At 35.6% G+C, this 60,948-nt stretch overlaps 2 protein-coding genes and 3 long non-coding RNA genes across 31 annotated transcripts; 2 read left to right on the forward strand and 3 right to left on the reverse strand.

Moving 5' to 3' along the window:
• Positions 1-8,001: 8,001 nt before the first annotated feature.
• LOC110868548 lies at positions 8,002-10,962 on the reverse strand. The gene is made up of 4 exons (XM_022117742.2): positions 10,774-10,962; positions 9,976-10,067; positions 9,760-9,878; positions 8,002-8,326 (listed from the first exon to the last, which is right to left on the reverse strand). Exons 2-4 carry the CDS (start codon positions 10,061-10,063, stop codon positions 8,213-8,215), a joined length of 321 nt encoding a protein of 106 aa, XP_021973434.1. The 5' UTR covers positions 10,064-10,067; positions 10,774-10,962; the 3' UTR covers positions 8,002-8,212.
• A 6,312-nt stretch (positions 10,963-17,274) lies between these two features.
• Positions 17,275-20,710, reverse strand: LOC110866911 (probable serine/threonine-protein kinase PBL3). Its single transcript, XM_035975278.1, has 9 exons — positions 20,485-20,710; positions 20,164-20,303; positions 19,794-19,891; positions 19,330-19,541; positions 18,756-19,241; positions 18,529-18,677; positions 17,909-18,127; positions 17,683-17,826; positions 17,275-17,599 (listed from the first exon to the last, which is right to left on the reverse strand). Exons 1-9 carry the CDS (start codon positions 20,657-20,659, stop codon positions 17,396-17,398), a joined length of 1,827 nt encoding a protein of 608 aa, XP_035831171.1. The 5' UTR covers positions 20,660-20,710; the 3' UTR covers positions 17,275-17,395.
• Positions 20,711-36,904: 16,194 nt separating this feature from the next.
• LOC118480433 lies at positions 36,905-44,488 on the forward strand. 2 transcript variants are annotated; one of them, XR_004862701.1, is made up of 4 exons: positions 36,905-36,920; positions 37,152-37,278; positions 43,792-43,962; positions 44,303-44,488. It is a non-coding gene; the product is annotated as an uncharacterized LOC118480433 (long non-coding RNA). The 2 variants fall into 2 exon arrangements; XR_004862700.1 differs by lacking the exon at positions 36,905-36,920 and having other exon boundaries at positions 37,104-37,278.
• A 3,045-nt stretch (positions 44,489-47,533) lies between these two features.
• On the forward strand, positions 47,534-55,327 carry LOC110868550. Of its 14 annotated transcripts, none has more exons than XR_004862710.1 (12): positions 47,714-47,917; positions 48,103-48,273; positions 51,727-52,050; positions 52,140-52,253; positions 52,488-52,642; positions 52,761-52,872; positions 52,975-53,123; positions 53,201-53,305; positions 53,397-53,538; positions 54,540-54,608; positions 54,733-54,895; positions 54,975-55,327. It is a non-coding gene; the product is annotated as an uncharacterized LOC110868550 (long non-coding RNA). The 14 variants fall into 14 exon arrangements; XR_004862714.1 differs by having other exon boundaries at positions 52,168-52,253; positions 52,515-52,642; XR_004862713.1 differs by having other exon boundaries at positions 47,715-47,917; positions 52,218-52,253.
• On the reverse strand, positions 48,740-51,558 carry LOC118480434. 13 transcript variants are annotated; one of them, XR_004862727.1, is made up of 5 exons: positions 51,175-51,542; positions 50,972-51,020; positions 50,489-50,586; positions 50,004-50,071; positions 48,740-49,516 (listed from the first exon to the last, which is right to left on the reverse strand). It is a non-coding gene; the product is annotated as an uncharacterized LOC118480434 (long non-coding RNA). The 13 variants fall into 13 exon arrangements; XR_004862726.1 differs by having other exon boundaries at positions 50,972-51,063; positions 51,175-51,541; XR_004862728.1 differs by having other exon boundaries at positions 49,350-49,920; positions 50,972-51,063; positions 51,175-51,544.
• Positions 55,328-60,948: the final 5,621 nt, after the last annotated feature.

Raw genomic sequence — 60,948 nt, forward strand, 5'->3', positions numbered from 1 at the left:
TTCACAACACTTTTAAGTTTCTCAAATTTTTCGGAGATCTGACGGTTTTCCAGAATTAACTTTTCATTGTCAGTTGTAATTTTGTCACATTTAGTTGTTAATTCATTAAACCGTTCAGTTGAAACTTTTAACTCTGTGTCACGATCGAGAATCTGATCTTCAAAAGTTTTAACTTTTGATTTCAGATTCTTGAATTTCTCATCATTCAAATACGTGACAGTACTACAAAAATTGCATTGTTTGGTGCAATTTTTGCAGTCAACATTTCCATCGACTTTATTACCTGACCTGGATGTTGACTCACTTTGACTGACCTTCCCTTTTGACTCAGAGACAGAATTAGAATCTACCTCAAGTGCTTTCGCAGCTAGCACTTTGTCAGCCATTTTCTCTAAATTCTCAGTTGTCAACTTCCGAGTCACATCGATCAACCCCGTATCAACCATCTTCGATCTCTCAGTCTCTGCGTTTTCTTTCTTCTCTCTCTCTCTTCTTTTTCCGTTCTCTCTTTTTCTTTCTTCTCCTCAATCATCTTCGAAGTTGGTGTTCCCCACCACTTATGCTGCCAGTATTCATCCTCTTCTTTGTACTCCTGAATGATGGCTTCAATATCTAGCGTTTTATCATCAATCGCCACATTGCCATACCGATCAAGATAGCACTCTCTGTCCGGATCCCAACGATTTGCTCTTCTTGCTTCCAAGTATACACCAGAAAGTCTGATAATCTTTGTTTCAGCAGTCATCTTCCTGTATTGGTACTTCTGTTCCTCTGTACGATCATCCTTCCATGGAATCAGTTCATCATCATTTGCCATGAATGCGTAACCAACCGCATCTTCTTCCGGTAACACTTCTTTACTCCAATCGTACCCCTCGTCATCATAAATCACTGCCAAAGCCCTTGATTTATCTCTGTTATCATCAGACTGCTTCAATCTAGGTGGCTTGGATTTATTCTGATGGTAGATTGCCTTTTTGTAGTAGTCATCTCGAAATGGATTCTCTGACTCATCAGCATATGCATTTCTGCATTCCCGTTTGAAGTGACCCTTCTGCTTACACTTGAAGCATGTCACCTTAGATTTGTCGAACCCCAACTTTGTGGACGGACCACCAATCGTTTTTCTCCCAGTAATTTCCATGAAACGTTGCGCACGTCGAACAGCACTTGCCATTGCCCAACGAATGTCAATAAGCTCCATTTATTCGGGGTCTATCTGATCGTAGTCTTCTTTTGTCAGATTTGTATTCCCGATCTTTCCAGCCACCAAACCTTCATAGGACTCTAGCACAGATGCCAGAAAAACCATTTGTTGCTTGGCCGACTCTTCATCAAAATTCTGTGCGTTCTTTAGATCTATCGCGATGTTACAAGAAAACTTCGCATCAGAACGATTTGCAGAAAACGTAGATCCACTGTGATAACCACTGTGGCTTCCGCTGCTTGAACTGCTTTGACTTTCTTTGTTTGTTGAAGAAACATTCTCAGCAGAAAATGTCGTTTTCAGAGAAGTAGCTTTCGGGATCAAGCTTTTTGGATAATACAGATCCAGATTCTGCTGATAGGATGAGTGATTAACTTTGTAGGTTTTCTTCAACTCTAGCTCATGGCTTTCAAGTCTTTCAATCACCACATCTGGTTTCAAATCTTCAGGAGCAATAGTGTTCTTCAACATCAACGCATAATATCTCCAATCCATCTCGTCTGGTAATGAATCAAACAGTTTATCCACAAGTTCTTCCGGAGAATACTCAATATCATGTCGTGCCAGTTCCAGCTTCAGATGACCGAACCGTTCAATCATTTTGCACACCGATTCATTCTTAAGACAACTAAACATGTCAAACTCCTTTTTAAGCAGTTTCTTCTTATTTTTTATAATCTCAGTACTCCCTATACACTTTTTTTTGAGTTTATCCCATAAATCTTTAGCATTTGTATAATCTATTAGAGAGATAATATCCTCCCGAACCGATTGAAACAGCAAAGCAACACACTTTTGTTCAGCCACAAAATTATCAATTTCTTCAGCTGATCTCAATGCTTCGCCATTCTTCTTTCCATTAGCATAACCAGTTTTCATACTCTTCCAACTGGGAAAGGCGAATGCCATCAACCAATCTTCAAACTTTGTTGCCCACCTGCTGTAATCTTCTATAGCCATCAACTTAGGAGGTTTGTTAAATGTTCCCAATGCACTTTCGGACTCCCAAGCTTCTTTCTTTTTCTCTTTTGGTTGATTTTCGTTCGTATTGTTTGATGTCGAATCGTTGTTTCCTGAACTTCCTGTGAATGCGTACATGTCGCTAAATGGATTCAAGAACATATCATCCATTGTGAACGTACCTGCAAAATCAGACAACACTTAGAAAAATTTTGGTTTTGAAAAATATCAGTTCACAAAAGCGATCCAGAGTATGTCCAAATAAACGGATCAGACACTTATGTCTTTTCGAGCGATCCAACAAAGTGTATGTATGAACGATCCACACTTTGTCAGAAAAGCGAGTCACAACTGTTATTCGAGCGATCCAGAAAATGATCGTTCGAGCGGTTCAAGAGATGATCGTTCGAGCGGTCCAGGCTGTGATCGTTCGAGCGGTTCAGGTTGTGATCGTTCGAGCGATCCTAGCAGTGAAAATGTCCGAAAAAGCGGTTCAAGATGTAATTTCGAGCGATTTAAACACAATTATGTTCAAATAAGCGATCCTGAATGGTTATTTCGAGCGGTTCAAGATTGAATTTCGAGCGGTCCTCGATGTTCGAAAAAGCGGACCAAAGTTTTTATCTTGTTTTTACCATTTTTAATCCGTATTTTCACCTGATTTTTTCTAGGATTTGTTATTAGTGTATTTTACACGTTATACTCGAAATTCAGACAATTTCAACCGTTGGAACCACTGAAAACCGAAAAAGTATGAGAGAAAGTGAGTAGAAAAGAGAAATTTCTGCAGATTTATGCTGTCGTAGTATGAACTCCTCGTCCTGAGCTCTGATACCACTTGTTGGACCGTTCTATGACCTGAAAAGTCAGTCGAAGTAGTTCATCTTTACATACGAAGGCGGAATCAACGTAAGTAAAGTAACAACAGCTAATCCTTTCAATTCCTTGTGTTTATATTGCTTTCTGATAAAATTTCAGCAGAGTTTCAGCACCGTAGCACACACATACATCGTTACATCAAATGAATCGCTCCAGCCTATTTATAGAGATCTTGGGTCGCTTATATGACATGCCATATAAGCGATCCAGGATACTTGTCCTATAAGCGATCCAGACTACTTGACTAATAAGCGGTCCACAATGACACAAAAGCGGTCCACAATGTATCATTGACACATAAGCGATCCTAAGTCTATCTTACACAATATTTACACTTTGACCCTCTATAGACCAATCTTGACTTTAGACTTTTTGTAGACGCAGTCAACAGACATTCCATGTATCAACAAGAAACCACAAGCAGTATCACAAACACGAAGTAAGCGAATAACACATGTAACTCAACTCGAATAATACCAAATCAAACTAGCTAAGAGATATGCAGAATAAGTCGATAACCACAGGCAAACTAACCACGCATACATATCAAGACCAATGATAGAACGATAATTTACCAAAGCATTGAATATAAACCGAATAATACCAAATACAAGAACAATACGAGTTCAACTAATATTCACCATGGGCCTAGGCACTTTATGAAGTTTAGCTGCTTATGGTGAAGGAAAACAAAGCAACAAAGTTCAAAGAAATCTGGTTACACATGTTTAATAAGCGAAAAATAAGTTTATCTATGTTTTCTCACTGAATTGTAATCAAAGTCTTCAAGCAATCCACACCAAAAATCGATCCAAGCCTTGTATTCTTGTTCACAGGTCTGTAACAACAGGTTTTTCATTAACCCTCTGCGTTTTTGGTTGTAATGACGCTCAAATATGCGACCTCTAGAGTTTTTAAGCGTTTGGGCCGAATTGGGTTTGTTACAACCCGTAACCTTTAGGGGTTACGACCCATACTAAGCCCAAGGCCCAATAATAACACTGCGAGCACGCTAGAGAGTTTCCGATGAGTATGACCCGTAATCACATTGAGGATTAAGGCCTGTAACTTAAGAATTAGGGACCAAAAACCCCATATTTGGATTCGCCGCATCGAGCTACCCCAAATAAATGTATTATATGCCCCGTAACTCATCTTGTAGCTCAAGATATGGCCGTTTGAATTTCAGACTCTTTTCTGTCGCACTGTTTTGCACAATTTTTCCTTGTGTGCTCGTTTCTTCATGATTCAAACACGATTTCTGCTCTTGTTGCACACGAACACCTGCAAAACATCAATCCACTGAGTACATGCTATAAATGCTCAAGAATGACTAAAAAACTATAGTAAACATATACAAAATACAAGGAAAAAAAGATATGTTTTACAACACATCAAAAATCCCCACACTTGAACCTTTTTCGTCCCTAAAAAAAACTACATGGCAGGCTGTGATTAGCTGGTTCAATGTAGGTTTTTTTTAATCTTCTTTGTAGTTTTTTAAAAAATTCCACATGGCTGGCCACGCCCAGCTAAGCGACGCCCCACAACACCCCTAGTTTTTGAGTATTAGCTTGTGGATCCCACTCTTTCCACATGTCAAGCAGTGACCTCAACCCAAGCTCCTCCACATCCCATAGCTTAATTAGGTTACTAATCGGTGTAGAATCAAAAAGAGGCCTAGCATCTTACTAGAAGTAATTTCTTGGTTTTATATATTATAATTCGTCGCCACTAAGAATTTTTTTTCTCCAACACCACACATTAACTCATTATGGGTTTACCAATGGGGTGGTGGTCCATTGGCAAAGGCAAAAGCCTTTAAACACTTTGAGAGGGAGAGGTTTTAGGTTCTAGTCCCATAGACAGCAGGGAATAAGAAATTGTCGTTAAAAATAAAAACTCATTATGGGTTTACCTTTTTTTATGTTAGTTTCATGATGAATTAACGCGTCCTCAAATTGGAAATTTGCAACCAAGGGGTCGAGGTATTGATGTTCAAAATGACGTGTTTGATATTATTTCATGATCACCATATAAGGAATGTATGGTTCATTGTAAATTCAATAACATAAGTTTACGCTTTGATTAATTGATTGGTCGATTAACGGGGTTATCTTGTAACTGGTTTTGGGCCGTTTGTAGATCATGTTGGCCGCCGGTTTTGAGAAGCCCATCGGTAGCGGCTAGCCTAGCTATTATATATGCATGTTTTTGTTTCATTAGTTAGGTTAGCGGTTTAGGGACTTATATCAGAAAAATTCAATTCTAATCATAATCGTATGCAAGTTTAAGGCAATCTTCTTCGTGTTATTGATCGTTGCATTAGTTTGATTCCGCTAAACTATTTTGATTTACTTAATATTGGTTTGTTCAGGACTTAAATTCATTCTCATGAGATATGGAGAAAACATCTAAGCTATACAAATATAAAGAAATTTTACATTCTTGTTAATTTCCACAAGCTAACTTAGACTTACCTATACAATTTCAGGCTAATTTTATCGTGTATGACATTCTAATATGGGTTACATTCAATCTAAGAAAATATATTTAAAATAATTTGGAACACACTACAAATACTTTTGAGATCACTTTCACATACACATGTTGTAACTAATTTTCATTTCACTCTTCCCTAACCTATGCGATCCCCATTCTAGATTATAGGCCGATAATTTCAACAATTGGGTGTCTTATAACATCCTAATTAATATACTATACTATATAATAGACTCCAAACTTACATCTTCGTCACAATCCAAGCTCAAACCGATTATATTAAGAGTCTACAAATAGTTGACAAGTCACATATCATCAATAAAATAAATAAATTAGTTGATGCGTCACTTGATTCTTTGAATTTGTAGATTGTAACTTGTATAGTTGAAAAACATATTATTCACATGACATAATCACACAATAACAAAGTCAAATGTGTATACTTATAGCCGTTGATATAGTCATAATTAGAAGAGGGGGTTGGTGCATTTTGTGTCGGTTGTTGTATTTTAGTAAAAATATATATACATATTTTTTGCCGTGATAATTGTAGCTTGTGATTTGTACTTAGTCTTTGATTTGATGGCTTAACAAACTTCGTATCCACCCCCACAGTCGTCACTAATGTCATTTCACCCCTTGTGATTTCAGTTTGCTTTCATCTCACCTTTAAGTTTTGGGAATTTGATTTCTTCACCTGAGTTATAATGTTTTTATGCAGTTTTGATGTTCATGTCGACTTGAATGGACTAGCAAAATTCATAGGTAGGATTATAATTCATATACATACATGCACATATACACATAAACATATACTCATGTGGAAAAACACAAATTTTTTTACAACTGTATACACATTCATAAACATCGAAACATATACATAAACATCGAAACATATACACACATTCACATAACATATCTTATAATAAAGGAAAGTGAGCGACGGCCCAGGACCCACTATCCCCGTGACCCAAAACTTTTAATTTAAAAAAAAATATATTTTATACGTATACATATTTTTTAATATAAAGACTATAATAAGCTCAATTTAAACAATTAAACTTATTTTTCAATTAAACATATTTGCTCAACTAAACCCATTAGCCCAATAATGTTTTAAATTAAACTTTCATACCCAATTAAATAATGACAACAAAAAAAGAGCGACAATCGGGTTTGTATTTTTTAGGGGCCCATTTTCATACTCGCACAGTGCCTCTGAACTTCCAAGATTCTTAGGGACGACCCTACTCATAATATTATGTTGCCTGAGTTTTCCTTTATCCGACATGCGACGATTCAACAAACAACACAAGTTTATGATTTTGAAGTAATACAAATGTATGACTAGCATCGCTTAGGCCATATGTTACACCTCTAGCTCTCCGCTCTCATCCCGCTTCCACGGCACACCTCTGTTAAATCTTGCTCTTTCCACACAACTCGTAGTACCGCCCCATCCCTACAGGCCTTCACCCCTTCTTTGTTCATTCTTCTCTTGCAGAGCCGCCAATCGGCACGAGGTTGAAGTTTGTGGTACCGCTACACCCAACCGATGCTCTCGCTCAAGGCTACGCTCTACCTCATCATGATCCCCCACAGGTATAACACAAGGTCATACAATACTTTAAAAAATATAAAATAAAATAACCACAATATATACTTGTTTAAAAAAAGTCTGATTTAAATACAATAATTGTTTAACACGTAGATATATACATCCTTTTCACAAAACCTAAAAGGCATGTCTTTTCTTACTTAGTGGTCCATATATATTAATTATGTTCCATTTTCCAGCATATAAACTGAGCCACCATTGCTTTTTGTTACCTTCTCTTCCTTATGTTTCTGCTTTATTATCTTTAAATTTTGGTTTACATGTCAACTTTATAATATTATAAACCTTTTTAAGGCTACTATTTACATGATTATGACATTGATTGGAATACTTGATGTCTTCAAAGATTATGCAACTAAACTTGTCGGTGTAACATCATACTCAAACCCCATGGCCAATCATACTTAGACGAGAGGGTATGGGGGCCGGCTTAGGCCCGGCGCCGCACCCCCACACCGCCCCCCATAGGCGCGTCCTGGCGACTCCAGCTCCCCAACAACGTGCTCGACGGGCCTGTGTTCTCTCTCCTCACACACACACACGGCTATATATATATATATATATATATATATATAAAGGGGTTCATCATCCACCCCCTAGGTCCATCCCCTTTAGGCCCCGCTTACGTGGCGGTGACGTGGCGGCCCATCCCCTTGGGGATGAGGCTCTCCATACCCTCCAATCTTATGGTCCAGACTCATCGCTTTTAATGCTCGCAAAGTCACACATTTTAAGTAGAGAATCGTATAAGTAAGGGTGATTATCGGTCCAAAACGAGTCTGAACCAGACCAGAACCCGAACACTGAAATAGAGAATAGAAGAACCCGAACTCTGTTAGCAAAAATATTGCTACAAATTTTATCAGCATTTAAAGTTTATCTAATAAATAACATATGTAAAATAAAATCACTCTGTTAGCAAAAATATGGCTACAAATTTCTTATTCGAGATAACTGGCAAGTCATCTCTCTTCCTTAATTCATTCCTATAACGAGTTCTGATACGAAATTAAACGCCAGTGATGAGGTGCAAGTGTTATGACATCTCATTTATCATTATCTAAATGTCCAAACAGTTTGTTCCAATGAGACGCAGCCTCCTCCGGTGTTCTAAAAGACCAAATGTGTGTCTTCTCTTTCTCTCGGGTTTCAAGAATTTCCTGCGGTTATTAGTTACATATTGTTAGTCTCAAAACTTCTAATTTGATCCAACAAATGATATAAGAAATACCATAGTTTAAAGAGAGTTTCGATAATCGTATAAATTTGAAAGCAAAAAAAAAAAAAAAACAGCTATGAAAACGAAGATAACAATCATCTGTCACAGGTGTTCCAAGATTTAATGACATCAATCATAGTTGTAAAAATCCCGACTAGTCTCCGATTAATCACTAGGCGGTCAATGGCGGTCCTATTCTGGCCAATTTTTGGCCAGATCTCATTCAAATTTCGACCAAACCTTATAAATTCCCGTCAATTACTTAAAAAATGGTCAGGGGTTAAAACATGTCTACTTTAAAAAGCTACATATAAAAATGTGTGTGTATATATATAACTAAAAATTGCATATAAAAATCCCGATCCGATTAATCCCTATTAATCCCGATTAATCGCTAGTCGTACCTCACCGACTGACTAGCACCTAGCGATTCTTACAACACTGACATCAAACAACTTAGTTCATGTGCCGGATTGTTGATTCCTAACACCTTGGTTTATAAAAGCCCTACGTTCTCCGAGGCGTTTAGGTCAAAAAACCGAGCGAGGCATGCACATCATGTTATGTACAACCAATGAACCAAATAAGTTTATTTACAATCAAAAGATGAGCATCTCTCATTAGTGGACCTGTAAATTGAACCGAGCGAACATGCCGAACACGAACATATAATCGAACACATTTGTTTGTTCATGTTTGCCCATTAAGAAAATAGGCATGTTCATGTTCGTTCGTTTAAAACCTAAACGAACAGTTCACGAATGTAAACGAACAGGAACAAACAAACTTAAATGAACATAATTTAACAAACAATAAACAACACAAATGAACATAATTTACTACACATAAACGAACATAAAGTAATTTTTTTATATAAATTAGTGATTAATTACGATAAATTTCATTAGAAAGCCCAATTACCAATTAGTTAGATTTATATAAGTAGTTAGGAAGTTCCTTTTATGTTTAATATTTATATAAATATAACTACTTATGCATTTGAATTGAAACGAACATTAACGAACAAACATAAAAAATGTAAATCAACGAACATAAATGACCACAAATGAACGAACAAAATGTGTGTTCCTGTTCATTCGTTTAATTAAATGAACAAAAAGTTGTGTTGATGTTCGTTCGCTTATTAAATAAATGAACTCCCCGCCGAACAAGTTCACGAACAGTTCATGAATGTTCGGTTCGTTTACAGACCTACTCATTAGTTTTGCGTATCAACATGTTTATCAAGTAAACCTTTAATAATTTCTTCATCCCTTCCTACAAACCCTAACTTTGACCAAATCTGACCAATTTACAAATGTGTGTAGGCCATTCAATGTATATATATCTTTGTAAGTACACAAAAAATATTACCGAGACTTCTTGAGAACTTTTTGTTTTGAGTTTTAAACAATCAACAAGAGCACCCCACTTTCCAGAGCAATTATCAAGGGATCCGAGCCTATAGTATTGTTGCATTTGATGTACTGGAGCTGCAATGATAATGCAGTTACGTTTACATACTATATAAAGTTATAAACACACAAACATGCATACAGAAGATCGGAAAATTCGAGCGCTAAAACTTACAATAGCAGAACCAGAGAGCATTAAAGCAGACAGTGCACGATACTTTTCGTTTAGGTAAAAGTACTGGTTCTTCCTTCTCCATGCTCATACTTCTGTAAGTAATCGAAAATATATGTACGTTAGTACGTATCAGCAAAATGCATGTCCTAGTTGTTGTTATGTTTCTTCAGGATATCTTTTTATCTTTATGGTTTAGATGTCTTGTAAACCATTAATATATCATTCGCTCGGATATAAACAGATCTTTTTCGCTCTTATATTAAACGAGTGGAATAGATTTTCAACCACCTTAACTGTCACTTCGACTCTTCGAGATAAACAACCATTTTACCGGTGAAAAGAGGCGTATTCAACCTACTGTATTTGTCACTTTGATGCAAAACAAACACCCTCAAAGCTTTAACACTACCAGTTATAGCAGTAAATTACTTTATACTTCCTAAAGGTCCCTTAACTTATTAATCTGTACTAGCAATCTGTACATAAGGTTGTAGTACTGTGCTAAATAATAATATCTCTTGATCTTGCATTTGTGCTAAAGATTGTTGTAGTTCATGAATGATCTAATTTAGGATCAAAACTCACTTGGGCATTTCAACAAACACCTTACGGGCACTACTAATCACAAACACTTTTCAGCATAAATTCAACATAAATTGTAACAATTACTTGAAAAAGAACAAAACTGTAACCGAAAAGAAAGAAACCCAGAATATATCCTTAATGAATTCGTCAAGTATACATTAAATCTCATCAATTACAAGTTACAACCCAACAAAAAAGTTACATAGATCTGACCTGATGTTTGCTGTGAGTAATTAAAACAAGTAATCGATGTTCAGAATTCAGATCGATACTTCTTGTAGCCGCCGCCGGCCACCGTGCCGGAGAACACCGGTTAATTTGTTTGGAGAGATTGAAAGGATGCTGTATGGGCTTCACTTGTACTTCTTACCAGAAAGATTATGGGCTTTTATTTTTACTAGCCCACAAATCATTTTTTTTATTAACATATTATACAGTTTTTTTTTAAACATTTCCGGTATATTAATTCACAAAAAGGTTTTGTGAGTAGAAAATACCGGTGGCGGATTTAAAAAATAATTATAGGAGCAGCGTTTAAAAAGTTTTTCTATAAGGGTAGCAGAATAAAAAAAGCTTAATTTTTCCAAAATTTACACTACTGTCGGAGCGTCAAGAAGCAGCGATGGCTAGCCCTCTGCCTAAGGCATATCTGCCTCTGGAAAAACACTATTTAATTTTGTACAAGTCATTTTAGCGTTGTGTGCAACTAGTTGATGCCTCGCCCGCGTTGCGGGGCGATGACCGAATAATTCTTAATCATTTAAAAAAATACTACTATAATTTTGCTAGGAAAAAACACAAAAATGATGATAAGACCGTAATTTTGGGCTCATAGCAAAACTGTAATTTTTCAGGACTAATGAGCTAGTGTTAGGCAGCTCCTTGACACGAAAAAAAAAATTAAATCATGTAAACAAATTAAAACAAAAAACCTTTATAGTTTTGCTAAAAAAACTAAAACGATAGGAAAAACGTAATTTTTAACTGAGGACGGAATCATAATTTTAATTCAGGGATAAAATCGTAAATTAAATGGACCAATGAGAGAGTGCCAGGAAGCTGTCGGCATGACTGTAATTTACACTGGGGCTAAAATTGTAATTTCTCCAGGAAAACAAACAAAAACGGTGGACAAAATGTAAATTTAAGTTGAGGGCAAAATCGTAACTTGGCTGTGAGGAAAAAACTATTGGCAAACCTATAAATTTATATGGGGCAAAATCGTAATTTTGAACTGAGGGCGAAATTGGAATTTTTTGCTGGGAGAAAAAGCGTAAATTTATTTTTAAGTAGGGTAAAAACATAATTTTGAACTGATGGCAAAATCGTATTTGTAAGTGAAAAAAACTAATGGCAAAACTGTAAATTAAAACGGGGTAAAATCGTAATTTTGAACTAGGGGCAAAACTGAAATATTTTGCTAGGAGCAAAAGCGTAAATTTATTTTTAACCGGAGGCAAATACATAATTTTGAACTGATGGCAAAATCGTAAATTTAAAATGGGATAAAATCGTAAATTTATTAAGCGAATAGGTGTATGCTAGACAAGTACCTAATACTATTCCCCTACTACCCCTTTCCTCCAATCACTGACAAAGCCTATTCCCACCGACGTGTTTTGTTGTAGTAAGAAAATTAATTAATTAATGCATAATTCATTTTTTCTTTGGTTTATTACTCCATACAGCCATTGTTCCATATACTTTTACCAACTTTTGTTTTATAAGAACTAGAATTACCATCCGTCGCAATGCGACGGGGATGCGTTAGACTAGTGGGTATGGTTCGGCTCATCCCCACGGGGATGAGCCTCCACGTAGGCGCCACGTAGACGGCCCGTGGAGGATGAGCCAAATGAGGGATGGAGGGGGATGGAGGATGGGGCCCCACCTCATTATTTTATAATTTTCTATTGTTTAATTTAATAACCAAGGTAATAAAAACTTTATAAAATTTAAAAAACACCACATCAAACAACATAAATAATTTCATTCCATAAAAAAAAAATTACATTCCCTAAAAAAAAAAGAAACCGAAAATAAAAAAAAATTACATTTCCTAAAAAATAAAAAAGAAACCGAAAATAAAAAATAAAAAAAATTACGTTTCCTAAAACCTACGACGTCCATTTTTTTTTCACCTCTTCCTTCATCCTCCGATAAACCTCACGTTCATCCTCCGGAACCGAGTCGAGATCCAACCGCATAATCCTCTTCTACTTTCGTCCATTGCCTCCCCTTTGCTCTCGGTTTTTGCGCGGTTTCGGGTTCAACCATCTTTCCCTTCCCCTTCTTTTTTTGCGCGTGAGCTCTTGCGGTGGTGATTCGGGGACGACTTCTTCATCATCATCTTCAACTTGAACCGGGGGTTGCGATTGGGATTGGAGTTGTTCAAACGTGTTGCGTTGCATGATTTGTTGGAGCGCTTGATATTGTTGAACTTGTTGTAGTTGAGACATTTGTGAGAAGGCGTTGGGTGTTTGTTGGAAACCCGAAAACGGAAATTGCGAAGCCCCCCACGAAGGATCCATAGTCGGAGTGTAAGCGGGACTAGAAAACAAATTAGGTTGGTTCGGATTGGGATTATTCGGGTTGGGGTTGTTTGGGTTGGGGTTGTTTGGGTTGAATGGATTCATGTTTGGGAGAGAATGGTATAAAAAATATAGAGTATTTTTATAAAAAAGGATGAGAAATGGAGAAGAATGGGAGTAGAATGAGAGAAATTGGTATAAAAATGGATTGGGATTATGGTATTTATTTAAAAGGAAATTGATTTTTTTTATTAATATAGCCGTTTAATAACGGTCAAATTTTTGAATGGAGGGTCGGCCCACCCGGCTATGGGTGGCCGATTGTGATGGAAGCCGGGCCAGGGGGGCGGTGTGGGGGTCCGGCGCCGGGCCAAGCCGGGCCAAGCCGGCCCCCATACCTTCTAGTCTTAGTTATATATTATATTAGATGAAAGGCATATGTTTCTTACATGACTGCGAGCCTGTGTGTAAAACATAGAAAATAATAACTGAACTGATCTATGACCCACGCATTGCAACAGACCTACCAAACGGAGAAAAATAGACGCATTGTGACGGGCCTGTCAAACAGGATAAAGTAGATGAAAAAATGTTGAACTCCACACGCACGTTGTGGCATGTTAACTCGGAAAATCTAGAACGAAACGTTAAACACAAAACATGCGATAGATGAAAAGTATAGGGGGTCAAAGTTGCAAAAGTTGAAAAGCTTTAGGTTAAAAGTAAAAAAAAATAAAGTGGTTAAATCGTAAAAGATGGAAATTTTTGAATTAGAAGTGAGAGTTCAAATTAATCAAAGGGATTAAATTGTATAAGATGGAAACTTTTGAAGTAGAAGTGAAAAATCAAATTAATCAAGGGGGTTAAATTACCAAAGATTAAAACCTTAAACTAAAATTGTCAAAGATTGATACTTTAGGGTTAAAAAAGAAAAATTCCAATTTTTTTTGAAACACTCCCAAAGCTAAAAGTACAACATATATATATATATATATATATGCATATAAAAGTTGCTAATTTATAGGTTTATAATAATCAAAGGGGTTAAATTGTATAAGATGGAAACTTTTGAAGTAGAAGTGAAAAATCAAATTAATCAAGGGGGTTAAATTACCAAAGATTAAAACCTTAAACTATAAATTGTCAAAGATTGATACTTTAGGGTTAAAAAAGGAAAATTCCAATTTTTTTGAAACACTCCCAAAGCTAAAAGTACAACATATATATGCATATAAAAGTTGCTAATTTCTAGGTTTATAATTAGACCATGTGTAGTGGTAACTTGTTATAATGCCCCCACCATACGGCATTATCCGACACGTGGCAACCCAGTCAGCATGGGGCATTATAGCATAAAGTGGTGTAGTGGGGATAATGCCCAAATAATGCCCTTCCAATTATTAAACAAAAAAAAAAGCAAACACATGGATGGATGGTGATTGGCTAGTCAAAGTTGTCATACAAATGCTCACCATTGATTGGTTCAACAAACATGTGCACAACGTTTTAATTGAAACGCCCAACCAATTTTTTTTCAAATATGACACCCCAAAACGCCTAGTGTAGTTGGGGAGGGGGCGTTTTGGGGCGTTTTTTTTTAATTTTTTTTAAAAATAACGCCCCACTACGGGTGGTCTTACAATTCAGTTTTTTTGCAATTTTCACCTCTATAGTTTTTGTCTTTTACAACTTTGTCATAAAACATTTTATACTTTTCCAATTTCAAGTTTGATTACGTATACTTTTCATCTTTTATAAAAATTTTTGTTTTACGTATCGGTCAAAATTTTGTGAGTTAATACCTTGCAATGTGCGTGTGTGGTTTAAAGTTTTTTATTTGCGGTTTAACGGCTCTGTCTCAACGCGCCGGTCACAAGTCGACTTAGTTATTATTTCTATGTTTTTACGTTTCGGTCTAATTCTTGCAAGTTAACACGCTACAACGCACGTACGTGGTTCAACGTTTTTATGTCTACCTTTTTTTATGTTTAACGGTTCCACCACAAAGCACGGATCTTAAATACTAGTTTTATAAAAAAAATGCTAGTCAGAGAGAAAATGTTTGTGAAAACGATTTTTGAATTTTTTTTTACAAAGTTTTTTATTTTTATTTTTTAAATGTGTTTTTTAACTTAAAAAAAAACATTCTATTTTTACTTTTTTAAAGAAAGTGTCTTGAAACTTTTCTTGGCTGCAGTTTCATTTCGAGGCTTTGATCAAAGATTCTGTAGATGGTGCAGAACCCCGTTTCTGGTGGCTTTTTCGGTTAGGGATATTGTGGAAGCCCACAATTTCTGCGGGCTTACTAGGAAAAAGAAAATGGTGTACCAGGGGCTGCTTATCAACGTGTGTTGGCAAGTCTGGAAGGCTAGGAACGAGTTCATTTTTTTGGGTAAGTCTCCTAACACGGATGAGGTGTTCAGTGAGATTAGGTCTACCGGGTATCTGTGGTTTAAGTTTAGATCGAAATATAGAGAGTTGACTTGGAATGACTGGTGTAATTTTGTAATTATGTAGCTTAGTTTTTGGGGTCCGGTATTCGGGTGTCCGTGTTTTTAATGAAGTTCTCCTTCAAAAAAAAAAACCGAATAAACCTAAAAGGTATGGCGGTTAAGGAAGTTTTGAATCCAAACATGATTATTTAAGGAAGTTTTGTTTGTATGGGGATAATACCTAGAAGCAAAAGCTATTTCATTAATGTCTTCTTGACTACACATATTTAGCTGTGAGTTGAGCAAACGTGTGTTGTTGATTTCAACTGATTAACGAAGAGTTAAGTAGGGGTAATTATCGGTTCAAAACAGGACCGGGCTTTTACATTTTTTTTAACGGCAAGGAATAACTTTATTAATCATCACCAAAAAACATTACAAGCTGAATGATACCAGTGAGATATTAACAAACATGCAGCCATCACCACACATACTCAAATATTACAAGCTGATTCGATCGACACAATACTGCTTTTACATTCTAATTGATCAATACAATACTTGTTCCTACATTCTAATTAACATATGGAATTTGGTATGCGCGGAGTCTAAAAACTTTTGACGGCCATTTTTTACCAGTGACAAAGGCAGTGGAGCTTATTAAAGAAGACATGTTCGTTTGGTTAAGTCATAGATCGAATATCTATTCGTGGGAAAGTTGGCTTAATTTTGATGTTGCTATTTTTCTTTAATTCGGTTTGTTTCTTGTCTTGGACGTTGTATTTTTCCCCAACTTCTTGCTGGGTTCTATATATATAGATATATAGTGTTTTGCCGTTCAAAACAAAAACATATGGAATTCGGATCCCAATGATTTTCGTAAACCAGACGCGCCCTTAATGTATCCGTCACGCATATGTCATCAATAGCCAACAAAAGATACCTAGATCTGACTCCATGTTTTGTTGTGAACAAGAAACATCATGGGCTTTACTATCCACCATTTTCTTCTTTACCAGAAATATTATGTGCTTTTATTTTTAGCAGCCCACAAACGATAATACACGAAAGGTTTGGCTAGAGTTGCACCAGTCGCTTTTTGGGTTCAAACCAGTTTGGATTGAAACCGGTTCAGTTTCGGTCAAAGAAAGTCAAAATGGGTTTTGTGTTTAAACTTGCATCCACTTGTTTGATTCTTGTAAGGGTAATTTGGTCTAAAAGGATAATCCTGGTTGCCTTGATACTTCAGATGGTCATGTAGAATAAATAAACTATTTCAATTATTAGAGTTAAATGTCATTTTAGTTCCTATGGTTTGGGTCATTTTGCCAGTTTAGTCCAAATGTTTCATTTTTCGCATGCGGGTCCAGAAAGGTTTCATCATTGCCATTTTAGTCCACTGGGTTAACTTCATCCATATTTCTGTTAAAGAAAAACGCAATTCGGTTATTTTATATGTAATTCTGTGAACTAGAAGGGCAATTCAGCCATATAAAATGGCCAAATTGCCTTTCTCGTTAACATAAATAATGGATGAAGTTAATCCAGTGGACTAAAATGACAACGGTGAAACCGTTTTAGACCCACAGGTGAAAAATGAAACATTTGGACTAAACTTGTAAAATAACCCAAACGGCAGGAACTAAAATGACATTTAACTCCAATGATTATTTATACCTTCATACAAGTGACACTAATAATATCTCTTTGTTCAATATAAAGTTAAAAGAAACTGAAAATTATCCTATATAAACAATGTAATGAAATCTAAAACCTATGAGAAAAATAAGCAAGTCTTTTTATTTGAAGTATACATGAAAATGCATAAAATGCATCACATGACTTTTTATTAATAAGAGTTATATTTATGTATTATATACATTCGCCTCGGTAAAAATGTTTCGCCTGTTTGGGCAAAGGGGTCATTCCACCGTAACTATAGATGACTTTCTCATCATATTCACGTTGACTTTGATCAATTGTTTCCACATTTCCGTTGACCTCTTGACTTTCATCTGCCCGTTGAACTTCATAGTTGGTTTTCATATCATTGATGTAATCTAGTACTAACATTACCTACACAAATGAATTGATAAATAAACTTATACAAAAGTACAACTTTCGGAGTCTATAGTACAAGTCAATGATGCACAATTTACCTCCTCCATGGTTAATCGTAAATGTGGATTCTTGCGTACACATTTTAACGCCAATTGCGCCATGTTCGCCACCTGATTCATGTCATATGCGATTCTAGAATCAATCAACTCCGAAAACTTTCTTTCTTTTACGAGCGAATTAGCCTGCGAAAATAGGTTATTAATATTTTTTTTATTATAAATATGGTGTAATTTGCATGATTGTGAACGTTAAGGATTAATATACCCAATTTATTAGACTATGTCCATGTAGTCTTGTATCGGTTGGACTCCGGCCCGTAACGAGCTGCAATAGGATCATTCCGAAGGCGTAAACATCTGTTTTGGGAGTTGCGTTCCCTCTTTCTTTGTATTCGGGTGCCAGATATCCCAATGTTCCGATTATATAGTGATTTGATGAGTTTTGCGATTCGTTTGTCATGCTCGCTAGCCCAAAACCTGCGATCTACAGAGAGAGAATGTGAGATCGAGTTTGTTTGTATGATTATGTGGTGTGAATACACATGTCAATCATGAGTCATGACTCATGGCCCACTTTTTACCAAATGGGCTTATATGGAACTAAACACGGGTGGTCGACAATATTACATTGATGTCGCCGCCCGTGTTCGAGCCTTCGAGGGACGCATTTTGGCTAGGAGAAGTCAAAGGAATAGATCATGAAAAACAAGGTCAAAAAGGGACATTTTTGGGATTTTACCCCGTTTTAACCTGAGCCCGTTTTGTCTTATCAATGACTAATATTAGCCTGAAACTGTTTCGACCCATTACCTATCCCAACCCAGCCCGCGAGTTTTACCAACCTTATTAATATACCACACACATTAATAAGGATTGGTGACTTACCAACGGTTGAAAATCATGTGTCAACCATATGTTTTTAGGACGCATATCTCCATGGATTATGTTGTTCCCATGCAAATGGTTCAATCCTCTACATACACCAATTGCAATTTTAATCCTTTCTTGCCATGTCAAAGGTCTGGAGTTTTGATCTGTTATATCATGTAACTAACATTTTAGATCAAAACCGACAGTCGAAAATAAATCTATGCTAAAAACAACAATCTTACGTGACAAATGTTGATCTAGCGAACCATTGCACGCGTACTCAAAAACCAACAATCTCGCGGTTTCCTCCAAGCAAGTTCCTAACAACTTGATCACATGCTCGTTTTGTGTTTGTTCAAGCGCTTGCACCTCCGACTGGTACTTCTTTGTGTCGCTTTGTACCTTAACGACGACATTTAATTTGCTACCTTTAAGGATCCCGTGAAAAACCACCTCATTTTCCCCTCGATGGATCATGTTTTCAGATGAAAACCGATTTGTTGCATCCACAAGCTCCGAATAGGAAAAGTTCCTACTTTGTTGCCAAACATCATCCGTCGAACTTGCTCTAGTACAAGTTGTACATTTCTTCTGATCAAGCTGTACTTTCTCCTCTGGCTTTGGTGGTAGGGTTTCGACATGATCACATGTAGTTTCTTCGTTTATTTCTTGTAGCGTTGACGTTTGGTTCAAGTCGCTAAAGCTAGTTCTCGTGCTAGAACTTGTACCTTATATTTAACGGTGATTTGTTTTGTTATTTTCTATATAAAAGACATAAAATCCGATAAACATTCAACTAATTCTTGAACTACTTACATGATGATGATGATCCAAGTTCAATGCTAAACAAATCTTCATCATTTTGTACTTCACTAATAGTTAACATTCTGTCATCTGTTGGACGAGTTGGATTTCTTGTCGTTGATAGCTTCGGTCCTCTTATTTTTATTATGTTATCGTTTCCATCCAACGTCGATATCCCACAAGAAAGCTTCTCTAGAAAATATTTCTTGTCTCCCTTCATTCTCCTGAAAGTTTCCGCAAATGTAAATACAAAAAACATCATTTCGATCACTTTGATTTGGTATTTTTAGTATGTTACTGATAGCTTTCTGAATCGCCTGTAACTCACTTTCAAATTAAAATATTTCGTGGAGCATGTTTAAGTAAATGCAATTATACATAAACGATATTAATGACGCTAAAATTATCTAACACATTTTTTGTGGTTTGTAACATGTAATAAAAAGAAGTTAACTATGTAAAAGTTATAGTTTTACTTATCAATAATCACCCATGTCGCTTTAAATTTCTTGGATGCTTCTACCACGGCATTTTTCAGTACAGGTCCAGCCACAACTTCGATTTTGAAATCAACCTGTGAAAATATATATCACATAATTGCTTAATTATGTATAAAAGAGCAATATAAATGTGTATGTTTGGGTGAAATATATTAGATATGGATCATGTCCATCTTTATACATGCTACCAATTACCAAAAGAATCCTACCTTATCATACTTTTGTATAAGATAGTGTATACATCTTTATGGTTTATACAATACCTTAAAAGGTTTCATTATTTTGCGTCATTTGTAATGAACTTAACGTTGCATGACTAGTAATGAGGCGGAAATATCTTGATTACCTCTTGCGTTTCGTATAGTTTTGATATTTGGTCAAGATCCTTATTGTCACCGTACTCTTTCGTCTTATTAGCAACCTCATCGTCGATAGCCTTTTGGTTTACACCAAACATGGAACCATCAACTCGCATCATGTATCCCACTACAATTACAAAAAAATAAAAAAAAATAAAATAAAATTTGTCATTAACCCACACACTATATAAAGGTAGTTTTGTCTTTCCACACACTATATAAAGGTAGTTAATACGTCGACATGGGTATTTTGGTCTTTTCAACAATGATCAAGATCTTATGGTTATATCAAAGCAAGTATAACATACAAGGATGTTGGATTTGATGAACAATAGACAGAAAAGTAAGCTTGTCTCCAGCCTTCAACAAGTGCTTATCAAGAAGCAATCTCAAAGGTTTCATTCTCACTCCTCTTGAGGCATCATGAGCCAACAACACCCTTTCACTTTGACTTTGAATTTGACTTTGACTTTGACCTTCCATTGATGAACTTACTCCAACCTATGTATATTCCAAGTTGCCAACATGCACAAATGAACTCTTAGTACAAAACAATATCTAGAGTGCAAGTTCCGAACAAGAATGCGCAAGTCATAGATGTAGTAGTTTTTGTAACCAATCCAACCCGAAGAAAAAACAATAAACGCGAGGGGGGGGGGTGAGGGAGAAGGAGAGAAAGAGAAGATTGTTGGTGATTAAATAAATCCTAAGAGCAAATTATTGTTTGATTTTTTGTTGAATTTAATGATGCCACCTATGATTTTCTCTTGCTAATCACTTTCATATTGGTTCTTAGGATACTTCGAATTTTGTTTTGTTTTATATGGTTTCAAGATGAATTAATGTTTGTCTAGGATGGTATATGCTTCTCGTTTTCGTTATGTTCAAAAAACTCGAGCCCAAACAAAAAAAAAACGTGATAATAAATGGACCCAAACTTGTGCTATGCGACAATAATTTGTCTTCATGATAAAAATAAAAATTCGTTTTGGGCTGTAGACTAGAGTGTTGGAAGCCTATCTTAGTTACAATATACCATCTTTACTAAGCCCATTTACGCTGGGCCCATAAGAGGTAAGGGCTTGGGCCCAGCGAATAGGGAAATCAGAGGCCTCAGTCATTTACCTCGATTGGTCTATCAACCTACAGATGAGCATTTCAGTTTATTAGTAACCCAAATCGGTTTCAAACTAGTTTTCTTTTTCCTGTTCTTGGTCCAATCGGTTTCATTTCGGATTTGGTTTTAAACATCAGTTTTGTTTCGGTTTTGGTTACTAACCGGTTCTTGCGCGCACTTTTTTAAACTGTTTTTACAACAAAAAAGTTTAAATAAACATAAAATACAAACTTTTTTTTAATATTTTTTTAGTAGTTGTAAAACTATTTTAGGATAAAAATAACCGGGTTTTTATAAAAGATTTTATAAAAATCAATGAAAACAACATTTTATTAAAACTATAGACCGGTTTTTTCCCAAACCGGTTTGGCTAAAAACCGGTTATTTTTGGCGTGGATAATAGGAACCAGTCCCAAACCAACAGTTTGTATGATATCGGTTTCAAACCGGTTTTGGTTCAGGTCGGGTTTTATGAACTGGTCTGGTGTTCATCTCTATATCAACCTGAGTAGCTGATTGCCGACACCACCAGAACAATTTATTATAGTTAACAAGGAATTTCGATAATTTTTAATTTGGCTTTATGATTTGCATTGTGACGTGTAACATGAGGTTTTAAAGAAAGCTTGAAGCAGAAACATACAAGTTATCAAAACTACTTTACAGTTTAGTATGTTATATAAATGTCGCTGTTTATCCTTCTTATTTTATTCGTTGCGATGCTTTTTTTCTCTTTTTCTAAGTTGCAACATAAATTTTATGCTAAACCGAGCGTTACAAATCTTTTGCCAAAACACGCGGGTTTACGTTTACTATTATATTATATTATATTACATTATATTTATTAACCGATCAATAGTATTTTTGTCATTTATATTTTCACCCCTAATACTATATATAATATACAGCTTTAACCATTTAACTTTTAACTAATTAGGTTTTCTAATAATTTGCGTTTGTTATCTTTTAAAAAAAATTGAATACATGGCGGTGTTTAATGTTTTTTTCCTCTGACGTTCAAAAACTAATTTCATTGAACATAGAGTTGTGTTCAAAGTGAGGATTTTTTTTTTTTTTTTTTATTGTATGCTATATCGTGTGCTAGTACCATACTGGTACCATGACAAACAAAATGGAACCGATACCCTACCGAATAACATCGGTACTGGTATCGGTGTTCGTTTTTATGGTTCTAGGTCAATGTAAAAAAACCACTTTAATTTTTAGGTTACATTAGACAACGAAGTGAGGTGTGTTTTAAAAAAAACCATTGTAAATAAACTTTTTCTTTGTATCGTTAACTATATCGGGTACCGCTACCATAACGAAGAGAGGTGTGTTCTAAATAATATATTTTTTATGGCGTAAACTAGACCGATCTAACATATTTTTTATTATATTGTTTAATAAAATTCCGAATATACATTGCGATGAGATTACTTTTAACTACGCTTCGAAATAAATTTTATTCAAAACCAAACTGTCGCAATGCATGAGCATAACCTACTCGTTAGAATCAAAATAAATTTACATTGTGTAGTAACACTCCCATCGATCAATTTCAACCTTAACACTGTCTACCACGCTCGTTGCCCATCAACATCTTTAACACATCTGCCAACAATCGCCAGACTGTCACCACATTCGCGCACACCTCCCTTCTTGTCGAACTAGCTTTTTTTTTTCTTTCAAGAGGCTTTACTAGCTGAGCCGAGCTAGGATCAGCTCTTATAAACCTTGAAAATATATTCTCCATAAAACATACCAAGTATTAATTACACCCCTTTTTCAACAAATATACACCGGTAAGGATTTTAGCCCTAATTCTTTTCTATATGTCCGCTTAAATATATTCCCATAAAAATTTATTCTATTTTGCCAATAATAGCTACCGAAAGGCAAGCTTAGACAAAACCTTAGGCTCTTGCTTTTCCCCTCAATTTCCCTTTGAAAAAGCTGTTTGGATGGATCTACAAGTTCGAGCCATAGCAATGTAAGGATTCCTATTTAATTGCAATTAGTAGTGGTACAATTTCTCATTGAGATTGGTACCATGACAGATAAGATGAGGTAACAATTATACAAAGTAATACTATCATTATCATAAGCATTTACGGAATTAAGTTTGAGGTAAATGCTTGGGCTTTTTATATTTACCAAAGAAGTCCTTTTTTGCATGATTAAATCCTAGCTTTTTAGAAAATAATGAATAGGTCATTTTTATATGATTAAGTTCCTAAACCTTATAAAAAGAACAATTTCATTAACTTTGGATCTAACCATTAAAAAATAGTTTAAAAGGACTTGTGTGCCATTTTCGTGATATTATGTAGGCCTTTTTTACCGATTGCCATTTTTAGTGAAATGTTAGTTTTTTTATTGAAGTTAATCATTTTGTTGTGCAGGTAGGTAATCCACTTTTGGACTTCAATACAAATTTTATTACGATACCAATAGTTTTGGGAACTTTTACATATTCTTTTGGTGTTTGCGTAAATTGTTGTGGTGTTTACGTAACAAGTTAAGCAAACTAAGCAAGCCCAAAGTTCACCATGACCTCCATCTCCATCTGGCCTCCATCTCCATCTGAGGCATCAATGAAGTCTGGTAGTCGTAGTGCCTGCGGAGAACCTCAATCCAATATGCACATGTGTTATCCTGTAGGTTGACTTTTGTGGTCAAAATATGCATGAATGTAGCTTCATATTCATTGTGGTGAATTAATATTTGGAGAAAACTTGATTTGGCATCATACACTATAATATATTCTTCAAATCTAGCAATATGAATTCAAAATTTGAACACTCCAAGAACCAAAACGTTAACATGTTTGACTTCAATATTTGACATGTGAAAATATTACGTTAGAGGATGCTTACTTAAGGTTCACAGTTAATTCAAGGGTTTTTTTTTTTGTCAAGCTTCATAACCATAACCATGTATTTTAATAAAATTACACATTTACCTCTAAGTTCCATCTATTCCATATGTTTATAAATAAGTATTACAGTTATAGTAATCCTTCTTATTTATTAATTGTATCAATTCTAATACATATAGTCGGTGTCCCTGTAATGTTGCTTCGTAACATCGATCAACAGAATGGTTTATGCAATGGTACGAGATAACGTATTACTAAACTTTACAGGCGTGTTATAGAAGTTGAGATTATATCTCGAGGAAACATAGGGACAAAAACATATATTACACGAATCAGTTTGACGCCATCTGATAGAAGGATTCCTATCAAGTTTCAACGGCGCCAATTCCCGATATCTGTATCTTTCGCAATGACGATAAACAAAAGTCAAGGACAATCTCTATCAAGGGTTGGATTGTATCTCAAATATCCAGTTTTCTCACATGGTCAACTATATGTCGCATTATCAAGAGTAAAAAGCAGAGCCGGTGTCAAGTTACCTATACTAGATAAAGATGGAAATATTACAAATAAAACAACCAATGTGGTCTACAAGGAAGTTTTTACTGAAATGTAATGATTTGTTATTTCTTTCTTCCATGTATTTGTTTTTTTACACGATCTTAAATTTCAAATAAATTTATTTTCATTTTAAAAACCGCGTTGAACGCAGGCAATAGCCTAGTATATTTTAAAGAAAACAAACATACATACATATTCCGGTATAAGGAATGGTAGAACTCATTTGATTTTATAATAAAATCTTCATTCAAAATTTGAAAAACTAGACACAATACCTTATTATTTAGTATATTAGTAAAAACACAAAATACATTACCAATCGTGTAATTTGGTATACGGACGAAGATTATCCCCCACATAAAACCCATCTTCTTTAACTAACCAAAAACATCTTCCTGGTTTGCGAAATTCCCTTTTTGTGCAATATGTATCACTTATATGATCATTATAAACATCAAAAAAAGCAATATTTGAATTCCAATAAAAATGGGCATAAAATAGGGTCTTGAACGTGGCACCCTCGCAAAAGCTCCAATTTTGGTTATCGTTTGATGCAAGCGTGTGATTTCCGAGATCATCGTCGCCTGATTGCACATGGACTGTGATAGGATCCTTAATCTCATTATAAATATAAACAGTCCAATAGTGAAACAAGCAAGTCTTTTTTGTTGTGTTAGATATCAGAGGTGTGATTTGAGTGCTTCCATTTAGAGAGACATTGGTTGTGATAACAAGGTAGAAGAACAAGAAAAATAAACTCTTCATTGTTATTGATGTGGGTATATTAGTACATGAGCATATAAGAAAACAACATTGTTGTATATATATAGAGAACAAACAAGAAACGGTAAATTAATTGTAAATGGTAAATTTATTGTAAATTCAAAATATTCTAAGAATGAGAGGGATACACACAAATACTACATCCGAAAAGTATAATATTTCTTTTGACATTTTTAAAAAACTGAATAACTAACAATTATTAAGATTTAATGTTAAATAACTTAAATGATATGTCATTCTTAATTTGTGGATGCAAATTCTTTGTACGATAATGAACCTATGTCTTAACGTATATGTTATTTATGATTAATTAATTGCCTAAATTTATGGAAGTTTACCTTCTTAATGTTGGTGCGGAATATTTTTCTAGAACCCTTTTGTTGTTTGGAATTCTAGTGATACACTATTTTTTCTTTTGTTGTGAAACCATATATTTTTATTTGTTTTTTTGATAAAGGGCATCGCCCAACAAATTTATAAACCAAAAAGAAAAAAATTACACCATTAAGGGGCATCCCCGTATTATCCCCAAAACATGCTTTGGGGAGTGAAACCATATTTGATAAAAAGGAAAAATGAATATAGTTACATTTTTTTTATATTTTTATATTTTTTGTTGTAAAAACATATTTGATAGAAAGAAAAATGAATAATGTAGCTAAAATACATATTCAAAAATTTATTAAAGGAAGATTTCATCATACTCAGTAAATTCCGTCAATAGCAAAACTAAGGTAGGGTTTGAGGAGGATAATATGTAGATAGTCTAACATTTACCCTGTATAAATAGAGAGGTTGCTTCCAGTGAGATACCCAACTCGATAGTAGTTTTGCATCAAGCATTGGACATAAGGCACATAACACTTAGCAATTAAGACACAACTCGATTAGTGCATGTATTCCCTTGTCTTTCGACTATCAACGCCACCACATGATACATGATTAATCATCCCCCCCTTTTAACGTTATTTTCACGAAATTAGTAAAATAACGTTAAAATAGTGCACTTTCACTTTTGCCGCCCGAGCGTGTAACAATTCTCATTAAAATTTAAATAATTAGGATAGTAATTAGCTATTAAGAAAACCCAAATTGAGACACCCAAGTAATTCTGCCCTAACCCTAGAATTTCCAGAGCAATCAGAATCAGGATCAGGGGCCCTAAAACTCAGGGGGGGGGGGCAAAACCCTAATAACGATTATCTTCATAACTCATTATAAAATTCGAAATTTATAAAACCATCGACACAGCAAGCCTACATGCACGAAGGGCTACTCTATGAAAATAGGGTGGTCACTCGCGTAGCGCGACGGCTAAGGGGGTACCCCTCGCGCTACGCGACGGTGTCAAAATTTCAGTATAAATAGCAGGGGTTGGGACTTGAAGTTTGGCATTTGAACGACGAAAATCGGAGTTACATAGGCCGAGTTATAAGCAAAACAGTCCAACACACACACACTATTATCGAGGTGCTGCCGCAAAACAGGGTAATTAGTCGATCGCTATTACGATTCAGTTTCCGGGATCAATATACCCAAAGAATATCTAAGTGCCGCCACATTGGGCTATGCTTTATCGTTGTCGATAATTCGATAATGAGCCGAAGCATTGTACTTTGTCGTTGTCGATAATTCGATATACGAGTTGAAGTACTATACTTTATCGTTTGTCATTTTGATAAATGAGCCGAAGTATTGCACTTGGACATTCATTGTCACAATTGATCTTGGAGAATTATCATAATCGTTGTATTGATCACTAATCCTGTTTTGTGTGCTTTATTATGAAATTAGGTTAACAGGGATTAAATCTAAATTCTATCAACACTAAATCTGCAATGTGAGTCATTCTCTTTTTATCAACTGTTTTACAATACTCCAAATCATTTTTCAGAGTTATAATTACAGTGATTAAGTTTATGTAATCACCAAATTACAGCCGGTATGTGGGGTATTGTGCACAGTATTGTTATTATTGTTTCCTTCACATTAGGTGGGCGAGCCTAATTGTGACATACGTCACTCATTGGGCCAGCCAATGGTGATATGACCACAGTCACAGAGCTGGTCTGTGACAAATACCTATTCTTGAAATGTTGGTTGATAATAAACATATGTAAAAACTCTTAATACTGTAAATTATAACAAATGTGTCGTTTTTAGTAAAATGAATGATTCACTCAGTATTTCCCCGCTGACAAAATCTTTTTCAAAAATGTTTCAGGTGATCTGCTGTAAATCAGGAAAAGTGCTGGGAAGCATTTCAAGCTTAAAATAGTGGCTCAGTATAAAATGAATAAAGATGTTTTAAAATAAGAAGTTATCACTAAACTTATGTATTGTAAATTATCGGGGTTTTATCCCGAATTGTGAAATAAAAATAATCGGGAAAATTTTAGCTTTTCAACGATCCTGATGTTTAAAATTTTCCGCTGCAAAACTCAATTAAACAAATATCACGTGGTTTCTGTCCCACAGCTCCGGAAACGGGTCAAACCGGGTCAGGGGCCGTGACAGAAACAAGGTGGTATCAGAGCCACTGAGTTAAGCTAATTAAGTATTTAAATGATACTTAATTTTTCCTGATTACTATTATGTGATTATGTGTTTATGTGCTTTTAATTGATTATTTGTTAGTTACAGTATGGGTAAACAAAAGTTGCAAGATATCTATCTTAAACCAGATAGATCAATTTATGAGAAAGGAAGTTCGTCTAAACCTAAAATTTCAAAGCTCCCTACAATTCCTGAGGAAGGAATATTTGTGCAAAAAGCGAACTATGAAAATCCGCTTTCTCCTAGAAAAAGGAGTATGATTATTAAGAAAAGTAAGGAGCAAATCAGAGAAAGGAAAATTAAAAAGGAAACCCAGGATTTAATTGATAAATCACCTTGGGAAGATAGACTTGATGAAAAATGGGCTAATTTGTATATGTTAGCTACTGTAGCAGAAAATGCTAATCTTTAAAGAAAAAGTATCTTGAATACAGTATTATTAATTCTCAGTAAGTAGATAAATAAAACTGAGTGTTTTCTGTATTTTGTACAAATAAGTATGCAATAAAACTTCTGTGTTTATTTGGTAAACTTTGTTCCAAAGTTTTAACTTGATATTTTGTGCATTTTGCATATATGCTACACAGCATGAACGAGATCTCTGAAGCTTTTCAGAACCTCAATCTGTACCCAGTAAATATTGAAGTTTCTCATGAATTTACGGGATACGTGGCTGATATGGATGAACCTGTAGAACTCCCTACTCCACCAGTACCCAAACCAAAAAGAAGGCCAAAGAAAAATTATGTATGGGGAAGCCGTATACGTAAAAGAAGGACAGTTACAAAAACCCCTAAAACTAGTAAACCCTTAGACAAAGGAAAAGCAATTATAACTCAGGAAAACCCTAATCCACAAGAACAGGAAACTGAAGTTAATGAGGTTAGGCAAATGGAGGAGCAGTTTGAACAATACTCTCAGGAAATAGCAATAGAAATAGGAAAAGATTCTAACCCAACTCAGGTAGAAATCGGAGAGAGTTCTAATCAAACCAGGAGAGTTACTTTTCAGGATCAAATAGATACTTTATTAGAAAAATGTGAAACTATGCAACCTATCAACTCAGGTATCTTTACCTATCCTGTTGAAAACCCAATACCGATGAACCTTACACCAATAATCACTGAACCAATAGTCCATGACCAACTTATAGAACCAGAAGAATGGTGGACTAACGATTGGCAATTCCAAAACATTGTCAATAGTCCTTACTCGTTTCTTCCACAATTCGACCCAGAACCCCTACCTAATCCACCGATGAGCAATGAAAACCTGGCTGAACTTCGCCACTTTGGTGAAGAGTTAATGGATGCAGGGAATAGAATTAGGGAAATAGGGGGACAGATTGCCTGGAAATACGACGAGAGGGAATTCCGTTTCTGAGATGACGAATAGAAGGGTGGTGGAATTATTCCTGTATAATAGTAAAAGTAAATAGTGAAACCAGTTGTAACATAACAAATAAAACATTGTAAAATATCGGTGTGTATTGATGCATACTATACTGATATAAAATGCAATCGAGAAATCGATAATTTTGGCTTTATGTGTTATAATTTGTTTAAATGACTTATTGTTAATTGCTAATTGTTCATAATAACTTATCATCAGATGGCAAATAACGATAACGAACCAGTAAATGAAGTTAATCACTCGGAGCAACAACCAGAAGATCAATATATGACTAAACAAGATATAGAAAATATGGTTGCCCAAGGAATAGCCAACGCAATTCCAATGTTCGTTGCTGCTATGAAAAATCCAAGTAATCCGCAACATATTGTACCTAGCAAACATACTACTGAAGATAATTTCAGTAATAGCATCAATGGGGGCAATGACCATATAAATCATGACAATGAATCTCAGCACACCCAGCGCCCTAAGAAGCGAAAGTCTGCAACGCCTGGTTGCACTTTCAAAGAATTTCTTGCTTGTAAACCCGCTGAATTTGCAGGCAACGAAGGAGCAACTGCAACGCTGCGATGGTTGGAGAAAACCGAAGCAGTGATTGCAATAAGTAAATGTGCTGAAGAAGATCAAGTCATGTATGCCTCAAACTTGTTTAAAGAAGGAGCACTAGAGTGGTGGAACACAGTGCTACAGGCAAAAGGCAGACGGGTAGCATATGCTATGACTTGGGACGAATTTAAAAGTCTTGTCGAAAGAAAATTTTGTCCTGAATATGAGAAAGAACAAATGGCAAATAAGTTCCTCAATCATCGAATGACCGGGGTAGATTGTCGTGGTTATACTTCGACATTCTTCGAATATGCGAGAGTGGTACCTAATCTGGCTTCGCCAGAACCGGTACTCATTTCTCGATATATTTGGGGATTAATTAGTGAAATTCGCAATATCGTTAAAGCTGCGAGACCTCGCACTATTGACGATGCCGTAGAATTAGCTAATACCTTAACTGATGAGCTGATACGCACACGAGACGGAGATAGGAAGAAGGAACTAGCTCAGAAAATTACCCAAGGATTCAAAATGAGTAATAGTAGTAATTTCAAGAAAAGAGGAATAGGACAATCTTCAACTGTGCCATTTTGTAGAATTTGCAAAAAGAGACATTTTGGAAAATGTAATAGAATTTGCAATTTTTGCAAAACAACCGGACATCGGGAAGAAAACTGCAGAAAGAAATCCATAATTTGTTACAATTGTGGAGAAACTGGACATATCAAACCAGAGTGTCCTAAATTAATCAACCCAGCAGACAATAAACCCAAGGCAGCTGAAGGAACTACTAAGAAGAATGTTAGAGCATTTCAGCTAACTACTCAAGAAGCAGAACTCATTCCGGATGTGATCGCCGGTACGTTTTTAGTTCACAACGTTTATGCAAAAGTATTATTTGACTCTGGTGCAAACCAAAGTTTTATCAATACTTCGTTCTGTCAAGCTCTTAGGTTACCGTTATCTACCGTTAGACAAATCTTTATAGTCGAAACTGCAGACGGAAATTCGGTAGAAATCAATCAGGTTTTACAGAAAGTAGACATCGAACTTTTAGGTCATAAATTTACTGCAAACCTATTTCCTATGAAATTAGCTGAGTTTGATGTGGTGTTAGGAATGGATTGGTTGATAGCCAACCATGCTCAAATCATATGTGATAGAAATTCTATAGAAATTCAAACACCTACTGGAGAGATAATTAAGATCTCAGGAAATAAACCTAGAAAGCCATTAAAGTTCATATCAGTAATGAAAGTTGCTAATTATGAACGAAAGCAAGGAATAGTATATATGATTTCCGTAATCATTTGTACTAAAGGCAAAGAACTCAAGGAAATTCCTGTAGTCTCAGAATACCCAGATGTATTTCCAGAAGATTTACCCGGGTTACCACCAGACAGAGAAGTAGAATTTAGAATTCATCTAATTCCAGGAACTACACCGATAGCCAAGGCACCTTATCGATTAGCTCCTACCGAAATGTTAGAATTGAAAAAGCAATTAGATGAATTACTAAGCAAAGGATTTATACAACCTAGTTCATCCCCTTGGGGTGCACCAGTGTTGTTTGTGAAAAAGAAAGATGGATCAATGAGAATGTGTATTGATTATAGAGAATTGAATAAAGTTACAATTAAGAATCGATACCCATTACCTAGGATTGATGATCTTTTTGATCAATTGCAAGGAGCTAGGTATTTCTCTAAAATAGATTTAAGATCCGGATATCATCAATTGAAAGTTCAAGAAGAAGACATACCTAAAACTGCTTTCAGAACTAGGTATGGTGATTATGAGTTTACAGTCATGCCCTTTGGATTAACCAATGCCCCAGCTGCATTCATGGACATGATGAACAGAATCTGTAAACCATATTTGGATAAATTTGTGATCGTATTTATTGACGATATACTTATTTATTCCAAAAGTCGAGTCGAGCATTGTCAGCACTTGCATGCACTCTTAACTTTGTTAAGAAAAGAAAAGTTGTACGCAAAATTCTCGAAGTGCGAATTCTGGCTGCAAGAAGTGCAATTCTTAGGCCACATGGTGAATCACGAAGGTATTCACGTAGATCCTGCTAAAATCGAAGCAATTACCAACTGGAAGGTTCCACAAACTGCAATGGAAATTAGAAGTTTTATAGGTTTAGCCGGTTATTATAGACGGTTTATTAAGGATTTCTCCAAAATAGCTGTACCATTAACTAAGTTAACCTGTAAAGCCACTAAGTTTGAGTGGGGTCCAAAACAAGAAGAAGCCTTTAAAATCTTAAAACAGAAATTAACCAATGCACCAATCCTAGCCTTACCAGAAGGAACAGAAGATTTTGAAGTATACTGTGATGCTTCAAAACTGGGATACGGATGTGTGTTAATGCAACGCAAGAAAGTAATTGCGTATGCCTCCAGACAATTGAAAAGGCATGAAGAAAACTATACGACTCATGATTTAGAACTAGGAGCCATAGTTTTTGCCCTTAAGATTTGGAGACATTATCTGTATGGAAGTAAGTTTACTGTTTATACAGATCATAAGAGTTTAAGGTATATATTCGGGCAAAAAGAGTTAAACATGAGACAAAGGAGATGGATGGAAGTCCTGAGTGATTACGACTGTGATATTCAATATCACGAAGGAAAGGCCAATATAGTAGCAGATGCCTTAAGTCGTAAGTTCCATGAAAAGCAAAAGCGAGTCCGTGCTCTTAGAATAAATCTACAAGTAGATTTACGAGAACAAGTGAAAGAAATCCAGAAAACAGCAATCAGGGACGATACCGAAGGAATGAAAGGTTACCTAAAAGAATTAGAACAAGGAAATGATGGAATTTGGAAATTTCACCAAAATAGAATTTGGGTACCTAAACAAGGAAATTTACGATCGAAAATCTTAGAAGAAGCTCATAAATCTAGGTATACTGTACACCCAGGAAACAATAAGATGTACCAAGATTTAAGAAAAAATTTCTGGTGGATAGGAATGAAAAAGGATATAGCTGAATAGGGGAAGGTTCAAATGAAAACCACTAGTTAACGCGAAAACTCGAAAACTAATTAAAAAAAGCCAAAAAAACATGCAAAAAAATTTTTTTTTTAAAAATTTTTTTTTTCAATCAAATTTTCGCAGGTTTTTTTATTAAAAAAAAAAAATTTTCAAAAAAAAAAAAAAAAAAAAAATTTTTTGTGTAGTGCACATGTGTAATACTGCACATGTGTCTGTGTACTACACATGTGTATTATTACACATGTGCACTACACAAATTTTTTTTTTTTTTTTTTTTGAAAAAAAGTTTTTTTTTATATATAAAAACTAGCGATTTTTATTAAAAAAATTGAAAAAAAAAAAAAAAAATTTTTTTGTGTGTTTTTTAGGCTTTTTTTAGTTAGTTTTCGAGTTTTCGCGTTAAAAGTGGTTTTCATTTGAACCATCCCCTAGCTGAATATGTATCTAAGTGTTTAACTTGTTCACAAGTTAAAGCAGAACACCAGAAACCCTCGGGCTTACTGCAACAATTAGAAATGCCGGTATGGAAATGGGAACTGATAACAATGGACTTTGTTACTAAGTTACCCAAAACCAGAAAAGGTAATGATGCTATTTGGGTAATCGTGGACCGATTAACCAAATCAGCTCATTTTCTACCAATAAAAGAAACCTTTAGCATGGAAAGATTAGCCAAGCTGTATGTGGATAAAATAGTATCCTTACATGGAGTCCCGCTCTCCATTGTATCGGATAGAGATAGTCGTTTCACTTCCCGATTTTGGACCAGTTTCCAAGAATCAATGGGAACCCGACTTAATCTCAGTACTGCATATCATCCACAGACCGATGGACAAAGTGAAAGGACAATCCAAACTCTGGAAGACATGCTCAGAGCATGTGTAATTGACTTTGGAGGTAATTGGGATAACCATTTACCATTAATTGAATTCTCCTATAACAATAGTTATCATTCAAGTATCGAAGCTGCACCATTCGAAGCACTGTACGGACGTAAGTGCAGAACTCCAGTATGTTGGGCAGAAATCGGAGAAAGTCAATTATCAGGTCCAGAAATTGTACAAGAAACTACTGACAAGATAACTCAGATCAAGGAAAGACTAAAAACAGCAAGAGATCGCCAGAAAAGTTATGCAGATAATCGTCGCAAACCGCTTGAATTCCAAATAGGAGACAAGGTACTTCTAAAAGTATCTCCTTGGAAAGGTGTTGTAAGATTCGGTAAGAAAGGGAAACTGAGTCCCCGATATGTTGGACCATTTCCAGTAATTCAACGAATCGGGCCAGTTGCCTATCGCTTACAACTACCAGAAGAACTAGCTGGAGTACATGATGTATTTCATGTATCCAATCTCAAGAAATGTTTATCAGATGAATCTCTGGTAGTACCTCTTCAAGACATAGAAGTAAATGAGAAGCTGAAATTCATAGAAAAACCTTTACAAATAGAAGACAGGAAAATCAAGTTTCTCAAACACAAACGACTGGTATTAGTCAAAGTCAAATGGAATTCAAAAAGAGGACCAGAATACACTTGGGAGCTGGAATCAGAAATGAAGCGCAAGTATCCTCATCTATTCCAGTGAATCTCGAGGACGAGATTTTTCCTAAGGTGGGGAGGATGTAACAATTCTCATTAAAATTTAAATAATTAGGATAGTAATTAGCTATTAAGAAAACCCAAATTGAGACACCCAAGTAATTCTGCCCTAACCCTAGAATTTCCAGAGCAATCAGAATCAGGATCAGGGGCCCTAAAACTCAGGGGGGGGGGCAAAACCCTAATAACGATTATCTTCATAACTCATTATAAAATTCGAAATTTATAAAACCATCGACACAGCAAGCCTACATGCACGAAGGGCTACTCTATGAAAATAGGGTGGTCACTCGCGTAGCGCGACGGCTAAGGGGGTACCCCTCGCGCTACGCGACGGTGTCAAAATTTCAGTATAAATAGCAGGGGTTGGGACTTGAAGTTTGGCATTTGAACGACGAAAATCGGAGTTACATAGGCCGAGTTATAAGCAAAACAGTCCAACACACACACACTATTATCGAGGTGCTGCCGCAAAACAGGGTAATTAGTCGATCGCTATTACGATTCAGTTTCCGGGATCAATATACCCAAAGAATATCTAAGTGCCGCCACATTGGGCTATGCTTTATCGTTGTCGATAATTCGATAATGAGCCGAAGCATTGTACTTTGTCGTTGTCGATAATTCGATATACGAGTTGAAGTACTATACTTTATCGTTTGTCATTTTGATAAATGAGCCGAAGTATTGCACTTGGACATTCATTGTCACAATTGATCTTGGAGAATTATCATAATCGTTGTATTGATCACTAATCCTGTTTTGTGTGCTTTATTATGAAATTAGGTTAACAGGGATTAAATCTAAATTCTATCAACACTAAATCTGCAATGTGAGTCATTCTCTTTTTATCAACTGTTTTACAATACTCCAAATCATTTTTCAGAGTTATAATTACAGTGATTAAGTTTATGTAATCACCAAATTACAGCCGGTATGTGGGGTATTGTGCACAGTATTGTTATTATTGTTTCCTTCACATTAGGTGGGCGAGCCTAATTGTGACATACGTCACTCATTGGGCCAGCCAATGGTGATATGACCACAGTCACAGAGCTGGTCTGTGACAAATACCTATTCTTGAAATGTTGGTTGATAATAAACATATGTAAAAACTCTTAATACTGTAAATTATAACAAATGTGTCGTTTTTAGTAAAATGAATGATTCACTCAGTATTTCCCCGCTGACAAAATCTTTTTCAAAAATGTTTCAGGTGATCTGCTGTAAATCAGGAAAAGTGCTGGGAAGCATTTCAAGCTTAAAATAGTGGCTCAGTATAAAATGAATAAAGATGTTTTAAAATAAGAAGTTATCACTAAACTTATGTATTGTAAATTATCGGGGTTTTATCCCGAATTGTGAAATAAAAATAATCGGGAAAATTTTAGCTTTTCAACGATCCTGATGTTTAAAATTTTCCGCTGCAAAACTCAATTAAACAAATATCACGTGGTTTCTGTCCCACAGCTCCGGAAACGGGTCAAACCGGGTCAGGGGCCGTGACAGAGCGCCCACACATATATACATTATATGCGCATACTACAAGCGAGGCATAGAAAATTCAATCTACATGATAAAATCAATTAGAATCTAGAAATATATTCAAGTGCTTCATAGGAAAATTATGAAAGTTGTCGGTTTAATGAATTATTATACTGTACCTTGTGAGCAGTTTGATATTGCATTTCAGGTGAGACCCATTTTTTATTCACTATCACTGATCATTCTGACATTCATTCAATCACTGATATTTGTGAACATTGGTATCTTTTTAGTGCTATGTGTTAATATATTCTTTCAGCATACTATAACATTAATTAATATAAATATGCAGCCAAGTGTAGTTTAGGGAAAGAAATGATGTTTTGAATGTTGACAAAGATCATAACAATTTTAAGCAGGCTCTTGCACAGTGTGAGCCCAAATTAACGAGTCCACAAGTGGTCAGGGAATCTGTTGATGACACATCCGGTGCTGCACTACAAGAAGTTAGGGCAAGTGGGGCGACCGTTTTAGCAGCGACATTAGAAAAGTTGCCCAAAGGTCAAAATCCGTGTCACATCTTTATAATCGATCCGTGGCCGTTGATGAATAAAGGATCCGACGGCCAATGTTATATTAACAGTAAAGGGGTATAATACCCTTGGCGGGCTACTGCCCATCCTCATTCCCTCCCAATTACACAACTAGCCTCCCCCAAACCCTAACATGTCTCCGCTGCTCTGCCCCGCGCCCCACGTCCTTTGCCCGACGTCCTCACCCCGCGCACAAGGTAATCTTGACAAATTTGTCTCTAATTAGGTTTATCTTTACAAAATTCTTGAGTTAGAATGTCTATTAAGAAAGGGCAGGTTATTGTGCTGTTGTTGTCAAGTTTCTTGTGTAAGAAAATGTCGAATTTCTTGTGTTGTTGTCAAGTTTCATCTCACAAAAAAAAAACAAAAAAACTTTTGCGGCAGTGAATTTGCTCTGATTCTTTAGCGTTTGCAACTTTGGAGCAAAGATTGATAAATAGAGAGATGCAAACAGAGAAATTAGAGTCGATAAAATCGGTTGCAGCAGATACAAGAAGGAAGCATAGAGTTTTGGCTGAATTGAAGAGGCTTGAACAAGAAACTCGTCATTTAGAGGTTTGAATTTCTAGTTTTATCTTATATGAGTTATTTGTGGGTTTGTTTAAAATTGGGAATTTTTATATTGTTATTTGTTTTCTTGAAATTAAGATTATAGATGGTTTGTTATTAAGTTGTTTCATGAATTTAATTTGTTTAGAGTTGACTCCGAATTAGATGGCTGCATGTAGGATCGTTTGCTGACCCAATGAGTTGTTCAGAAGAGCACTTAGACTAGTTCAGAGGCGGAATTCATTGAATTAGTCTTCGTAAAGCTTGATTTCACACTTTAACGTCTCCTGTATTGATTATATATCAGATTACAAGTTCGTGGAGACAATCGGACAGGGCTTCGCCTTTACACCTTGGAAAACACACACCTCAGACCCTTGGAACCGCTCATATGGCATACATATATATAGGCAGTGTGGGTCGCTTATGTGACTAGCTTGGTTCGCTTATATGGACATGTCCATATAAGCGATCCTAGCATTGTACACATAAGCGGACCAAGCACCAAATGACCATAAAAGCGGCCCTAATACACTAAACATGTACATAATACGATCTGCCCTGCCCTAAGACTCGAACTAAGATGTAGTCGACAGACAACTGCACCAACAGACTCCCCCTTGAATGTTGACGGAATCTTCAGTGAGAGTCTTCAATCATTCCCAGCTCTTCACTCTTGTTCGATCTTCTTCAGGAACTCAGCCTGGAATCAAATCTTCTTCAGAAATTTCTTCCTGAAATCATATGCCTGGATCTTTCTCTGGTTTTAACTTTCGTCAGACTCCCCCTATCATCATGCTAGGATCTCTGTCTGGAAATCGTTATCACCATTGAAATCAACTCCTGGCTTTCTCTATTTAAGCTCTTTTCTGGTTCTGATATGTCTCCTGGCTATCTGTAGCAACAGGATCAGAAACCTGCAAAACTCAACCATTCTTTCACAAACCTAAACGATTGTGATTCAATTTAATGAATCAACTAAGCATTTGATACTTTTTACACTTAAACACTGATTCACAAATTTGAAACATTCCAATTTCTGATTCAACCTAATGAATCATTTTAAACATTTCAAATGACTTAACCACCCTGTCTTGTTCATCAAGTTTAGCCTTTGAGATTTTGAATATCAGCTTTTTACCATCAGTTGCCGAAAATCTTTTTGAATTTTTCAAAGTATGAAATGTAAATGCAAAGACAGAAATTTAAATGCAAAACAAACATATTTTTGTGAGTTTGTGCAAGAGGATCATATCAGATTTTGAGACATAACACAAGCACCGTTAAGCTTTTAATCGTTTTAAGTTCTAAACGATTCACGTAGATTGACGATATATTTGTCCTCTTAAATTTTCATACAATTTTCAATCTATTCAGGATACTATTTAGGTATTTTATGAACTTAGTTCAATTCATGTGTCCCACCTCTTGAATATATTCCCGTATCCAGAATCCCAATATTCAGTCTTACAGGTATGAACACTACAATGATGTCTGTACATAAATTAGGGGAAAGATGCGAGAACTGAGGGATCTCAGGTCAGAACTTCCGTTCAGCAGAGAGATATCAGCTTCGACTTAGCAGTGTGTCCCCTTTAGAGGATCTTTTCAGCTACAACAGATGATTATCAATTTTATTGTCTAATCAACTGAGGGCTTTATGCTATATTTCAAGCATTTTGTGGAAAGTATTAGCCAAGGACTAGGTCAGAACTACCGTTCAGCAGAAGTCCCGGAATAATACCCCAGACATCATAGAGTATAAACACCTAGTATATCAGAATACGAGATCTTTCAAACGAGATTTCAGGGGTTACCTATATATCCAAGTAGTGTTCCCCACGAATTTCACAAGTTTGAAATTTTAGGTTTATATCCCGAATAAATCTACTAAATGTACAAAAACCTATCGTCACATCATCAGTGAGACCGTTTATCACATCTGGCATTACATTTCTTTAGCGTGCTATGATAGTCTAACTGATTTACTATCATTTCCTCTTGTTTCACAACAAAACTCATTTTTACAATTTTCAATGTTTTTGACATTTTCAAATTTTTTAATTTTTTAAAATTTTACTCCCCCTAAAATCAAAATATGTTTCAATTTTGATTTTCTGGGAAAATTTGAAACAAACTGTACAAAAATGACAACATGATGAGAATCACATCAATTCTCCATCCACCTGGCATAAACAATCAGAACTCCCCCTCACAACAAACTATTTTCCCATAATGATTTCAAAACACTTAAGTTTGTTTTAATCAGAATGGTTTTTCCGGAAAATAAGTTTAGTTGTTTTTACCTTTTGTAAAATGGGGTAATATCATCACATTGTTTACCAATTCTTGAATGATAATTAAATCAAGTCCAATTCAATGACCTTGATTTAACTACTTGTTAGATCTACACCAATCACTACCATACAACCACTTGTAAGTTTAGCAATTCAAGCTCTTCAAACCTGTTTTTCAACCAATTACCATCTTTAGGTTGAATTCTCAAGATGCCGATTCCTACTCCTCGCTTACAAACCTGGGAGTTCCGGCAAGTCCTGCAACTTCACAAACAGATTTAGAAAGATGCCGATTCATGATCCGCAATACCATCTTGGGATCTCCGGCAAGTCAGGGTTTTTTATTTAAACAGATTCACCCAAGCCTGACGATTCTTGGGTGATTTCGAATTCTTGTTCAACAATGGTGGAAAATTTGCATCATCCATTGTTAAACCTGAATTCTCCTTTTTTACCTCAACCAATGGCTCCTCTGGTTTTAACGAACCAGAATCATTGCCTGAAGGTGGCTTGTCTGACTTCGACCTGTCAGATTCATCGCCGACCATTTTCTTCTTCTTCTTTTCCTCTTTAGTCCTCAGATTTGTATCTGATGAAACTGTCTTGCTAGACTTTGCAATCGAGGAAGTTGATTCATCAGAACTTTTGCTCTTTCTATTTGGTGAATCCGAGGACAAAATTCTCTCTAAATACTCTCTTGCCTTCTTTCTCTTTTTCCTCAGTCTGTCTTTCTGCCCCTGTGAAAGTTTTACTTTCTTTTCTTGAGTTGACTGTTCTTGAACTTTAGGTTTCAGAACCTTCTGTTCCTGGGGCTTGACTTTGACTGGAATTTTTGCCGATTTCTGAGAATTATCCCTCCATCTTTCATTCGATCTCCTTGGGCAATCTCTGGCAATGTGACCTTTGATGTTGCAGTTGTAGCACCTTCTGGTCTCATAACTCCAATATTGGTAGTTAACAGCAATGTGTCCGTGATATCCGCAGCTGTAACACACTCTGTTATCATACCTATCACCATTTTTAGTCCAAACACTAGATCAAAACATTGTTTGGCTTGGTGATATTCTTTTCTCAAAACTGATGGATTTAGTTTTTGAGCACTATGGTTGGATGATCGATCTGATGACTTTTTACTATCTTTTTGTTTCTGTTCCACTTTCTTCTTCAAAGGTTTCTGTTTAGAACATTCACCTTTTTCAGTCGATTGTAGAACAGATTTCTGAGATTTTTCTTTCAAATTTAAAACCAATTTTTGTTTTTCAATTTTAACCTTTTTATCATCAGATTTTCCATCACAACCTTCAACTTTGACATGATCAAAGTTTGTGACTTTGTCACTCATTGGAACAGAATTGATTGGTTTTGGACAAGGAAACTTCAAACTATCTGATGAAGCCACAAAACCTATCAATTTCTTCTCGATGAAACTTGATTGAATTTTCATTTTCATTTTTCAAATTTTCAAGAACAGATTTTTCATTCATCAAAACTTTTATCTGTTCCTGAAATTTTGATTCACTCGCTTTCAAGTTTTTGTTTTCCAGCTTAATCCAGAAATCCTCATCTTCTGACGATTTCTTTTTGCTTTCAAACTCTATTTCAAGCTCTTTGATTCTCTTTCTCGCATTTTCACATTCTTTCTCCAAATTTATGATTTTCTGAAGATGAGAATTGATCAGTTTTTGATTCTCAATGTTGTTTTGACTAAAAACATTTCTCCCATCTTCAAGAATTTTCAGTTGATTTTGAAATTCTTTTTTATTTTTTGATTTTTCAATTTCAAAATCCTTAATTTTTTCTTCAAAAATCTTTTCCTTTTCTTTCAATTTCTTGTTTTCAAATGTCAAACTGTTCAAACCATCCAACAGTTTGTCATTTTCAGTTTTCAACTTCTCACAATTTTCCTTCAAATTACGAATCTGATTATCATCAGTCTGTTTCTCATTTCTCAACTTCTTGATCTCCAATGCCAAACTTTCCGCATCTTTGACAAGTTTGTCATTGTCGGTCTTCAAGTTGTCACATTTGAAACACACTGATGCAGAACTTGAAATTTCATTCTCCACAGATTCTACATCCTTTGGAGTGTCCTTTGTTTCCATCTTGTATGTACCTGCACAAACAATTTTTACAAAATCAAGAGGTTTTAGATTTTCATCAATATAACATCCTCTTTTATAATCATATTTCATGTTTTGTATTGCACCAAAACATATGCAAATTCTATTGTTAATCTCAGTAATTACATCCAAATTGATTTTATCTAGATTTCCCAGGTTCAGTCTTTCTAGATTCTCTTTTACTTTATTCATCAATATCTTCTTTTTATCAAGATTTTTAAAATAACGTTTTCGAAGTTTATTGATGAAATCAGATGGATGTAATTTCGAATATTTAGGTTTTTGTTTTAACTCCTCTAACACATTATCCCATTCAGCAGGTAATGCGGCCTTCAACTTTGATGTCATTTCAGTATCTGTCAATTTTATACCAAAAGACTTTAACTTGTCCATCATGTAATCAAATCTTTTTTCCATCTCTGTCAAACTCTCATTTTGTTGACAAGCAAAATTTTCAAGTCGGAGAATCCAAATATGTTTATCATCTTGATCAAATGAATTCGTACGATATCTCCCAAATCCATTTATCCTTCCAACAAAATCATTTTCTCTTTCGTCAAATATCATCGTCATTTTTCACAACAATCCAACAAGTATTTGTTAACTAATAACGGATCAGAACAGCAATCAGATGCAACAGTGGACCAGATACAATCAACAACCAAATAAGCGGTTCAAAGAAGTTGTCAAATAAGCGAATTGACTAAAGAGCGATCCAAGTACTTGACTGGTTGAGCGACTCAAACACTATCCGTTCGAGCGAACCAAGATATGTTCGTTCGAGCGATTCCAGAACTTGTTCGGATGAGCGGTCCAGAAAGAATCTATTTGAGCGATCCAACTCTGTCTGAAAAAGCGGTCCAAGAATTATAGGATTTCGAGCGATCCAGATCAATAAACCTAATAAGCGGTTCTCAAATGTACAAATAAGCGGTCCAAAAACAATTAGTTTCGAGCGGTCCACAATTTCAAAACCAATTTTGACCCACTCAAACTTTGAATTTTGATCTGAAACTTTCCAGGGTTTGTCACGGTACTATTTCGCACAATCCCTGAGATTTTCAGTAAATTTCGACCGTGAAATCTCTTCGAATCAGAATAGAAGGTGTAGAAGTGAGAATTTCGAGCGAAAATCGAGCTAAACAGTAAGAACTCTTCCTCCTGAGCTCTGATACCACATGTAGGATCGTTTGCTGACCCAATGAGTCGTTCAGAAGAGCACTTAGACTAGTTCAGAGGCGGAATTCATTGAATTAGTCTTCGTAAAGCTTGATTTCACACTTTAACGTCTCCTGTATTGATTATATATCAGATTACAAGTTCGTGGAGACAATCGGACAGGGCTTCGCCTTTACACCTTGGAAAACACACACCTCAGACCCTTGGAACCGCTCATATGGCATACATATATATAGGCAGTGTGGGTCGCTTATGTGACTAGCTTGGTTCGCTTATATGGACATGTCCATATAAGCGATCCTAGCATTGTACACATAAGCGGACCAAGCACCAAATGACCATAAAAGCGGCCCTAATACACTAAACATGTACATAATACGATCTGCCCTGCCCTAAGACTCGAACTAAGATGTAGTCGACAGACAACTGCACCAACACTGGATTTTATATTGATAGTGAGCCTAATGTTTATGTAATGATAGATGTGGATTAATGAGTGCATTCTTTTTTAATAATAAGAGGATCAAGTTATAACTGCTTTAGAAACTGCGAATCAGTTTGCTGGTTTTGACTAAATGGGTTATGAATTGTTCATGGAAAAGTTTAAATTTTAGATGCCAACAAGGTGTATTTTGGTCACTTTGGGATGCTATAGTATAAAATTCAGGACAATGGATCCGTTAATGTTTGATTTGTATGCGTGTTTTATCACTATGCTTATGCGGGTAATCGTTTTTCGGGTAACTCTTATCTTAAGCAGTCAATAGCGAGTGGGGTAGTGGTTATCAGGCCTTCCAAAATGTGATACCCGAGTCATTTAGGTTACCGGTTCAAAAGCAGAAATTGAATCATTAGGTTTATTTGTTGTTTCTTAGGCTTATTAATTATGTCCGAATAATTTTTACATGGTGGGAGATTTGCAGATAGGATGCCGCCTAGCCCTAATCCGCAATCTTTTCACGCCACCTGCAACCCAGAACAGACTGCTGCCCTTCGCGCCACTAGCAACCTCTTGTTCCATCAAATCCTATTTAATTGCAATTAGTAGTGGTTCAATTTCTCATTCAGATTGGTACCATGACAGATAAGATGAGGTAACGATTATACAAAGTAATACTATCATTATCATAAGCATTTACGGAATGAAGTTTGAGGTAAATGCTTGGGCTTTTTATATTTACCAAAGAAGTCCTTTTTTGCATGATTAAATCCTAGCTTTTTAGAAAATAATGAATAGGCCATTTTTATATGATTAAGTTCCTAAACCTTATAAAACGAACAATTTCATTAACTTTTGATCTAACCATTAAAAAATAGTTTAAAAGGACTTGTGTGCCATTTTCGTGATATTATGTAGGCCTTTTTTTTTTACCAATTGCCGTTTTTAGTGAAATGTTAGTTTTTTTTATTGAAGTTAATCATTTTGTTGTGCAGGTAGGTAATCCACTTTTGGACTTCAATACAAATTTTATTACGATACCAATAGTAGGTACTCAGTTTTGGGAACTTTTACATATTCTTTTGGTGTTTGCGTAAATTGTTGTGGTGTTTACGTAACAAGTTAAGTAAACTAAGCAAGCCCAAAGTTCACCATGGCCTCCATCTCCATCTGAGGCATCAATGAAGTCCGGTAGTCGTAGTGCCTGCGGAGAACCTCAATCCAATATGCACATGTGTTATCCTGTAGGTTGACTTTTGTGGTCAAAATATGCATGAATGTAACTTCATATTCATTGTGGTGAATTAATATTTGGAGAAAACTTGATTTGGCATCATACACTATAATATATTCTTCAAATCTAGCGATATGAATTCAAAATTTGAACACTCCAAGAACCAAAACATTAACATGTTTGACTTTAATATTTGACATGTAAAAATATTACGTTAGTGGGTGCTTACTTAAGGTTCACAGTTAATTCAAGAATTTTTTTTTTTTTTTTTTTTTTTTTTTGTCAAGCTTCATAACCATAACCATGTATTTTAATAAAATTACACATTTACCTCTATGTTCCATCTATTCCATATGTTTATAAATAAGTATTACAGTTATAGTAATCCTTCTTATTTATTAATTGTATCATTTCTAATACATATAGTCGGTGTCCCTATAATGTTGCTTCGTAACATCGATCAACAGAATGGTTTATGCAATGGTACAAGATAACGTATTACTAAACTTTACAGGCGTGTTATAGAAGTTGAGATTATATCCGGAGGAAACATAGGGACAAAAACATATATTACACGAATCAATTTGACACCATCTGATAGAAGGATTCCTATCAAGTTTCAACGGCGCCAATTCCCGATATCTGTATCTTTCGCAATGACGATAAACAAAAGTCAAGGACAATCTCGATCAAGGGTTTGATTGTATCTCAAATATCCAGTTTTCTCACATGGTCAACTATATGTCGCATTATCAAGAGTAAAAAGCAGAGCCGGTGTCAAGTTACCAATACTAGATAAAGATGGAAATATTACAAATAAAACAACCAATGTGGTCTACAAGGAAGTTTTTACTGAAATTTAATGATTTGTTTTTTCTTTCTTCCATGTATTTGTTTTTTACACGATCTTAAATTTCAAATAAATTTATTTTCATTTTTCAAACCGCGTTGGACGCAGGCAATAACCTAGTATATTTTAAAGAAAACAAACGTACATACATATTCCGGTATAAGGAATGGTAGATTTCATTTGATTTTATAATAAAATCTTCATTCAAAATTTGAAAAACTAGACACAATACCTTATTATTTAGTATATTAGTAAAAACACAAAATATATTACCAATCGTGTAATTTGGTATATGGATGAAGATTATCCCCCACATAAAACCCATCTTCTTTAACTAACCAAAAACATCTTCCTGGTTTGCGAAATTCCCTTTTTGTGCAATATGTATCACTTATATGATTAGTATAAACATCAAAAAAAGCAATCTTTGAATTCCAATAAAAATGAGCATAAAATAGGGTCTTGAACGTGACACCCTCGCAAAAGCTCCAATTTTGGTTATCGTTTGATGCAAGCGTGTGATTTCCGAGATCATCGTCGCCTGATTGTACATGGACTGTGATAGGATCCTTAATCTCATTATAAATATAAACAGTCCAATAGTGAAACAAGCAAGTCTTTTTTGTTGTGTTAGATATCAGAGGTGTGATTTGAGTGCTTCCAATTAGAGAGACATTGGTTGTCATAACAAGGTAGAAGAACAAGAAAAATAAACTCTTCATTGTTATTGATGTGGGTATATTAGTACATGAGCATATAAGAAAACAACATTGTTGTATATATATATAGAGAACAAACAAGAAACGGTAAATTAATTGTAAAAGGTAAATTTATTGTAAATTAAAAATATTCCAAGAATGACAGGGATACACACAAATACATCCGAAAAGTATAATATTTCTTTTGACATTTTTAAAAAATTGAATAATTAAAAATTATTAAGATTTAATGTTAAATAACTTAAATGATATGTCATTCTTAATTTGTGGATGCGAATTCTTTGTACGATAATGAACCTGTGTCTTAACGTATATGTTATTTATGATTAATTAATTGCCTAAATTTATGGAAGTTTACCTTCTTAATGTTGGTGCGGAATATTTTTCTAGAACCCTTTTGTTGTTTGTAATTCTAGTGATACACTATTTTTTCTTTTGTTGTGAAACCATATATTTTTATTTATTTTTTTGATAAAGGGCATCGCCCAACAAATTTATAAACCAAAAAGAAAAAAATTACACCACTAAGGGGCATCCCCGTATTATCCCCAAAACATGCTTTGGGGAGTGAATCCATATTTGATAAAAAAGGAAAAATGAATATAGTTATATTTTTTTATTTTTTATTATTTGTTGTAAAAACATATTTGATAAAAGGAAAAATGAATAATGTAGCTAAAATACATATTCAAAAATTTATTAAAGGAAGATTTCATCATACTCAGTAAATCCCGTCAATAGCAAAACTAAGGTAGGGTCTCAGGAGGGTAATATGTAGACGGTCTAACATTTACCCTGTATAAATAGAGAGGTTGCTTCCTGCGAGACACCCAACTCGATAGTAGTTTTGCATCAAGCATTGGACATAAGGCACATAACACTTAGCAATTAAGACACAACTCGATTAGTGCATGTATTCCCTTGTATTTCGACTATCAACGCCACCAGATGATACATGATTAATCATCCCCCTCTTTTAACGTTATTTTCACGAAATTAGTAAAATAACGTTAAAAATAGTGCACTTCACTTTTTCCGCCCGAGCGCCCACACATATATACATTATATGCGCATACTACAAGCGAGGCGTAGAAAATTCAATCTACATGATAAAATCAATTAGAATCTAGAAATATATTCAAGTGCTTCATAGGAAAATTATGAAAGTTGTCGGTTTAATGAATTATTATACTGTACCTTGTGAGCAGTTTGATATTGCATTTCAGGTGAGACCCATTTTTTATTCACTATCACTAATCATTCTGACATTCATTCAATCACTGATATTTGTGAACATTGGTATCTTTTTAGTGCTATGTGTTAATATATTCTTTCAGCATACTATAACATTAATTAATATGAATATGCAGCCAAGTGTAGTTTAGGGAAAGAAATGATGTTTTGAATGTTGACAAAGATCATAACAATTTTAAGCAGGCTCTTGCACAGTGTGAGCCCAAATTAACGAGTCCACAAGTGGTCAGGGAATCTGTTGATGACACATCCGGTGTTGCACTACAAGAAGTTAGGGCAATTGGGGCGACCCTTTAAGCAGCGACATTAGAAAAGTTGCCCAGAGGTCAAAATCCGTCACATCTTTATAATCGATCCCTGGCCGTTAATGAATAAAGGATCCGACGGTCCATTTTATATTAACTGTAAAGGGGTATAATACCCTTGGCGGGCTACTGCCCATCCTCATTCCCTCCCAATTACACAACTAGCCTCCCCCAAACCCTAGCATGACACCGCTGCTCTGCCCCGCGCCCCACGTCCTTTGCCCGGCGTCCTCAGCCCCGCACACAAGGTAATCTTGACAAATTTGTCTCTAATTAGGTTTATCTTTCCAAAATTCTTGAGTTAGAATGTCTATTAAGAAAGTGCAGGTTATTGTGCTGCTGTTGTCAAGTTTCTTGTGTTAGAAAATGTCGAATTTCTTGTGTTGTTGTCAAGTTTCATCTCACAAAAAAAACAAACAAACTCTTGCGGCAGTGAATTTGCTCTGATTCTTTAGCGTTTGCAACTTTGGTGCAAAGATTGATAAATAGAAAGATGCAAATGGAGAAATTAGAGTTGATAAAATCGGTTGCAGCAGATACAAGAGGGAAGCATAGAGTTTTGGCTGAATTGAAGAGGCTTGAACAAGAAACTCGTCATTTAGAGGTTTGAATTTCTAATTTTATTTTATATGAGTTACTAGTGGGAGACCCGCGCGTTGCAGCGGAGTCAATAACATGAGGACATGAACAAATCACCAACTTACCACCAAAACTTACCATCTACAATACCCTATTTTAAGAAAATAAAAGTTATAAAAAACAATAGATTTGTCAATTAAACAAATGCACCACTTAAAACATGATGTTTAAGTTAATATGGAGCAAAGTTTAAAAAATATATGTTGAATAGACCCCTTTATAAGCAATATTTCCTTCTTTGCATATAAAGTTAATTATTATTAAATTTAATAATATAGAAACTATAGGACAGTAGAACGAAAAACAAAACTAAATAAAGCGATTCCACTCCTTTGGGTTTCTGATTCCACTCCTTTGGGTTTCTGGACCAAACCGAAACATGGGCCGGTAATTTTATAGAAACTATAGAACAGTAGAACGAAAAACAAAACTAAATAAAGCGATTCCCGCATAAGCCAAACATAATTTAAATATCAACAAGCCTTTCTAAACTTCAAAGATTTTCGGTACACTTTTTCTTTTATGGAAGTCTTATATGATACTTGGTCTCTTCCAACAAACAGAAACAAACAAGTCGGCTTTCTTTATCAGACAAACGAATCAAGATACCCATACCTATGTCGTTTGTTGTACTGTAGCAAGCTCGAATAAATCCAGTTCGGCATGCCAATGTAAAGCGTTTCATCATCAGGACTAAGAGAGACACCAGCCATCTCCCCAAATAAATCAATCTCTTGTCGTTTTTCATAGTTTAGCTTGGTATTGCAGACATGAACAAAATCCGCAGCTTCTGCAACCACCAAAAACTGCCCGTCTGATGAAAAATGAACCGATCGAACCGCGACCATGTTGCCTTTAAGAACTGAGACCGGGGTTGCAAGATTTCTTATATCCCATAGCCTACAAGTCTTGTCTTGATTTCCTGTAGCAAAGATTCGGCCATCTGGATGCCATGCGGATGCAAACAAGTAGTCTAGGTGGCCTTCCATTGTGGCAGCCCTCTGCCAAAAAAAAAAAAATATGAGTAGCCAAGAATGATGAATGATGACATTATCTAAAAAAGAAAATAAGAAAATCAAAATGAAGAGTTAAAATAATATATTGTATTCACAAGTTCCTGGCTTTCCACTTGAAGAGTCTACAAGCAATCCATTAAGATGATCCCCAACTACAGCTATGAGTTTGCGATCCGGGCTCAAGGATATATGCTGCAACGTTAAGGAAACGGGTCAGTCAGGTTAAAAGACATACAAAATGTATTCTATATTATCATAGTAACTAAAATCTTTAGTGGGAAACCCGCGCGTTGCCGCGGAGTCGACAATATGGGGCGTGAGCCAAACACAACGCATTTGACCCAAAAGTTTTTTCTTATTTTTTTCAATTGTTGATACTTTGATTCACATATTTAAAACAATAAATAATATACATTTTAAAATATAAATGGGTTAAAGGTAACCCACGAATCCGTCGGATTCGACCCAAACACGACCCGTTTAGCTAAACGGGTTCGATTGAAATTGACCCGAAACCGGTTATACCAAACCTAAATCCATGAATTTCGTATTAGGTTTGATCTAATAGCACAGAACTCAGACGATGATCTCCATAGCTGAAACATTAGTATTAATATATTAAACTTGAATAATGAAGATGTTAAGGTAACATGTTATTGTAAAGAAAGAAATATGGCACCTCGAGTGTTGCACTTGGACCAAGAAAAGTCAACGTGAGAGACCCTCTGTCTCCAAGCAAACCGGAAGCTACAAAGAAATTCTAAGGTTTCTTAAGCTTCATCTCAGAGATCGACAGTTTGGCCAGCTCATAATCAACATTCCACAAGTGCAAATCAGACAAAAAATTCTTATTTTAGATGTAACAGGCAAAAGTGCCCAAACCTCAGGGACGATTTTGCCATTTTACTCAAAATAAAATTATTTCCTTTTAAACTAATCAAAATAATTTTACTCTTAATTAACAAAACGTCTTCCCATCTTCTACAAAAATGTGATTTTAGTCATTTTATCTATTAATTTCATAATAAGTCATAATTTTCAAGTTTACAAAAGACCCTCTAAGTACCAACTTTTATCATCTAATTCTGATTATTTAATATTAAGTAATCAAGTTCAAAATGAACATCCAAACAACCCTATATTAATATAAGTCCGTTCACAGACCTCGTCTCCAGGTGGACTGATGTGATAAATGCAGAAATTATGAAGAAGCAATGAAGCGGCTTCGGGACAGAAGAATAGTCCTTGAAAACACAACATATCTGTCCACAAAATTGAACCTTAATCAGACCAAAAGTATGATAAAACAACATAATGTAAGTTTACAATTAAAAAGGGGTATTCAAATATTCAATTAACCCATTGGGGCATTTCATCAAACACCTTGCATTCAGTACACAAACAAGCTCATATCCAAATGGGTATTCAAGAAATCAATCATATGACACATGATACTGATTACTAAAACAAAAACCCACTAACAAATAAATGTAAAAATAAACTCAAAGGTTACAAAAACCTGTTAAACCCATTGGCGCAATTCATCAAACACCTTGCATTCAATACACAAACAAGCTCATAACCAAATGGTATTCAAGAAATCAATCATATGACACATGATACTGATTATTGAACACAAAAACATACCTTCTCGTATAGATTCTCACGTGCACGCTCTTCAATTCGAGTGTGTGATCTTGATTTCCGATGCAGAATTAAACAAAAATCAGCAAAAAAACCTAAATTCAAATTTCCAAATAAAGGCGTGAATCTGAAAGGGGATCAAAGATTGATATCAACAAAACCTAAAAATAAAGAACTGAAACAATTTTGCCCTAATTTGTGCATACCTTGTTTGACCTAGAGGAGCAAGCAGCAACGCTGGTCGCCAGCGAATCAGCGGGGGGATTTTCCGGCCGGGGCAACAGGTCTGCGATGGAATGTCCAGTTTACTCTAGATAAAGATTTAAAGTGGGTGACAATAAGTACCTTTAATCGACGAATACCAAAATAAGTAGAATCTGTGGAGGAAAATAAAGAGGAAGATGTTTGGAATTCCTAATTGAATGTCTGAGATAATCAAGGGATGGAGGTTTGATTCAGAGGGTGTGGATAGGTTTCTTGAGGGCAGAGAAGGAAAGAATTGTGAGTGGGTGAGTATGGAGTGTAGGTGTAATTTACTATTAAACCCTCCTAGTGTCTTAAAAACTTGAACTCTTTACGATTTTACCCTCTGAAAACAAGCTTTTTTAATTGTATATATAGCTTTAAGAGTTAGACACAATGTAAAATTACGTTTGTGTACATCACTTTTCCTTTTTATAGTATTATCTATATACTGTATATAAGCATTTCCCATGTACCAAAATGTAATTTTACCATTTATACAAGTTGTTAAACAGGATGTACAAAACAGTTGATGCCATACAATGGGAACTCAACAGCCATTTTAAGACGCCTGGAGGGTTAGTCTTGGAATTGCACAAGGAATTCTAAAAGAACACTAAATTAATCTTCATCAATTGAAGCCGGCCAAGGAAGGGTCTCACCTTCTAAAAAACCCTAATATAATAGCAGGTAAATGAATCATTTGTCGTCCAACCAACCAACTGGTGGCGATTCGTGACCAGGAAATCGAAAGAGAGAGGAAGATGGAGTCTTTAGGCGGCGGCGATGATGATATCCGTTTGAAGGTGGTAGGATCTGTATATGCAAGTCATCCCGAGGTACGATCTCTATAAACTCCCAGATTCAATTTCTTATATGTAACAAGATTACAATTTCATTGTTACACTTGCGGATTTCATGGTTTTAGGGGTGTTTGTTTCTGAATTTCATCCCAGGTGTAACTATTCTTCAATCTTATGTGCATACCTCTTGGATTGTCAAGCAGGAGCATACAGAAGCTGCGGGATCTATACTTTGTAAGGTGAGACTTCATTTTTTGTATAATCTTTTGTACAGAATAATGTAGTTTATAAAAGTTAAAAGTATTTAAATCAATAATGAAAGCTGCGTTTTTAATCGTGTCGACTTTTTAATCTTCATGTCCAGGTGTGTAATATTGGTATTTAGTGATTTGTTGTTTATAAACTTATGCTTATGGGGCTAAATTGGGTCATACTGTGTATTGTTTCATCGTCTTTGAAATTTTACGTACAAGGTGCTCGATGAAATGTCTGTGTGAAAGGTCTCCTGAGTATCAGCAGTGGCAGCCAGAGCCAGTGCAGGAGATAGAGCCGGAGTGGCGGCAGAAGAACCAAATTCTTTAACGTTAAACACAGATGATGTTAACACCACTCTACACACTACAAGCTGGTAACTAATACTACCACAAGTCAACTTCTTACGGTTGACTTTGACATATGCCACAGAAGCCTATTACATTATTATTACTTTTATCATTATTAATTTTTTGTTAATATTCTATATGTAGGTTTCAAAATTGCACATGCTGGTTGATGGAGTCATAAGTAGTTATGATAAGTTTTCTTTAATGATATTGCGTGGGAATTATATGACTTCTTTTGGGGTGATTTTGCTGATTGGTAATATTTGCATTTCTATACTTATATTTTTTAGGAGTGTTCATAGACCATTGAAACCATTCATTTCCACATTTTTTATATAAATTATGTGCTTCTGCATAGGTACATTGAAGCAAGTAATGCACATCTTTACCAATCAGAAGATATAGAAATTGCCTCTATATCCTAGGCTGTTATTTTATATGTTTATGAAAATATATTAAACATGTTCCATCCATTTATGCATGTTACTGAAGAATCATGCATGGCAGGTAATTAACTAATTATTAACTTCAAAAACGAATTAGAAGTTGTATTGGCTTATTTTTTTTAAACTTACTGTTTGCAGGCGCTTCCTAATATGAAAGAAGCTCTAATAGTGTCTTCGTGGCCTCTTACTTCACTTCCACGGAATCTCACTGCCATAAAAAGGTTTGAAAAATTACAAGCGTTGGTGAGTTCATGAATTTGGTATTGTTTTTTAGTGACAACTTATATGATATAGAAATTAGAATATTTATCGTTCATTTTGCTTCTTGATTTAGACGCGAGCAATAAGAAATGTGAGGGCTGAATATTCTTTGAGCCTGCAAAACGAATATCTGCATCTTTCGTTGCTAATTCAGGAGTCATCCAGAAATAATCCTAGATGAAGAATTGTATTTTTTTGGGCAAAAATTGGAATACGTATACCACTCTTAACCTTGGTTTAAAAAAGTGTGAAGCGCTCCAAAGCGTTTTGGTTCCAAAAGCTTTAAGCGAAGCTTCAAGCGCGAAGCGAGAGCTTCACGTATACGAAGCGCTCAAAATTAAAAACAAAAAAAAATATATATTGTACACATCAATATGACCTATTCTACTTGTTAATCAATACCAAACACAAAAACATGATTAAAAAACACACTTAACACATAAAAAACATAGTTAAAACATAAATTAAAGTCGAAACACACTTAGGGTAAAGAAACAGGACTCATTTAACCCTATTTAAAGACTGTTGGGCTTTAAAAAATGGCCCAAATGTGACCTGATTGGGCTGAAGCGTCGCTTCAAACCATCATCGCTTCGCGCTTAAAGCTCGCTTCACAGCGCTTCACGTAATGTAACGCTTCAGACCAAAAAAAGCGATGTTTCCATCGCTTCAGCGCGTCACGCTTAAAGCTCGCTTTAAGCGCGCTTTTTTAAACACAGCTCTTAACAAATGTTGAAGAAAATGTACGCAAACCTATTTGACAGAACACGACACAAACACACGGAATTTGTGTGAGGTATATCAACTCTTAATACGATACAAATATTCGCTTGTTGAGAAGAACAAGACCACTTGATTCTTTTTTTTCGTTTTACATATTAGTACTCTAAATTTTCAACAACAAGACCCGTTTAACAGTTACATTTAAATAATAAAACATGAGTTAGTTTCTCTTGTAACTTTTAATACAAAATACCTAATTATTTTAAGTTAAGAGAAAACACACAGTAAGCTTTGTAAAAAAAAAAAAAATTAACTCGTAAATTTGACAGGCCGACCCAAAGCTGACCCGGTTAGCTAAACATGTTAATAGGTTTGACCTCTTAGTGACCCAAACTTGTTTAGACTAAACCAATACCCGCAAATTTCGTGTTAGTTTAATGTCGTATTTTCGTGTCCATATTTTCCCTAATCTTTTTTTTTTTGTGTGTGACAGAGAAATGGATGTATTGGCTCTTCTATCCTGTCTCGGTTTGCAAAGCATCCATTTTACAGATTCGCCTAGGTTTACTCTCATTAACCCATCATCATCTATATAAGCTCGTGTGTGCGGGCGTGCCTGTATGTGTTTGTTTTTCATGTACAGTGTTATGCAATTTAATTTCGTTTTTTTTATGCTGGGTCATTAGATGCAAATCAAAGTGTTCATCTTGTTGCTAAGGAAGGTCTAGAGCCATATCTTCCTCTTGCAGATATGGTAGACATTTATGGAGAAGTTCAACGGTTATCCAAACGCCTTTCAAGATGCAAAACGAATACAACACCCTTGTGGCACGTTTGAGTTCTCCCAATGTAATTATTTCACTATTCCATACCATTAACAATCTCCATCGCATATTTCACCCTCACGAATCTTGTTTTTTGTTTACAGTTTGTTGAGAAAGCTCCTGAGGACGTTGTTCGTGCAAGAAGGCATCAAAAGCAGAAGAAAAATTGAATCTTACAAAAACTCGTCCGTCTTTTCTTCAATCGACTATTTTGGTCTTAGAGTAGATGTAATTCTCTACTGTAATTGTGTTTGTTGATTAACTTGTCTTCGGTCTATTGGCACCTTAGGATTAATCGTGTCGACTCCGCTGCAACGCGCGGGTTCCCCACTATATAGATTTGTGGGTTTGTTTAAAATAGGGAATTTTTATATTGTTTTCTTGAAATTAAGATTATAGATGGTTTGTTATTAAGTTGTTTCATGAATTTAATTTGTTTAGAGTTGACTCCGAATTAGATGGCTGGATTTTATCTTGATAGTGAGCCTAATGTTTATGTAATGATAGATATGACTGGTTAGAATGTTGGATTAATGAGTGCATTCTTTTTTAATAATAAGAGGATCAAGTTATAATCGCTTTAGAAACTGCGAATTAGTTTGCTGGTTTTGACTAAATGGGTTATGAATGGTTCATGGAAAAGTTTAAATTTTAGATGCCAACAAGGTGTATTTTGGTCACTTTGGGATGCTATAGTACAAAATTCAGGAGAATGGATCCGGTAATGTTTGATTTGTATGCGTGTTTTATCACTATGCTTATGCGGGTAATCGTTTTTCGGGTAACTCTTATCTTAAGCAGTCAATAGCGAGTGGGGTAGCAGTTATCAGGCCTTCCAAAATGTGATACCCGATTCATTTAGGTTACCGGTTCAAAAGCAGAAATTGAATCATTAGGTTTATTTGTTGTTTCTTAGGCTTATTAATTATGTCCGAATAATTTTTACATGGTGGGAGAATTGCAGATAGGATGCCGCCTAGCCCTAATCCGCAATCTTTTCACGCCACCTGCATCCCAGAACCGACTGCCGCCCTTCGCACCACCAGCAACCTCTTGTTCCATCAAATCCTATTTAATTGTAATTAGTAGTGGTACATGTCACACCCCGATTTCCACGTGTCACCGGTGGGCCCGGTGTGGGGTACAGTGACGTAGTTGGCATCGTCATAGACAATCAACACAATATAATAATGCACAGCGGAAGCAGAATAGATACATTTCAACTTTTAAATAAATTGCAATAATAAATATCACATTAGTTGAAACGGATCCACAGGCGGATCAAATACAAATAAGATAAAATATTGTTCAACAGATATTTGTCGTCCGAGCTTGCGAGACTATAGTGGACGCTCTTAGGAAACAGCCAGCCTATTTTCGTATAGTACCTGCACTTAACCTTTTGGGAAAAATACGTCAGTTTACACTGGTAAATACAAATCGACTGACTCATTTTGAAAATGATTGAAAATTGATTTAAATGCACAAGGCATAAATATTTTTATTAACTTGGGATAATTATATAATATAAACTTGTGAACGATTTACATGCACTCGTATCTTTGGTGGCCCGGGATCTGCTGTCCGGGCTAAGAATTAAATGACACACCACATTAAAGAGTTATACACGCCGAGTGTACGCCTACACCCCGTGCTCTGGTTGTGGCCATCTCGTAAGATAATGCCAAGGATATCCGGGACACGGTCAATAACCCCCCAAAGCCTAAAGTAAGACAAGACTGTTTAAACGAAGTCGCACAAGCTATTCAAGACTGTACACCCATAAGGAGCAGGACTTGTGCGCCCGATCAAGCGGTATTTTAAATACCGTACCCCAAGCCCGTATAGGGAAAATAAGTCAAAATGTATTTACCTGAGCAAGTATGTAACACAAACGGTAAGTGTGGTAGCTTTTACTGGGCCTCCTAATCTGGAACAAAGGTTTATAATTAACCTATTAGATTCCTAACGGGTCTTTTATTTAAGCCTAAGCTTTGACCGGTTAGTTTTAAGAATGATACGGTTTACGCACGATTAAGCGAAAGACCGGATAGAATGTGATTTAGACCCGACAAGTTTGAATACTTGTATAATATGGGTATACTAAATACATTATGGATTTTGAAATAAAAATGATATCGTTTGACCCGTTTCGGTCAATTTACGCAAACTAGTTACGTAAACCGAACCGAACGCAAAAAGGGCGATACGGGTAGACAAATGATTCAAATGCAAGTTCCCTGATATAATATGCTTTAAATATGATATAATATCAGTAAGTTATGTTCTATATTGCCCGGAATAATTTTAAACTCAATTTATGCCTTAGAAGGGCATTTTGGTCTTTTTAAAAGATTATAAAAGAGTCAAATTAGAAATCTGAGTTTCGGGTCTGGTTCATACAGTAAATATACCTCATTTAACATATTATAACAGTAGGGTATGACCCATATATCAAATTTATCATTTAAAATCAAACTATGCACCGTAGGGGTATTTTAGTAAATTCACAAGGGCTAAAAATGCCAAAACTGGAAATCTGAGATCATATACTTATACTTACTGTTATTATATGAAAATATGCTAATTACATCAGTAGGTATAAGTCTTACATGTTTAAAACAAGTATAACGCTTACTATGCGCTTAAAACGCTAAATATGCGATTTAGAGCCGTTTCCGGGTTTATATATGAAAGCTGAGATTTTTATATTTCCAGAAGGCTCAAAATAATTTATTTAACATTTGAAATCAGTAGAAAAAGGTTTCGGGTCAAAAGGATGTGTAAAACTCATTTTATGGCTTAAACGGTCAAAACCGACATAACCCGAAATAACTAGGCGATCTAGGATCCGTTCAGCCAAAAATTAATTAAAATCATCAAAATTCCCAGAATATTATAATACATCAGTTGGTAAAAGGTTTTATACCAAAACGTGGCCAGAAATAGGTCATATGCGAAAAGGGCCGTTTATGTAAATTAAGAACATAGTTTTACGCTAATGGCCATAACTCAAAATCTGGACCACCAACTGATCCGAAATTTTCGGTGCAAGTTTATATATTAGAAATAAAGATTTCTACTCTTTCACTTTTCCAAAAATCACGTTTTATATCAAAAAGGGCAAAATAGTCAACTTTATGCATAAATCGGAAACATGCATTCGAATCGGCTAAGCATAGACTTAATCAACAAAAATTCCAGAAAGTTTTACCAAAATAAAAATGGTCAAAAATACTCTCCAATACAGATCTCAAACATGCATGTACGAATCCGAATCGATAGTCTACGAATTAGTCGTTTTATAGGACTTTCGGCTCCGATTCGTATTTATACTATAGATTGTCGAGTTGATCGTGGTAAAATACATTCTTATATTCATAATAAAGCTATCTATGAAGATCAAACAGATTGCATGTCATTTATTTTACCATTTAAGCTATTTTTCTCAAAAATCACTTCTGTTGACTTTTTAGAATCACGTTTGACTCGACAATTAGCATGCATGTAGTGGGATTCAGATAATACCCTTTAGAGGGTTTGTTTCCCACATAAATACCAACATATATCAGGTTTCAATTCGAGAAATGACTGATTGAAACTTGTTTAATCAGAAAGTCAAAGCTTATGAACAAACAGTTTGACTTTTAGCAATAATCAAAGCAAGAACGGATTGGAGATCGAATTAGAAGCTTACCAAGGTCCTATTGATGTTAAGCTAACACTAGAAATCGGCCTTGATGTCCAGAAATGCTTCAGAGATGCTTGAGAGCTTTTGCAAGTTTGGAAGTTCTTGTTCACAACACAAGTGTTTAGTAAAATGAGCTTTGGATCAGATTTAAAGCTGAATTGTTGATGTTTGCAAGGGGTTACTGTGGCCTAGGCATGCATGCAATGTTATTGGAGCTTTTGGGAGGTGAAAACAGCTGTTACCCACTTAATTTCGGACCCAAATCGCTGCTGTTCGCGGATTCTGCACCTGGGTTTATTGGCAGCTCCAAAGTTTGCCCATTTGTTGCAGTTTTGGTCCCTGTACTTTGGTTGCGATGATTTGGCCATGAATCTTGACTCGTAAACCCCCGAATCTGGTTTTTAAGAACCCTTGGACATTTACCAACATGGTAATGTCCTCGTTTAACTTTGCGCTCGCCCGAAAAGCCATAAAATTCGACGTTGACGCTTTTAACCCCTCAAGTACGGTTTTGGCCATAACTTTCTCATATGATAACGAAACTTCATGAAATTTTTACCACATATTCTAGTGAGTATATTTTAGCTTTACAAAGCTTCGGGTCTGCCAAAAGATCACTCAGAGGTATAAATTCAACATGTTGACACTTTTAGCCCCTATAGTTACGGTTTTGGCCATAACTTTCTCATACGTTGACGAAACTTCATGAAATTTTAACCACATATTCTAGTGAGTATATTTTAGCTTTAAGAAGCTTCGGGTCTGCCAAAAGATCACTCAGAGGTATAAATTCAACATGTTGACACTTTTAGCCCCTATAGTTACGGTTTTGGCCATAACTTTCTCATACGTTGACGAAACTTCATGAAATTTTTACCACATATTCTAGTGAGTATATTTTAGCTTTACAAAGCTTCGGGTCTGCCAAAAGTTCACTCAGAGGTATAAATTAAACATGTTGACACTTTTGGCCCCTATAGTTTGCAATACTTCACTTTTGTGCAATTTCCGCGTCGTATGATCCATGAACCATCCGTTTAAGGTTATAAACATTATGTAGGGTTATCATAGAGCCTATTTATCCATTGTTGACACTTTGGACCCTTACGTTCCATAGTTTTCACTGTTTGTCACTTTTAGTCCTCCTAAAGTATGTTTTCACATACCGGAACCTTATGACACGTGTCAAGACATTATTGGACGAAATTTTTCGAGGTGTTACATCCTCACCCCCTTAAAAGAAATCTCGTCCCCGAGATTTACTGAAACAAGTGGGGATATTTTTCCTTCATCGTGGATTCCACTTCCCACGTATACTCGGGTCCTCTACGGGCATCCCATTTGACCTTTACAATAGGCACGTGCTTCCTTCGAAGCTTCTTTACCTGTCGATCCTCAATCGACAAAGGTTTTTCCACAAATTTTAGACTTTCGTCTATGTGTATATCTGTATGCGGTATAACCAGTGAATCGTCAGCGAAACACTTCTTCAAATTACAGATATGGAACACATTATGAATAGCGCTAAGTTCCTCAGGCAAGTTTAACTTATAAGCGACTGCCCCGACACGTTCGATTATCTCGAAAGGTCCTATGTATCTCGGGCTTAGCTTGCCTTTCTTTCCAAATCGCATTACACCTTTCCAAGGTGATACCTTAAGCAACACTTTATCACCTACATCGAAGTGAAAATCCTTGCGCTTAGGATCCGCATAACTTTTCTGCCTATCCCTGGCAGCTTTCAAACGATCGCGAATCTGAATGATCTTATCTGTCGTTTCAAGAACGATATCTGGTCCTGACAACTGGACATCTCCAACTTCTGCCCAACAAATGGGCGATCTACACTTTCTACCATATAAGGCCTCAAAAGGCGCAGCTTTTATGCTGGAATGGTAGCTATTGTTGTAGGAGAATTCAATCAGTGGTAAGTTCTTATCCCAACTACCACCCAAATCGATCGCACATGCGCGAAGCATGTCTTCCAGAGTTTGAATAGTACGCTCACTCTGACCATCAGTCTGAGGATGATAAGCCGTACTAAAATTCAAACGAGTGCCCAACGATTGTTGGAAACTCTTCCAAAAATGTGACGTATATCTAGTATCTCTATCAGAGATAATAGATATAGGTATACCATGTAGCGCTACAATCTTATCGACGTATAATTGTGCTAACATATCTGAGCTATACGTCTCCTTGATGGGTAGAAAATGGGCTGACTTAGTCAGTCTGTCTACTATGACCCATATGGTATCATTTCCCTTTTTCGTCTTCGGCAACTTGGTGATAAAATCCACTGTCACCATTTCCCATTTCCATTTGGGAATTTCAGGTTGTTGAAGCAAACCTGACGGCTTCTGATGCTCAGCTTTGACTTGCGCACA

This window comes from Helianthus annuus, chromosome 7 (assembly GCF_002127325.2).
Source record: "Helianthus annuus cultivar XRQ/B chromosome 7, HanXRQr2.0-SUNRISE, whole genome shotgun sequence".
Lineage (NCBI taxonomy): Eukaryota > Viridiplantae > Streptophyta > Magnoliopsida > Asterales > Asteraceae > Helianthus > Helianthus annuus.

Coding starts and splice junctions, on each gene's coding strand:
- LOC110868548 (XM_022117742.2), bottom strand. CDS start 10,063: ATGAGCATGGAGAAGGAAGAACCAGTACTTTTACCTAAACGAAAAGTA. Junction 9,879..9,975: donor TGCTCTCTGGTTCTGCTATT/GTAAGTTTTAGC, acceptor TTATCATTGCAG/CTCCAGTACATCAAATGCAA. Junction 8,327..9,759: donor AAAGTTCTCAAGAAGTCTCG/GTAATATTTTTT, acceptor TAATAACCGCAG/GAAATTCTTGAAACCCGAGA.
- LOC110866911 (XM_035975278.1), bottom strand. CDS start 20,659: ATGGAAGGTCAAAGTCAAAGTCAAATTCAAAGTCAAAGTGAAAGGGTG. Junction 18,678..18,755: donor GCTAGATCAACATTTGTCAC/GTAAGATTGTTG, acceptor ATGATATAACAG/ATCAAAACTCCAGACCTTTG. Junction 17,600..17,682: donor TACGATTAACCATGGAGGAG/GTAAATTGTGCA, acceptor TCATTTGTGTAG/GTAATGTTAGTACTAGATTA.